This window comes from Macaca fascicularis, chromosome 5, assembly GCF_037993035.2.
Source record: "Macaca fascicularis isolate 582-1 chromosome 5, T2T-MFA8v1.1".
Classification (NCBI taxonomy): domain Eukaryota; kingdom Metazoa; phylum Chordata; class Mammalia; order Primates; family Cercopithecidae; genus Macaca; species Macaca fascicularis.
In genome coordinates, this window is record NC_088379.1 from 189,004,480 (window position 1) to 189,076,568 (window position 72,089).

At 41.7% G+C, this 72,089-nt stretch overlaps 1 protein-coding gene across 3 annotated transcripts in view; it reads right to left on the reverse strand.

Moving 5' to 3' along the window:
- The window catches only part of ENPP6 (ectonucleotide pyrophosphatase/phosphodiesterase 6), a 120,904-nt gene extending 120,739 nt beyond the window's left edge, over positions 1 to 165 (reverse strand). For all 3 annotated transcript variants that reach the window (XM_015451064.3, XM_005556391.4, XM_074040805.1), the window contains exon 1: positions 1 to 165. This exon is cut by the window's left edge and continues 130 nt beyond it. In XM_015451064.3, coding sequence (XP_015306550.2) covers positions 1 to 111 — 111 coding nt within the window. In that variant the 5' untranslated portion in view covers positions 112 to 165.
- Between the last annotated feature and the right edge of the window lie 71,924 nt (positions 166 to 72,089).

Genomic DNA, 72,089 nt, shown 5'->3' on the forward strand with positions numbered 1-72,089 from the left:
GTCTGAGCGAAAACCATCCAGCAGAAACACCAGCAGCTTCCGGCGGTCAGAGGCCGTCTGGGCCAGGCCCAGGACAAGGGCCAGCAGGAGGGTCCCAAGCTTCATTGCCATGCTGCCAGGAGCCTGCCAGAGCCCGGCTGGCACAGCTGTCTCCTTGCAAAGACTGAGGATGGAGAATCTGTAGCTATTCTCTCTTCCAGGGGCTGGACCTTGAGCCGCTGGCCTTCCTGAGCCAAGTTCACTTTCAGAATTTAAAGGAACAGCACCCCCTTTTCCACACATCTATGCTCACCCTTTACTAGAAAGTCCAGAGACCGACTCCTTCAGATAAGCCGGGTTCCAAACAACCCAGAATTAACACCAGGGGAGAGAGTTCAACCTTATTATTTTTGGTGAACGTTCCAGAAATACAAGCACCCACAGAGGTGGAATTTTAGAAGATGACAAAGTCAACACTAACTTTGCAGTTGAGCTAACCAAAGGGAGGAACCAAGGAAAAGGGCAAGATTTTAATTTGATGTTTTCCCACATCATGGCCTCATTTAAACTCTTTTTCACTTAGAAGTTAGTAACGCAAACCTCTGGACTCAGTGCATAAACAGGAAACAATACGCTTCGGTGGACCCACTTGTAAACTTTCCAGCTGTGTCTCTGTAGTCACAGCACTTAAAAATAATTATTTGTCTATGTCTTGGCCACTTACGTTTTTAAAAATGCAGTGTTATTACTTTATTTTTCAAATATGATTTAGCTGCTGGTGCCCATAGGAGGAGGTGGTTCGTAGAAGAGCCCCAGAGCCAAGGAGAAGCTTCCAGAGTTGGACAATGGGAAATCATTACTGGCAGAATGGTCTGAAGCAGCATTGCCCCCATAGGATGGAAATGAAATCGAGAGCTGGAGATTGAGAGCTTGAGATGGAAAAGCAGAGCTAGAAATTACCATGCAGGCTTTGGGACAGGAAGGACTAGGCAGAGCAGAAAATAGGAGGAGGTAAGTGACAGGGAGGCAGATGTGAGCTGGGGAGCAGACAGAGTTAGCACAAAGTACCCAGAGTCCGGAGGTTCCCTAGAGTGGCTCTGTCATGCTACATAAATTTGAACGACACAATTCATGTGAAGGCTTATACAACACGGCTGAGTGCAGTGGCCCACTTTGGGAGACCAAGGTGGAAGGATTGCTTGAGGCCAGGAGGTTGAGACCAGCCTGGGCGACATAGCAAGACCCCACCTCTATAAAAAAATTTCAAAATTAGCTGGGCATGGTGGCATGTGCCTGGTCCCAGCTACGCAGGAGGCTGAGGTGGGAGGACTGTGTGAGCACAGGCGTTCAAATCTGCAGTAAGCTGTGATTGTATCACTGCACTCCAGGCGGGGCAACAGAGTGAGGCCCAGCCTCAGAAAAAAAAAAAAAAAGACATAAAACATGCATGCCCCATAGCAAGTGCTTAGATGTTAGATGTTATTCGCATTATAACATCACTTGGCTCCCAAGGAAACTTGCAGGCTCTGGGCAAACTTTCCAGGGAAGGAAGCTAGACACCAGCCACACCAGCCACTCTCAATCAAACCCCAAATCCCTCTTCCACCTCTGCCCTCTGCTTGTGTCTGTTCTCCTTCTCTTTTTCTGTTGTATTTGAGTCAAGCCCATACACAGGATCACGATGTCACTTTTTAAATTATGCTGCAAAAGAGAAACACGTTGGCCAAATTACCACTCCCATCCCAAGGGACTTGGCCAAGGAACAGAATTCTTTTTTCCAATAAGAGTTAATGCTTTCTATAATTAAATTTAAATTTTTTCTCTTATGAAAAAATAAGGAAAAGGGGAGTTTATTCTAAATGGTTGTTACTTTGAAAACAATGTTACTCTTTTTTCCTTGAGTTGTGTGCTATTATTGTTGCTATAAACAGAAAAAAAGAGAGAAGAAAGAAAGAGGGAAGGAAGGAAGGAAGGAGGAAGAAGAAGAAGGAGGAGGAGGAGGAAAGAAAGAAAAGAGAGAGAGAAAGAAAAAGAAAGAAAGAAAAGAGAAAGAAAAAGAAAGAAAGAGAGAAAGAAAGAAAGAAATTGAGGGAGGGAGAAAGAGAAAGAAAGGGAAGGGAAGAAAAGGGAAGAAGGAAAGGGGACAGAAGGGAAGAGAAGAAAGGAAGAAAAGGGAAGAAGGGAAGGGAATGGAAGGAAAGGGGAAGGGAATGGAGCAGAGGGAAGTGAAAGGAAGGGAAGGGAAGAAGGGAAGAAGAGAAGGGAAGAAGGGAGGGGAAGAAGGGAAGAAAAGGGAAGAAGGGAAGGGAAGGGGAGAGTAGGGGAGGGAAGGGGAGAGTAGGGGAGGGAAGGGGAGGGGAGGGAAGGGAAGGAGGGAAGGGAAGAAGGGAAGAAAAGAGAAAAAGGGAAGAAAAGAGATGGGAAGAAGGGAAAGGGAGGGAAGGGAAGAAGGGAAAGGGAGGGAAGTGAAGAAGGGAAGGGAAGAAGGGAAGGGAAGGGAAGAGAAAGAAAGAGATGAGAAGGGAAGTGAAGAGATGGGACAGGAAGGGAAGGGAAGGAGAGAAGGAAGGGAAGGAGAGGGAAGGGGACGTGAAGGGAGGGGAGGGGAGGGGAAAAGGCAGGTGCATGCTGATGGGTTGATAGGCATCCTGGACACTGAGCATGACATGTGCTAGAAGGAGAACGTCTTCCCCTGGTGAGGGCCCACAGAGGTAAGAGGCCTGGATAGCTGTGCTCTGTGAGTTCCTGAGAGGCTCAGGGATTGTCTGGACTGTGAGGCTGGAGGTAACAGTGCAAGTCCAGGTGGTTTACTCTGGGATGGCTTCTGAGTTCACTTTGGGAGAGGTTAAGCATTCCAAATGTTAAAGATGAATATAAGAGGGATTTCCACTTTTCTCCACTACTAACAAAGGTACACACAAAATATGGCTCCCTGAGTGCCTCATTGAGCTATTGTGGGTGTCAACTCAAGTAACTTGCTTCAGATTAGCATGTCCACAGGTCACCAGAGGCTCCCAAGGCTCCACAAAGATTGTTGTGATGTATCTGGGGTGGCGGCATCATTGTTTTGTGATAATGTTTATGGTTATATTGTTTTATGACCATGTTTAGACAATGTCTCTAAAGCTTTGGATCAATAAATGATTGCCAATATGAATCTTTAATATACATACCAATATATGAAGAAAGAGACATATGGGATAGAATTCAAACCAAGTAAATCCTAGGGTTGCTCAAAGCCAGACTCCAGGTCTTGAACCATCTAACCTAGGAAAGGCTGGAAATGAAAGCTAAAAAGCAATAGGTAAAGGCCATATGTCATGCAGGTGGTTAATATTAAGTGCCCAAAGTCTTGTGATCCAAAACCTATGTGTCTGTGATCTGGATGTCTTCACTCAGGGGTGGTTATCAGCACCTAATGCTTATAAGTGCTTATTACAACTTGTTTTCAAGGGTTGGCAATACTGTAAAGTCATTGTCCACAGGGGTTGCATTTAGATAATGCAAAATATGAAAAATTTACTCCAGAAGTTGAAGCAACCTTTGTCCTAAAGCTGCTGCACGTCTCTCTAGGGACATGCATGAGCTCTCAGGAATGTGCTGTCCAGATTAGTCAGCACCCGGGTGCCTCGCCTTCATGGAGAGACAGGTGAGATGGAAGGGAAAGAGTCTTAGAAAAACAAAACAAAACAAAACAAACAAACAAAAACAAAAAAAAAAAATTGTGATTCCAGAGTCAAGATCCTGGTATGATGCAATTATGTGATTCTGAGGAAATTGCCTTTCTGGGCTTCAGTTTTCACCTCTGAAAAGTGACAAAGGCTTCAAGGTCGTTTCTAGCTGTAGAATCAATGCAATTTGAGAATGAGATCCCAAGTCAGCCCACGTCAGCCGACATCCACCCTTGTTGGTCCTATTAATTTATCCCAGCTTTTGCAGCCCTGCTGGTCTTTTGTTGGTCCATGTCAACCCTCCTTATATCTGGAAAACTATTCTTTAAAATTTAAGATGACATAAGGACATGTTTAGATAAACAAAAGATGAGAGAATTAGTTACCAACAGGCTTGTACTACAAAAAAATACTAAAGAATGTCCTTTAGGTTGAAAGGGAATAACACCAGACGAAAATTAATATATACAGGAAGGGAAAAAATTTCATAAATGATCAATGTGAATAAATATAAAAGACTATTTTTTCTTTTATAAATATCCTTAAAAATAACTGCTTCAAGTTAAAAGAATAACCACTATGCTGAGAGAGATGACTTATGAAGAATTAAAAGATATAGAAACAACAGCCTAAATAAAAGGGGTAGAATGTTTGAATGGAATTAAGTTGTTGTGAATTTTTTTGAAATTTATGAAATGGGAAAAGTCAGATGTCAAGAGTAAAATGTAAAGTGATTGAATATTAATTCTAACTAGACTGTAATAAGCATGCATATTGTAATCCTCAGAGTCACTACTAAACAACAACAAAAAAATACAAAGAGGTTTGACTAAAAGGTCAGTAGTGAAAGAGGAAACTACCTCAACATAATAAAGGCTATATTTGAAAAGCCCACAGCTGACTTCACGCCCAGTGGTGGAAAGCTGAAAGCTTTTCCTCTAAGAGCAGTAATAAGACAAGAATGCTCGATCTAAACACTTCTATTCAACATACTGGAAGTCCCAGCCAGACAATTAGGCAAGAGAATTATAAAGGAAAAAATAAAACCATCTCTGTTTGCCAATGACATGATCTTACATGTACAAACTCCTAAAGATCACACATACACACACACACACACACACACACACACACACACAGAGCAAAGTTGTAAGATATAAAATCATCCAAAAATCAGTTGTGTTTCTATACAGTAACAACAAACAGTCCAAAAATAAAAATAAGAGAACAGTCTCATTTACAATAGCATCAAAAGGAACAAAATACTTGAAAATAGGCTCGGCGTGGTGGCTCACACCTGTAATCTCAGCACTTTGGGAGGCCTAGGCGGGCAAATCACTTGAGATCATGAGTTTGAGACCACCCTGGCCAACATGGTGAAACCCGTCTCTATTAAAAGTACAAAAATTAGCTGGGTGTGGTGGCAGGTGCCTGCAATTCCAGCTACTCAGGAGGCTGAGGCAGGAGAATCATTTGAACCTGGGAGGTGGAGGTTGCAGTGAGCTGAGATTGCACCACTGCATTCCAGCCTGGGCAACAAAAGCGAAACTCCATCTCAAAAAAACTTGAAAATAAATCTAACCACAGAGGTAGAAGATCTGCATGCTGAAATGACAATATACTGATGAGAGAAATTGAAGAATACACAAATAAATGGAAAGATATTCTATGTTCATGGATTGGAATAATTAATATTGTTAAGATGTTCATATTACCCAAAGCAATCTACAGATTCAATGCAATCTCTATCAAAACTGAAACGATATTTTTCACAGAAATAGAAAAAAAATCCTAAAATGTGTATGGAACCAGAAAGAATTGTGAATAACTAAAGAAATCTTGAATAAAAATAATGAAGCTGGAGGCATCATACTATCTGACTTTGTAGCATACCACAAAGCTATAGCAATCAAAACAGCATGGTACTGGTATAAAAACAGACACATAGACCCAAGGAACGTAATAGAGAGGCCAGAAATAAACCAACACATTTACACTCGATGGATATTCAACAAAGGTGGTGTAGGGGAGTGAAAAAGGGCTTGCATTCACACTTTTTGATTCTTTGGCTGAGCTAATAATTAAATTGACATGAGACAGATTAATGAGAGAAAAATCATATTTAATTACATATGACACACAGGAATCTTAAAAATATGAGACCTGAAGAAGGGTCAGATGATTGAAGCTTATATAGCACCCTGAGCTACAGAAAGAAATGGGGCTTAGGGCTTCTGGGGAAGGTGGTGGGTGACACAAGTTACGGAAGAATGAATGGAGGAAATGTATGGTGAATAAAGATTAACTTGTTAAGCAGATAAAAAGTCTCTCAAGTAATAAAGGTTGCCTCTGAGCAGCCCTCAGAAAAATAGGTTATAGTATCTCTGGACATGGTGTCAATCTCCAGCCTCCTCTCCTTTGGTGCAAGTTAATTTTCCCTGGTGGTAAGATTTTGGGGGAGGAGATTTATGACAACTGAGTTCCTCTTGGAGGATTCATCTTTAGGCAGATAAGGGGAGCTCAAGAAAGCCTCTCCCTGCATCCACCCTTCCTCATGTCCATAGTTCAAAGTAATCAGCAAACCAAAGAGTCGTATTTTGGGTTGGTATTTCGCAAACTCCTTCATTTCCCTTGTCTGAAACTTCCCTAGAAGTTTCACACACTAAAAGCTGAGTTGGTGGGTGCTGAGAGAAAAATGGAGTTAGTGACTGGTAAGGGACCTGGGAATAGGTCAGTCCAATGAAAAAGCTGTGGCCTCATTTTAGGAGGTGGTGTTGCAGATGAGTTCCCATCAAAGTTAGGCCTCTATATGGTGCATGGAAATAGGTGTTAATACATTTCTAGGGAAACAAAAAAAAAAAATAAAGATTAATGTTTGAAGGAGTCCATAAACTAGTTTCTGAGTCTGGAGGGCAGCCAATTGAGATTTCTAGATGCTGGGTTTGAAGCATCTTCAGTTGGAATTAAGTTGTTGTGACTGACATTGCCAGTGGAGACTGACAAAGGCAATCTGAAAGGTTGTCCAGGTCTGCAGTTTGCATCATGTGTTTCAGTGAATGTTCTGAGTAATGCATACACCAACAGACATGAAGGTTGTTTATACATAAGTTATTAAGCTGACTTCTCTGAATTCTATAGTAAGTCATCCAGCTTCAGCTTTCAGGGCTTCAGGAAAGGGCAGTTTTAATTTCAGTAATTCCATGTCAGAAGAGCGGGAGGAAACTTGAAAATGTTAGCTTGGAAAACCAGCGGCAGATATTGCAGAAACCTAGAAGAATTCAGGATCCAGTTTACAGATGCTCAGAAACGATGAGCTAGAATTTAATAACGGGTGCACTATAGTTTTCTTCTGAAACATAAATTTCTCTTTGGTCACCCCCATTTCTACAAAGAAATAATCACAGTAAGATCAGTTTATTTGTAAGAAAAATTGTTTCATTAAAGTTGGCCTGCTTATTTATATAAGTGCAGCAAGAATAGTGATAAATTGGTGCTTTTAAGTCGGTTTTGCTGGAACTTTTAATAAGGAATCTCAGATTGAACTTTTAAAAGCCTCTGAAGGCTGAGAAGCCAAGCTAAGAACTCACCATCGGCCGGGCGCGGTGGCTCACGCCTGTAATCCCGGCACTTCCGCAGGCTGAGGTGGGCGGATCACGAGGTCAGGAGATTGAGACCGTCCTGGCTAACACGGTGAAACCGCATCTCTATTAAAAATACAAAAAATTATCTGGGCGAGGTGGCGGCGCCTGTAGTCCCAGCTACTCGGGAGGCTGAGGCAGGAGAATGGCGTGAACCCGGGAGGCGGAGCTTGCAGTGAGCCGAGATCCGGCCACTCACTCCAGCCTGGGCGACAGAGCGAGACTCCGTCTCAAAAAAACAAAACAAAACAAAAAAACTCACCCTCAAACTTTGCCTGACATACTTGCAGATATATACGTGAAGACCTTTTTCCTCAAGGTCCCCAAAATGTTCTGATGATCTTGGGCCTGCAGGAAGTGAGATTCCTGTCTCATGTGTGAGGCAACCATGTGAACTGCTTATTCAAGGTACCAGGCCAGTTTTTTCCCCCTAAAGGATGTATTGGCTGCAGAAAGTCAACCCTAGTTCTTTAAAGATGGCTGCTCATGTCAGAAAACATGACGTTCCAGTCATAGCCTTGACAGTATAACCAGTATTTCTGATTGTGCACTGTTGCAAGAAGAACAGATTCTTATTGAACTTATGCAAATAATTATATTGCCATAAAAAATAGGAATACTCAATATTAGTTTCCAAATTCTAGAGGGATCAGGTCAGGAGAAAAAACGTAAATATTTTATTTACAAAAGTATAATTTACCAAATTGTTGTAAACTATGTATAGCTTTACAAAAAGTTCCCTTAAATCTGGAAAACAAAACATAAAAAAGAATCAGCAATGTTTCATTAAAAACTATAATAATCCATTATTAGTTCCATTCTAGGTAATTAGTTCTTTTTTTTTTTTTTTTTTTTTTTTTGAGACAGAGTTTCAATCTACTGCCCAGGCTGGAGTACAGTGGCACAATCTCGGCTCACTGCAACCTCCACCTCCAGGGTTCAAGCGATTGTCCTGCCTCGGCCTCCCAAGTAGCTGGGATTACAGACACGCCCCATCACACCTGGCTGATTTTTGTATTTTTAGTTGAGACAGGGTTTCACCATGTCGGCCAGGCTGGTCTCAAACTCCTGATCTCAGGCGATTTGCCCACCTCAGCCTCTCAAAGTGCTAGGATTACAGGTGTGAGTCACCGTGCCTGGTCCCAGAAAATTAATTCTTACTCTGCTTGATGTTGCATTGGCAATTTCATGAACGCATCAGTTTCTTCATTAGAGTTCTAAAAATTCTTACCCAGTCCAATGGTATGATCTTAAAGTTATCAGAAACCTGTATTTTAGAGTACTTGTCGGTCTTTTTCCTAAATCCCCCTGAAGAAGCAATTTTGAACTGCAGCTGATTGCAAAGGCTTTCAGAGAAGAATAAAAACAATAACAGTGGATGACAAAGACATAGAAGAAACACGGTTTAAAATCCAATGAGAGTACATTATAGCAAGCAATTTATGAGGAAATTTGGTCATTTCTGTGGCATACAACGTTTAAAAATAATATCAAAATTATGATCGATAATGTAATAGGAATCTGGGAATCTCCTACAGCTCTTAGAACACTCATATCAATAACCTATCCATAAGTATAACTTAAAGAATGTTTAGCTTCACTTTTATTTGACCATGCATTCCAAAAAATTTATCAAATAAGCCTAATTAGCTTAATATCCCTCTTATACAAGGTGAAAAACACATCATTTGATCTTTCCCAACTGAAAAATCCCCAGGTTAACTCAAGGTCTAAGAGATTAATTTGGAATTCAACTTGGGGAAATTGTCAAAAATGTAAAAAAGACTTAAAACACATAACTAAATAGGATCACAAGCCATTATCTCATTTATTTAATCAGAACAATAATTAAAAGGCTTCAAAGACAAATACAGAAAACTATATGCTTGTGGGAAAAACCTTCTTTTCAAGTAATCGAAGACCCATGTTCACTGCAACGGCATTATTTACAATAGCCAAGATACAGAATCAACCTAAGTATTCATCAATGAATGAATGAAGAAAATATGGTGTATAAACACAATGAAATACTATTCAGCCTTAATAAAGAAGAGAAATCTGTCATTTGCACCGACATATGTGAACTTGGAGGACACTATGTTAAGTGAAATAGCTAGGAACAAAAAGACAATATTGCCATCACTTCTATGTGGAATCTAAGAAAGTCAATCTCATAGAAGTAGAGAGTAGAATAGTGGTTCCCAAGGCCTGGGGTGGGGAATATGGGGAGATGTTCATCAAAGGGTACAAAATTTCAGTTAGATATGAGGAATAAGTTCAAGAGTTCTATTATAAAACACGGTCACTGTCGTCAATAAAAATGTATTGCATTCTTGAAAATTTCTAAGAGAGTAGATTTTAAATGCCCTCACCACAAAAATGATAAGCATGTGAGGTAATGCATATGTTAATTAGCTCAATCAAGCTATTTTAATACATAAACATATTTCAAAACATATTGTACAAAACGAATATATACAATTTTTATATGTCCATTTAAAAACTAAATTAACTAATTAGAAAATGAATTATCCAGTCAGAAGAACAACAACAAAAAAAGAATTAAAAAGAGTAAGGAAAGCCTCAGAAACTTACGGAACATCATCAAGTGAACCAATATAAACATTATGAAAGTTGCAAAGGAGATCAGAGAAAAAGATGAGTAAAGAACTTATTTATGTAAATAGGCTGGGCACAATGGCTTGTGCCTGTAATCCCAGCTCTTTAGGAAGCCAAGGTGACAGGATTGCTTGTAGCCAAAGGTTCAAGACCAGCTTGGGCAACACATTGAGACCCTGTCTCTCCAGAAAGAAAAGCCTTATTTAAGGAAACAATAGGCCCAAACTTCCCAATTTTGGGGAAGGAAATAGGCCTCCAGATTCACGAATTCCAAAGAACCTCAAAGAGAATGAATCCAATTAAGTTTGCTCCAAAATACACTATAATCAAACTGTCAAAAGTGAAAAACAAAATTTTGAAAGCATCAGGAGAAAACTGATGTGTCATGTATAAGGACACTCCATTAAGGCTACCAGAAAATTTCTCAGGAGAAACTTTGCTTGCTAGCAAGGAGTGGGATGACATATTCAAAGTGCTGAAAAAAAATTGTCAACCAAGAACTGTATACCTGGCAAAACTGTCTTTTAAAAATAAAGGAGAGATAAAGATGTTCCTAGACAAACAAAAACTGAGGGAGTCCATCACCACCAGATTTGCCTTACAAGAATGCAGAACAGCCATCTTCAAGTTGAAGCTAAGTACTAGTAAATAAAAACACAAAACATGAAATTATAGAACTCACCTTACAAAGGTAAATATAAAGAAAAAAACAATACTGTACCACTGTAATGGTGTTATGTAAATCACTTTTAATTTTAGTGTAAAAGTTAAAAGACTTTTGAAACTTTAAACCTTAAAAATATTGAAAGATATTAGGAATAGCTACCACACACAAATTGGCCAATAGGTACACAATAAAAATAATTGTAAATTGTAACATCCATGACATAAAGTATGTTTAATGGGAGGAGAAGTAAAAATGTGGATGTGATTGAAGTTAAAATGTTATCAACTTAAAATAGACTATTATAATGATGTTTTATGCAAGCATTATGGTAACCACATGCACATAAAAATACCTACAGAAGATACAAAAGAGAAAAGAATCAAATACACTAGAAAAATAAACAAAACACAAAGGAAGACTGCACCACAGGAAAAGAGAAACAAAAGAACTACAAGACACACAGAAAATTAACAAAATATCAATAGTAAGTCCTTCTCTATCAATAATTACTTTGTGTTTAATTAATAATTAATAAAATATAATTAAATATTAATCTTCTGTAGCCAGCATATAATTAGCTCTTTTTAAAAAATCCATTTATCTACTTTACATCTTTTTATTGGGGAGTTTAATCTCTTTGTGTTTAATTATATTAATAATAATTAAATTAATTAAATTAATTAAGTTAATGAAATTAATGTAAATTAATCAATAATAATTAAACACAAAGAGATTAAATTCCCCATTCAAAAGATGTAAAGTAGATAAATGGATTTTTTTGAAAAGACCTAACTATATGCTGTTTACAGGAGACTTATATTTAAGGAGACATTGAGGTTGAAAGTGAGAGAATGAAAAAATATTTTTATGCAAATGGTCAACAAAAAAAGAGCAGAGGTGGCCATACTTATATTAGGAAAATAGACTTTAAATTAAAAGTGTTTGCAAGAGACAAGAACATTATAAAATGATGCAAGGGCTAATTCAGGAAAATATTACAATTATATATGCACTCAACATCACAACACCTAAAGATACAAAGCAAATATAACAGAACTGAAGGGAGAAATAGATAGCAGTACAATAATGGTAGGAGACTTTGCACCTGCCTTTCAACAATGGATAGAATATCCAGACAGGAAATCTATAAGGGAACAGCAGACTTGAACAACACTGTAGACCAAATGCACCTAAAAGACATATACAAAACATACCACCCAACAGCAACAGAATATACATTCTTCTCAAGTGCACACAGAATATTCCCCAGGATATATCACATATTAGGCCACAAAGCAAGTCTTAACAATTTTAAGAAGATTAAAATTATATCAAGTATCATTTCTGACCACATGTTATGAAACGAAATCACTAACAGAGGGAGAATTGGAAAATTTACAAATATGTGGAAATTAACCTTCTCCTGAACAATTCATGGGCTAAAAAAAAAAGAAATCAAAATATAAGATATGTCTTAAGACAAAAGGAAAACACAATACATCAAAACTTATGGCAGTAAAGTATGAAGAGGGAAGTTTAAGTGATAAATAGCTATGCTAAAAAAAGGAAGAGAAAAAAAAGAAAAGCAAGAACAAAATAAGTCCAAAGTTAGTACAAGAAAGTAGTAGTAGAAATAATGAAGATTAGAGTAGAAAAAACAAAATAAAGACCAAAAAAGAAAAAAACCAACAAAACTAAGAGCTAGTTATTTTGAAAAGAAAAACCAAATTGACTAACCCTCAGCTAAACTAAGAAAAAGAGAAGACTCAATTAAATAAAATCAGAAATGAAAGAGGAAACATTACAACTGATACTGTACAAATAAAAAGGAGCATAAGAGACTACTACAAATAATTGTATGCCAATAAGCTGGACAACCTAGAATAAATGGAGAAATTCTTAGAAACATACAAGCTACTAAAACTAAATCATGAAGAAACAGAAAATCTGAAGGCACCAATAACAAGTAAGGACATTGAATTGGTAATCAAAAATCTCCCAAAAAGAAAAGCAAAGAACAGATAGCTTCACTAGCGAATTCTACCAAATATTTAAGGAATGAATGCCATCTTTTTTCAAATTCTTCCAAAAAGTTGAAGAGGAAGGAACACTTCCAGACTCATTTCATGAAGCCAATGTTACCCTGATACCAATGTCCGATAAAAACACTACAAAAAAAGAAAACTACAGGCCAATATCCCTGATGACTATAGATGCAAAAATCCTCAACAAAATACTAGCAAACTGTATTCAACAGAACATTAAAAGGATTATACACCATAATCAAGTGGGATTTATTCCAGAAACGCAAGGATGGTTCAACGTGCACTAATCTATAAATGCAATACACCACATTAACAAAAAGAAGGATAAAAATCACATGATCACCCCAAGTGATGCAGAAAAAGCATTTGACAAAATTCATCCTTCTTTTCATGATTAAAAAAAAAAAAATCTAAGCAAGTTAGGTATAGAAAGAGTCTACCTCAACACATGAAGGCCATATGTGGCAAGCCAAAACTGATACAATATTCAACAGTGAAAAACTGAAAGTTTTTCCTCCTAGCTAGATTACTAGCTCACACTTGTAATCCCAGCACTTTGGGAGGCTGAAGCGGGCAGATCAGGAACAAGAAAAAGACACCCACTCTCACCATTTCTATTCAAAATAGTATTGGAACTTCTAGTCAGATAAAGGCAAAAAAAGAAACAAAAGGCACCTAAATGGTAAAGGAAGAAGTTAAATCATCTCTGTTTGCTAGTAACATAATTATATATGTCCCTTAAGACTCTGCCAAAAAACTGCTGCAACTAATAAACAAATTCAGTAAAGTTATAGAATACAAAATCAATATACAAAGAAACAATTGTTTTTCTATACAGTAACAATGAACTATCTGTAAAGAAAATTAAGAAGAAAAATCCTATTTATGATAGCATCAAAAAATAAATTACTTAGGAATAAGCTTAACCAAGGCAGTGAAAAACTCGTACACTAAAAACTACAATACACTGATGAAAGAAATTAAAGAAGAGACAAATAAATGGAAAAATATTCTGTGTTCATGGATTGAAAGAATTAATATTATTAAGATGTCCATACTAAACAAAGCAATCTGTAGATTCAACATTATTCCCATTAAAATCCCAGTGGCATTTCTTAAAGAAAGAGAAAAAATTCTAGAATTCATATGGAACAATAAAAGACCCAAAATAGTCAAAGCAATCCTGAGAAAGAAGAACAAAGCTGGAGACATCACGCTTTCTGATTTCAAAATACATTAGCAAGCTACAATAATCAGCACAGTTTGGTACTGGCATAAAGACAGACATAAAGAACAACAGAACAGAATAGAGAGCCCAGAAATAAACCCACACACGCACAGTCAATTGATCTTCAACAAAGGCATCAAGACTACATAATGGGCAGCTGGGCACGGTGGCTCACACTTATAATCCCAGCACTTTGGGAGGCTGAAGTGGGCAGATCACCTGAAGTCAGGAGTTCAAGACCAATCTGACCAACATGGAGAAACCCCATCTCTACTAAAAATACAAAATTAGTGGGGCATGGTAGTGCATGCCTGTAATCCCAGCTACTTGGGAGGCTGAGGCAGGAGAATCACTTGAACCCAGGAAGCGGAGTTTGCGGTGAGCCAAGATCACGCCATTGCACTCCAGCCTGGGCAACAAGAGTGAAATTCCATCTCAAACAAACAAAAAAAGAATACACAATGGGGAAAGGATAGTCTCTTGCACAAGTGATGCTGGCAAAACTGGAAATTCACATTCAAAAGGAATAAACTGGACCCCTATCTTATACCATAATACCAAGATCACATGAACATGGAGCAAAGATTTAAATGTAAGACCCGAAACTTTAAAATGCTTAGAAGTAAACATGAAGGAAAAGCTTCATGACATTGCTCCCAACAATGATTTTATGGATATAATATCAAAAGTGCCAGTAGCAAAAGCAAAAATAGCTAAATGGGATATTGAAGTGAAAATCTGCACAGCAAAGGAAGCAATCAACAGAATGAAGAGAAAATTTGTGACATAAATAAAATATTTACCAATTATATGTCTGATAATGGGTTAATTTCCAAAATATATATGGAACTCCTACAATCTGACAGCAAATAAACAAATAATTAGAAAATGGGCAAAGATCTTGAATGGATATTTCTCCAAAGAAGACACACAAATGGTCAACAGGTATGTTATAAGGTGCTCAACATTACAGATTATCAGGGATGCAAATAAAAGCACAATGAGGTAACACCTTGCATTTATTAGGATGATTATTACTTTAAAAAACCCAAAAAAGTAAAAATGTTGATGAGTATGTGGAGAAATTGTATCTCTTATTTATTGTTGGTGTAAATATAGAATGCTACAATCACTATGGAAAAGAGTATAGAGGTTCCTCAGAAATTGAGAATAGAACTGCCATGTGATACAATGATCCTACTCCTGGGTGTATATCCAGAAGAATTGAAATTAGAATCTCAAAGAGGTATCTGCACCCCCAGGTATTTTGGGAGCATTGCAGTATTGCAGATTATTGCAATGCCAAACTACAGAAACAACTAAAATTTCCATTGACAAATGGATAAAGAAAATGTGATATATACATACATGAAATATTATTTATCCTTAAAAAGAAATAAATCATAAGATTTCAACATGGACGAACCTTGAAGACATTATGTTAAGTGAAATACTCTAGTCACAAAAAGCCAAATAATGTATAATTACACATACATTCATTATCTAAAGTAGCCAAATGTATATAAACACAAAGTAGAATGGTAGTCACCAGGGGTTGGAGGAGGGAGCAGAAGAGATTTGCTTAATGGGTATAGAGTTTCAGATTTTCAAGATGAAAAATTTCTGGAGATTTTCTGTTTTACAACAATGTGAATATACCTAACATTATTGAACTATACATTTAAACATGGTTATGATAGTAAATTTCATGTTACATGTTGTTTATTATAACAAAAAGCAATAAAAGCTAATAGAAAATATACTAAAAACACTCAGTTAACCTCAAAGAAGGTAGGAAAAGATTAAACAAAAGAATAAAAACAGATAGGACTGATAGGAAACAAATAACAAGATGGTGGACTTCAACCAAAACATATTAACAATTATTAGATGTAGCGTACTAAAAATTTCAATGAGCAAGGAAGTACTGCCAAAAACACTTGGTCTTCCTAGATTGACAGGAAGATGGTGATAAGCAATTGTAATACTTTGTCCCAGAATACTAAGGAAGGCTTATGTCATAGGATAGACTGGCTTTGCTCAGAATCCAGGTAAATTATGAAGATACATTAATGAAACCAATGGTTGAAAGAACCTTAACTCTGGGTTCTGCTGATGTAGCGGAGATTACTAGTTGCCCACTTAATATCCTTTCTCTCCCCTTTCTGCACTACACAATGTTTAAAAATTATTATTAAATAATTCCATTTATGGCCGGGCGCGGTGGCTCAAGCCTGTAATCCCAGCACTTTGGGAGGCCGAGATGGGCGGATCACTAGGTCAGGAGATCGAGACCATCCTGGCTAACATGGTGAAACCTCATCTCTACTAAAAAAAAAAAATACAAAAAACTAGCTGGGCGAGGTGGCGGGCGCCTGTAGTCCCAGCTACTCAGGAGGCCGAGACAGGAGAATGGCGTAAACCCGGGAGGCGGAGCTTGCAGTGAGCTGAGTTCCGGCCACTGCACTCCAGCCTGGGCTACAGAGCGAGACTCCATCTCAAAAAAAAAAAAAAAAAAAAAAAAAAAAAAAAAAATTCCATTTATATAAAGCCCAAACAAATAAGCAAACCTAAATCTTAATATTTAAAAACATATACTTATTCAGGTAATAAAACTCTAAAGAAAAGTAAAGGTGTAATTCCAGTAAGAATTAAGTTGATAGTTACCTTGGTGGAGGTGGGGATAGGTGGTGACCAGGAAAGGGAAGGAAGCGGCCTCTGGAATGCTGGAAACGTTGTTTCTATCTGTTGACTTGAGTGGTGGTTCCCATGACCTTTTCTTGATGGCATGTGATATCCCTTCTTCCTTTGAAACAGGGGGGCCAATAGATGTGAGCAGAAGTAACGGACTGTGGCTTCCAGGAAATCTGTTTCAAAAGGTTTTATTCTTCCTCGAGGTATAACCAGTATGCTCTGCTCCTCTGCTCTCCTTGACTGTGCAATTTTCAAACAATGGCTGGAACTCCAGCTGTCTTCTTGGACCATAAGGCAACCTTGAAGCTAAAAACTATATGCTAAAGACAATAGGATGAGAAACCAGAAAAACCCTAATTCCATGATGCCGATGGAGCCACATTTCTAGCCCTGGACTGCCCAGCTCAAGGTTTCTATTGCTTGAGAGAGACATAAACTTCTCTCTTAGTTAAACTACTATTAGGTTTTCTCTTTTATTTTTTTTCCTTCTTGAGACAGTCTCGCTCTGTTGCCCAGGCTGGAGTGCAGTGGCACAATCTCAGCTCACTGCAACCTCCACCTCCCGGGTTCAAGCAATTTTCTTGCATCAGCCTCCCGAGTAGCTGGAACTACAGGTGCCCGCCACCACGCCCAGCTAATTTTTTGCAGTTTTAGTAGAGACATGATTTCACCATGTTGGCCGGGATGATCTTGAACTCCTGACCTCAGATCATCTGCCCTCCTCGGCCTCCCACAGTGCTTGGATTACAGGTGGGAGCCACGGTGCCTGGCCAGGTTTTCTCTTAAATCCAGCCAAATCCAGTTCTAATGGACACAGCCAGTTTAGAGGCTCAATATCCAAAGGAGTGCATCCATGAAGGAGTGAAATTGAACTGAAAGTTGAGATGGCCTCTGGTCGTGTCTAGCCAATTATTTATCCAATCACCAGGCAGAAAAATGTGTGAGGGAGGAGGGATATATGCTGGCTAAGTTAACTGACTCTATTTAAAACAAGAATCAGGTTCATGTCACTGCTCTGCTCAAAACCTTCCAGTAGCTCCCAGTTCCCCTCAGAGTAGAACCCTGAGTCTTCTCAGTTTGGCTGATCCGGTCCCTTACTATCTGGCTTCCTATATTTGTTTCCTGTTGTTTCCTTAACGAATTACCACAAATAGAGTGTCTTAAAACAATAGAAAGTTATTCTCTCAGAGTTCTGGAGGCTAGAAGTCCAAAAGCAAAGTGCTGGCAGGGTTGATTACTTCCGGAGGCTCTAAGGGCGAACCCCTTCCACGCCTCCCTTCTGCCTCATGGTGACTTCCGGCAATCCTTGGCACCCCTCGGCTCATGGCCCCATTGCTCCAGTCTCTGCCTCCATCTTTACCCTGCCTTCTCCTCTGTGTGTGGTGTCTCCTCTCTGTCTGTCTCAAATCTCCCTCTGCCCTTCTCTTCTTATAAGGACACTTGTCACTGGACTTTGCCTGCCAGATGATCTAAGATGATGTCTTCATCTCAAGATCTTTAAGTTCATTTCATCTGCAAAGACCCTTTTCTCAAAGAAGGTAACATTTACAGGTTCCAGGAATTAGGGTGTGGATATATCTTTTTGGAGGTGGGGGCACGAAACACCATTCGGCTCACTGCATGTCACTCCCCTGCTCAAAGCCTTCCAATAACTTCACATTCCACTCAGGGTAGAAACCAGGGTGTTTCAGCTGGGCTTGGTGGTGTGCGCCTATAATCCTAGCTACTCGGGAGGCTGAGGCAGGAGAATCGCTTTAACCTGGGAGGCAGAGGTTGCAGTGCACCGAGATTGCACCACTGCACTCCAGCCTGGTGACAGAGAGAGCCTCTGTCTAGTAATAATAATAATAATAATAATAAAAAGAAACCAGGGAGTTCATTTTGGTCAACCAGGCCCTACACTACCTTGCCTTCCGTTATACTGACCTCCTTTCCTACTAGCCTCAATTATGCATGTGTCCCACTTGTAGTAACCTCCTTGTTGAGAGTAGCTCATGGCAGATATTCTCTAACTCTGGGCCTTTGCATTGGCTATTTCCTCTACCTGGGAATGCTCTTCCCTCCGTATCCACATCACTCCCTAATTTTCTTCAAGTCCCTGTTTACATCTCATCTTCTCGAAGAGGTCTAATCCCATCTAAAATGGCAACCATGCATTCTGAAAAGCTTTATAATGCTTTTTTTATGGTTTGTAATATTTAATAGGTTTATCACCTTTTAATATACTATATAGATTACTTCTTTATTCTTCTTTATTGTGGTTATTGCTTATGGTCTTTTGTATTCTAAGCATTGTTTCCAATATGCAAAAATAAGGAAATCTTTCCATTAGGGAAATCTTTCCATTAGAGAAATCATGTATATAGTTTTCAAAGCTCTTTCATTTTTTTTGAATCTCAATACAAATAGGTAGGGCCATTCTCACTTTTCTCTCTGTTTATAGATGAAAACATTGATATCCAGAATTAAATGTGGTTGTATTTATGCACTGTTATTTCCTTAAAATAGTGTCACGAAAACTTTAATAAAATCACTATATAAGCAAATTTTGAATTCAAATACCCCAGAAAAAATAAAACACTACATAATTACAAAGCTGAAAGCCAGTGAATTGTAAAATTTTTTTTTTTTTTTTTGAGACGGAGTCTCGCTCTGTCCCCCAGGCTGGAGTGAGTGGCACGATCTCGGCTCACTGCAAGCTCCGCCTCCCGGGTTCACGCCATTCTCCTCCCTCAGCCGGGACTCCCTGCCTCAGAGTAGCTGGGACTACAGGCACCCGCCACCGCGCCCGGCTAATTTTTTGTATTTTTAGTAGAGACGGGGTTTCACCGTGGTCTCCATCTCCTGACCTTGTGATCCGCCCGCCTCGGCCTCCCAAAGTGCTGGGATTACAGGCGTGAGCCACCGCGTGTAAAATGTTTTTATACTATTCCCACAAGCTACCACCATATGAACAGGAAAACAGAAATACCAGCCTCTGCTTTCAGTGTCCTAGAAATCATGCTGCTATTCACAGGTGTTGGAACTTCCAGGAGGGATTTCTGTGTGTGGTTGTCAGGCCGGTCTAAGCCAATTTGTCCCTTTGGCAACTGTCAGGTTGTTACGGTAGACACCAGCAGCCTCCCAGGTTAGAGCTAGGTATGGGCTATACAAGCCCAGCCTCAGACTACTAGTTGGTCTGTCAAAATGAAGGTAAGGCTATATTCTTCCAAGTGGACAACTATTTATTAGTAAGCAGGCTAAAAATAGTTTGGGTGTCCTGCAGTACAATTCTGACACTAACCATCTGGAGTTAATATCAGATTCCTTATGTTAGGAGCACTGCCCCTAATGGGGAAGTGCTCCCCATTTCAGATGCCAGCTGTAATTTCAGGTCTCCAGACCACCTATGCCCTGACCAACTAACTAGCTATAAATCCCACAACCCCTCTCAGGCTTCACAATTCTCCAGAACAATTCCTGGAACGTAGGAAGGTGCTAGACTTATAATTACAGTTTTATTATAAAGGCTGCAAATCAGGACCAGCATAATGAAGAAACACATAGGACAAGATCTGAGAGGGTCCGAAACGCAGAGATTCCACACTCTCTTCCCATAAAATCAGAGCGCATCACCCTCCTGACACATCAATGTGTTTATCAAACAGAAAGTTCCTCTGAGCTTCAGTGTCCAGAGTTGTATTATGGTTTCCTGACATAGGCATGATTAGCCAGACCATTGACAAAGGATTAAACTCAGTCACCAGCTGCTCTCCCCTCCCTGGAGATCAGACTGACTCAAAGTCCTAACCTCCTGAGATCACATGGTTGGTGTTTCTGGTGACCAGTTCCCATTCTGAGTGGTTTCATTAGCATAAATCAGATGCAATCCCAAAAACCTCATGAATAATAAAGATGCCCCTATTATTCAGGAAATTCCAAGGACTCAGAGTCTCTCTCCCAGGAACGAGGGACAAAGGCCAGTCCAGTGCTTTATTACACAAGCAGTGGCATATCTGTTCTCCTTAGCTTGGTGAGAGCTCCTCTTTCTGTCCTCAGGTAACAATCAAGTTCCCTGCATGAACTCTGAGATCAGCCAACCTTGGGATAGAACTCATGACGGAGTCCTCTGCTACATGGGGTGCCCAGAGGGCATGAGTTTTGGATGTGGGCCCCACCCCCATAGAATATGGCCTGATTCTGATCCTTCAACCAAGCAAGGTGCTGGGATCCATTCAGTCTTTTTAGGTGACTGTATTTTTTGAACACCACTTATTTTATCTATGGAAAATTATTTCTAAAATGCCTTATGCTAGCTAATGAAGACTTTGTATCTATTATAATAAAATAGAAAATATTTTCTTTAACCACCTCTGATTACAAATTTCTGTTCAAATGCTGAGTGATTACCCCTGGAGTATAGATGAAAAGTAATTCATGTACCCATATGTGACGGTTAATATTGAGTGTTGGCTTGACTGCACTGAAGGATGCAAAGTATTGATCCTGGGTGTGTCAGTGAGGGTGTTGCCAAGGAGATTAACATTTGAGTCAGTGGACTGGGAGAGGCAGACCCACCCTCAATCTGGGTGGGCACCATCTAATTAGCTGCCAGCATGGCTAGAATAAAGCAGGCAGAAGAACATGGAAGGACTTGACTTGCTGAGTCTTCCAGCCTTCATCGTTCTCCTGTGCTGGATGATTCCTGCCCTAGAACATCAGAGTCCAAGTTCTTCAGCTTTTGGATTCTTGGACTTACACCAGTGGTTTGCCAGGGGCTCTTGGGCCTTCGGCCACAGATTGAAGACAGAACCGTCAGCTTTCCTACTTTTGAGGTTTTGGGACTCGGACTGGCTTCCTTGTTCCTCAGGTTGCAGACGGATGATTGTGGGCCTTCACCTTGTGATCATGTGAGTCAATACTCCTTAATAAACTCCCCCTTACATATACATTTATCCTATTAGTTCTGTCACTCAAGAGAACCCTGACTAATAAAACATATAAGTTACACTTCCTATTCTGAAGTAGGTTAAGTAGTTTACATCATAGACAATGGAACACTCTTGTACTAATATTTTAATACACAGTGACATTATAATTTTTATTAATAATGCCATCTATGTGTTTATTAGTGGGGCTCATTCTAGCTGAAAAGAAAATGTCCTCGTAAAATCAACTTTGAAATAGAAATTCTGTGTGTTAAAGTGCTAAGAAGCTGGGCACACATAAATACCATGTTGTCCCAGACTGTTAATTAAGACGAGAGCACCCTGCAAAGTATCAGAGCTCAAGGTGAAAAGAAGTAGTAAAGAAAGTGTTCACAACAATCATTCTAGTGTCAAAAGAAAAACTTTAGCCAATTTAAGTTTAACAGAGTTTAGTTGAACAAAGAATGACTTGCCAATCGGGCAGCCTCCTGTGCCAGAGTAGGCTCAGAGAGACTCCAGGGCAGCTAGATGGTAGAAGACTTATGGGCAGAAAAAGGAGAGTGATATACAGAAAACAGAAGTGAGGTACACAAACAGCCAAATTGGTTACAGGTCAGCAATTGATTTACTTGAACACATTTCAAACAGTTGACCTCTTTTGGCCAAAATTCAGTGATTGGCACAAAAGAAGTGTTAAATCAGGTTTAGCCTAAAGCTGCCTCCTCACCTGCTTTAAATTTGGCCTAAAGATTTCTCTGTACATCATGAATTATAACCTAAATAGAATTGTAAACAGATTGTAACCTACTCTTTGCCAATCACCCAGTTTTGGCCAATCAAATATGGCCAACAAATATGGCCAATCAAATATGACATGTTCAAATAAGGCAAACACCGATCTGTAATCAATCAGCAGTTTCTGCACCTCACTTGTTTTCTGTGAGTCACTTTCCTTTTTCTGTCCACAAATCTTCTTCCGCCATGTGGTGGTGTTGGATTCTCTCTAAGCCTACTGCGGCTCAGGAGGCTGCCAGATTCATGAATTGTTCTTTGCTCAATTAAACGCTTTTAAACTTAATTTGGCTAAGGTTTTTCTTTTAACTGTAGGTTACAATCTGTTTACACCTCCATTTAGGTTATGGCTCACTGTATACAGAGAAATTTAGGCTGAATTTAAGATATGTAAGGAGGCCACTTTAGGCTTAACTTGATTTAACACTAGGTTTATGAATACACAGTTTATATTTATTCTTATTAGGATAATGGTCTTTATTTGTGCATGTTTTAAATTGAACAAGTCCTCTAAGAACACAGTCCTTAAATAAAGGACAGCTACCTTCCAACTGACTAGATAGGAACACATGGGAACTAAGTGGAAGAGCTAGAAACAGTTCATTGGACTCCTCATCTCACATCTGGGCATCATATTGGCTACTTCATGGTGGGAACCAAGGTCTTCTCTTTATTGCTGTGAGTCATCACTGGGTGGGACCAGCTATCAGCCTTTACAGGGATCCCAGGCTCATTCCTGCTGCGCAGACCCCTGCTCTCACCTCTCTCCAGGAACAGATAAAGGCTGAGATCCACCCCACCAAAATTCAAGTCAATAAGGTCTGGGTTAAGACTGGGCATCTATCTATCTATCTATCTATCTATCTATCTATCTATCTATCTATCATCTATCTATTATCTATCTATCTATCTAAGCTCCTCATATGATTTTGATCAAAAGTCAGGCTTAGGAACCATTGCTGACAATAACAGACAGCAATGAGTTACCCTGAACAATACGGTGACATCATCAGATTTGCATTTTACAAAGCAGGCTCTGAAAGAAGTATGGAGGTGACAACAGTGCTGGTGGAAGCAATGATAATAATAATACAGCTCTCCCCCTCATCCTCAGGGGATATGTTCCAAGACCCCCAGTGGGTGCCTAAAACCACAGATAGTACGGAACCCTATATATGCCATGTTTTTTGATCTGATAACTCAGATACCTGCTAAGTGACTACAGGACAGAGAGTGTATCAGTGCCAAAGGGATAATTCCCTTCCCAGGCTGGTGGAGTGGGACAGTGCAAGATTTTGTCCCTAGTTCCTGGCACAGAGCTCCTAAAAACTCTTGGAATTTCCTGGGTGAGAGGAGCTACTTTTGTTACCCTTAATAAGCTCTTTTCAATCATACCTGAATTTATGCTAATGAGGTGACACTTTGAGGGTGGGGCTGTTTGCCAGGGGAGCCAACCCTGTGATTGGAGGGTTGGAACTTTCAGCCTCACCTTCTGGACTGTCAGGTAGGGAGAGGCCCTGGAGACTGAGTTAATCACCAGTGGCCAATGACTTCATCAACCGTGCCTATGTAATGGAACTCCCATCAAACCTCTTAACAATGGAGTTCAGAGAGCTTCTGGGTGGGTAAACACTTGGAGTTGCTGGGAGAACGGTGCCCACAAAGGGGGCATGAAGCTCTGCACCCCTCTCCTTGCCCTGTGCATCTCTTACATTTGGCTGTTTCCGAACTGCATCCGTTATAATAAATCAGTAATAGTCAGTGGAGTGTTTCCCTGAGTTCTGTGAGCTGTTATACTAAATTATTAAATGTGAGGAGGGGGTCATGGGAATCCTCAATTTCCAGCCAGTCAGCCATAAGTGCAAGAAGTAACCTGAGACTTTTGGTTGGTGTCTGAAGTACAGGGAAGTCTTCTGGGACTGAACCTGTGGGGTCTCCACTAACTCCTGGGAGCAAGTATCAAACTCATTAAATTATAGGACACCCAATTTTGGTGTCCACAGAGAACTGGAAATTTGCTTGGTGGTGGGGAATGGATAAAAGCCCCACACACTTAGTATCAGAAATATTGTGAGTATAGAAGCAGTTTTACACTTTGCCTTCTGATACAAATGAAGTCAGGGTTCAGAGAACTCTAACAGCAGATAGCTTGAAGTGCTGGAACTGAAATCCAAACCCAAATCCCTCAGATAGCCTATATGTTAAGTATCTTTAGTTATCTTGATTAAATTGAGAGGGAGAAATAGAAAAATCGCCACTAGAACTCTACAGAAATAACTGTGCAGACAGCACCTACGGGTGGATGCTAAAATTATTGGGAGAACCAGAAAGTCAGGAAGTATTCGAAACTCCAAAGGGTGGGGTGTGTCAAAGGGACCCAGGAGCCAAGCTAGGAGAGCACTCACTAACCAAAGCTGAAATCACTGGAACCACCACGTAGACAATGGAACATTGGACCATGACCCGAAGTATGAAATAAATATACGAGTCTACACTGGCACAATAAACCATGGAATAAATAAATAAATATGCACACAGATGAGAAGTGATAGATCTTCCTTAAAAAAGAACTTCAGACAATATATGTAGATGCTCCCCAGCCAGGAGAAGGAGCTCAGTCCCCACTCCTCTCCACTGAGGGTGGGACAGAGCTACAGACTCATTTCCAAAGAATAGAGTGGGGAAAGGGAAAAATAGCAACTGTGCAGTGGAAAAACCTGGCAAACACGACATTAACCAGGTGACAAAGGTTACTATCACCTGTGGTGTCATGTAGATGTCACATATAGTGAGGTGGGAGGGGCACTTTGTTCTGTGATGTTCTTTCCAAAACTTCCTAACTCCCATGTAATCAAGGGGAAATGCCAGATAACCCCAGGCTGGCAAGTATTCCTTAAGATTGTCAAGGTCGTAAAAAACAAGGGTAGACCAAGAAGCCAGAGGCAACTAGGGAGAAATGGCAACTAAATGTAATGTGGGATCCTGGAGAGGGTGCTAGAACGGAAAGGGGCAGTAAGGAAAACATCAGCAAATTCAAATAAAGTCTGTGGTTTAGTTAATAGTACTGTACCAATGTTAATTTCTTAGTTTTGGTACTATGGTTATATAAGATGTTAACATTGGGGTTAGGTGGGTAAAAGTTTTATGGGAGACTCTGCATTACTTTTGCAAATTTTCAGTACACCTAAAATATGTCCAAAATTAAAAGCTAAAAAAAATTAAATTGAAACCAGAAGCCTAGTCACCAGTAACAGAAACCTTGAGAATACAAAACAATTGAGTAACAATTGCCCTTTGTTTAGAAGCTAGGAGAAAAGGTTGTTTCTCATAAGAATTAAATCTACGCTCACTCAGCATCTTGCCATAGGAAAGTTTCTACGTCTCTTTACTAAAACAGGTTAAAAGATTTTCCGTAGTATCAATCTATTTGTTCCCATGACAAACAGTTTATAGTCTTGTGACCAAAAACAAAACAATCTTGTTAATGGAAACCATGAGTGCTGTAGAAAGCCGTTCACTTGAAGATACAAGCTATAATTTTCAGAGAAGTTTGGTCACACTCACCCTCCTTGGGAAGATGAGTCATTAACCTCTTCTGATGTCTGACACTGATGTCAGTCTAATGTGCTCAGACAGTATAAAAAGACGGTAAAAATTTTCTCAGAAATAGAACACAGCTTATAGGCATTTCTTCTTATTTAAAAAGTAAATTTAAAATTAAAATACTGTCTCATATATTACTTGAACTATAGCTCAGTACATCAGTTTTTCTTGACACCTGAGAGGAGATATATGCAAAAAAAATAGAACACAGAGGCTTAGTAACCAGAATATGTAATAAACTCACCAAAATCAATAAGGAAAAACGTAAGAGAAAAGGCAACAAATATGAACAGTCAAGCAACAGAATCAGAAAATATGAGCAGCCAAAGACCTTCCAAAAAGATGTTCAACCTCATAGTAAATCAAGGAAAATCAAATGCAAACAACAAAGACACCATTTTCTCCTCCATCAGATTAGCACAAGAAGCTCTCACATAGTGCTGCTGGGACTGTAAATTAATAACGCCGTTTTGAAGAGCAATGTGGCATTATCTAGTAAAGTTGAAGCCACACTTACTCCTGCACCTAGCAATTTCATTCCCGGGTACTTACATAGAGAACACCGCAGTCTTCAATGAGAAATCGATCACTGCTTCTGACACTTACAAATGGCTTACTCTGGTCAAGTTATTTCATTGCTTCCTGTGCTTCAGCTTCCTTGTCTGTAAAATGGAGATAACATTCGTGTTATCTCCACGGGTTATCATGGATATTGAATGAGTTACTTTATGTAAAGCAAGGTCCTTTACATATGGTGTCGGACCCCATAGTAGACACTATAAAAATGGTAGACTCCACTCTGTATCTCTGGCCCCACCCACGGTCCCCATCAGTGGAGGAGATAAAAATCTTGGCACACCACAGTCCACTGTGCCCGAGAGAAGTCTCATATATTCGTTTGCACAAGGAGACAGGCACTTGGAGATTTATTGCAGCAGTGTTTGAATAACAAAAAACTAGAAATAATCCAAATGTCAATTAACAAGGGTATCAATAAATGGCATCAGTAGTTATATAATAGAACACTATACATCTGTTTAAGAGAATGAACTAGACTTAAGTGTCTAGTTCTTGAATAATCTCAAGACCAATGTTAAGTGAGGTGAAAAACAAGCTACAGATGGATGCATGCACTATAAAATGTTAACATGTAAATACGCAGCCCAATGTGTTCTATAATAATAGTACAAACACCATGAAAATTATAAATAGCAAAATTAGAATTGGGAGCTTCTCTATAATAATTGTACAAACATGAAAATTATAAATACCAAAATTACAATTGGGGGCTTCGACTTTCTCTATAATATTCTATTTACTTAAAAAAACAACTAAATGTGTGTTTTTATATATATATATAAAACACATATATATATTAAAATGTGACCATTTAACAAATGTGAGGGTTGGTTCATTGATGTTGTTTATATTATGTGCTCTGATTTTCTATAGGGTAGAAACATATTATAATTTCATTTTTTTAAAAATCAGCAGGCCTTGGAGATTAATTGAACATGTGGGTGGTAAGGGAGAGGAAATGGTCTTGGGTGACTCCCAAGGTCTGCCTTAAATGATGGAGTGGTACCATTTGTCAAGATCAGGACTCTAGCAGACCTGCCATCTTTAAGCAATCACTTCATCATATAAATCAGAAAAAGGAGGGATGTTAACCTAATTCAAACCATAATCCAAGGTAACAAAAGAACTTTATCTTCAAACTAGAACTAGGGAAGTGATCTCAGCACAGCCGTCAAGAACGAGCAATTCTGAGTCCTGGCTCAAATTCTCTGGTACAAATGACCTAATGTTCTTTCTTTATGTCTTTGCCAGATAAATAAAAATGATCATGTATGTAGAGGGAAGTAAGATGGATTATTTAATAATTATAAGAGAGCTGAAATGTAAAAACTCATTTAAAACCGATAAAAACTGCTTAGTGATTTGTAAAGAAAACTGGAAAAAAATGGTTAGTCAAAGGAATATGTTTGAGTTTACATTTAAAATGTGCAATATGAAGGAAAAACATAGTAGCGTGTAACTGAAAATGCCTTGACAAAGAATTGCCGCATCCTGGTTGCTCCTGGATGGGGAAGAATTGCTTTGAAGAAAGGAACTGGGAGCTCAGAATTATGTCATTGTGAACAGATTGTAGAGATAATCAACCTGACTTCCTCACTTTGGAGAAAGTTGAGCGTCATATAGGTGAAGGAACTTGCCTGGGGGAACATGAAGGATGGTTGAGTCTGCAGTAGATATCATCCTCCATAGTAATGCTTTCTCAGATTATTTATTCTGATTCTCCTCCCACCTCACCACATTTTATTGTTTATTTGCCAGTAATACATTGATTACTTGCTTTTAATAGTTCAGTTCCGTAATTTCTTATTTAAAACTCTTGGGGTCAGTTATGTTTTGGAATTGAGGTGTTTTTCTGATGCAAGAGAGGTAACATGGTGCCTGTAGAGCACCTGCAGTGTTCATTTAGTACTTCCTTGATTTCATTCATCAGTGTTTTCTAATTTTCTTCTTAAAGATCTTATACATATTTTGTCAGATGTGCAATTAAATATGTCATCTTTGGGGATGCTAATATAAATAATATTGTATTTTTAATTTCAAATCCTACTTGTTCATTGCTGGCATATAGGAAAGCAATTGACTTTTGTACGTAAACCTTGAATTTAACCACCTTCCTATAATTGCTTAATAGTTCCAGAAGGGTTTTTTCGTTGTTGTTGATCCTGTTAGATTTTCTACATAGATGATTGTGTCATCTGTGAACAAAGGCAGTTTAATTTCTTCCTTCCTAATCTACATTCTTTTCTTCTCTTATTGCATTAGCTAGGACTCTCAGTACAATGTTGCAAAGGAGTAGTGAGTGAGGACACACTTGCCTTGTTCCTAATATCGGTAGAAAATCTTCAAGTTTCTCACCATTAAGAATGTTAGCTATAGGGTTTTTTAGATATTGTTCGTCAGTTTGAGGAAATTTCACTCTTCCTAGTTTACTGAGAGTTTTTAGTGTGAATAGGTGTTGGATTCTGTCAAATGCTTTTTCTGCATCTATTGATATGCTTGTGTGATTTTTTTCTTATTTAGCCTGTTGATGTGATAGGTTACATTAATTGATTTGCAAAAGTTAAACCAGTTTTGCCTACTTGGGGTAAATCCCACTTGGTCATGGTTTATAATTATTTTTGTACATTGTTGGATTTGATCTGTTAATATTTTATTGAGTATTTTTGCATCTATGTTTATGAGAGAGTGTAGAGAATTGGTATGATTTCTTTCTTAAATGTCAGAATTCACCAGTGAATCTATCTGTGCCTGGGGCTTTCTGTTTTGAAAGGTTATTAATTTTTTTTATTTTATTTTTAAAATAGATGTTGGCTTATTCAGATTGTCTATATCTTCTTGTGTGAGTTTTAGCAGATTATATCATTCAAATAATTGGTCCATTTCATCTAGGTTATCAAAATGTAGGCATAGCATTTCTTTATTATCATTTTAATGTCCATGGGATCTGTAGTGAAGTCCCTTATTTCATTTCTGATAGTAATAATTTGTGCCCTCTTTCTTTTTTTCATAGTTAACCTGGCTAGAGGCTTATTAGTTTTGTTGATCTTTCCAAAGAACCAGTTTTTTGCTTTATTGGTCTTCTCTATTATAAATTTCTTATTTTTCATTTCATTGATTTCTGCCTTTACTTTTTATGATTTCTTTACTTCTGCTTACTTTGAATTTCATTTGCTCTTTTTCTTCCCCAGTTTCCTAAAGTGAAAACTTATATGATTGGTTTTAGATCTTTCTTCTTTCCTGGTATATTCATTTAATGCTACAAATTTCCCTCTAAGGACTGTTTCATTGCATCCCACAAATTTTGATAAGTCATGTTCTCCTCTTCATTTAGTTCAAAACATTTTGAAATTTCTCTTGAGATATCTTCATTGACTCATGTGTTATTTAGAAGTGTGTTAATGTCCACATATTTGGAAATTTTCCAATTATTAAATGTTACTGAGTTTTAGTTTAATTTCATTGTGGTCTGAGAGCAGACATTGTATGATTTCTATTTGTTTAAATTTGTTAAGCTTTGTTTTAGGGCCCAGAATATGATTTATTTTGCTGAATGTTCTATGTAACCTTGAGAAGAATGGACATTCTGCTGGTGTTGGATGGAGTAGCCTATACATATATTCAATTGATTGATGATATTGTTGAGTTCAAGTATGTCATCTTTATTGATTTTTTGCCTGTTGGATCTGTCCATTTATGATAGAGGGGGTGTTAAAGTCTCCACCCATGAAAGTGAATTTATCTATTTCTCCTTGCGGTTCTATCAGCTTTTGTCTTGCGTAGTTTGGTACCCTGTTGTTAGATTGTATGTATGCTAAGGATTGTTATGTATTTTTATAGAATTGACCCTGTACAATGCCTTCTTTGTCTTTGATATAGCTACCCTGGTTTCTTTTGATTTATTAGCATGATACACTTTTCTCCATTCACTTAATTTTCATTTATATATGTCTTTATCTTTAAAGTGGGTTTCTTGTGGACGATATAGAGATGGTCTTGTTTACTAATACCACTCTGTCTCTGTCTTTTATTTGGTGGATTTGGATCATTGATGTTTAAAATGATATTTTTATATAGTTGGATTAATGTCCACCATATTGGTTACTGTTTTCTGTTAATATTTGTTGCCCTTGTTCACTGTTCCTATTTTTGTTGTTCACTCTTTTTCTGCCTTTTGTAGTTTTAGTTGAACATTTCATATGACTCTATTTACTCTCCTTTCTTAGCATATCATCTGTACTTCTTTTTTTACTTCTTTTAATGGTTGCCCTAGACTCTACAATATACATTTATACTGAATCCAAGTCCACTTTCAAAAAAATAATCCAAATTCTTCATTCCTGTTTCTGGTTTCATTGCTTTTATTAGTTCTACTTATATATAAACATGCATAATAATATATATGTGTGTGTACATATATGATATTCATAAACATACATAATCAAATACATTATTGTTATTTGGAACAATTTTCTGGTACATCAATTAAAAATAAATAAAAATAAAAATTTGGGAGGGTTTTTGTTTGTTTGTTTTTGTTTGCTTGTTTTGAGACGAAGTCTCACTCTGTTGCCCCGGCTGGAGTGCAATGGCACAATCTCAGCTCACTGTAACCTCCACCTCCTGGGTTCATGTGATTCTCCTGTCTCAGCCTCCTAAGTAGCTGGGATTACAGACAGATGCCACCACACCTGGCTAAGTTTTTTGTATTTTTAGTAGAGACGGGGTTTTACCATGTTGTTGTTCAGGCTGGTCTCAAACTCTTGACCTCAAGTGATCCACCAGTCTCGGCTTCCCAAAGTGCTGGGATTATAGGCATGAGCCACTGCACTTGGCCACAAGTTTTTATTTTATCTCCACTTACTTTATCTTTGATGCTCTTCCTTTCTTTATGTGGCTCCAAGTTTCTGACATATTTTCTTTCCCTCTAAAGAACTTCTTTTAACAGTTTTGCAAAGCAAGTCTACTGGCAAAAAAAATTTCTCAATTTTTGTTTGTCTGAGAAAGTCTTTATTACTCTCTCACTTTTGAAGCATAATTTCACAGGGTACAGAATTCTAGCTTTTTTTCTCTCTCCCTTAATGCTAAATATTTCACTCCACTCTTTTTGCTTGCATGATTTCTGAGGAGAAGTCCAAGGTCATTCTTATCTTTGTTTTTCTATAGGTAAGTTGTATTTTTCCTCTGGTTTCTTTCAGAATTTTTTCTTTATGTTTAATTTTTGTGGTTTGAAAATGACATGCCTATATGTAGGGTTTTTTTTTGTTTTTTTTTGTTTTTTTTTGCATTTTTACTGTTTGGTATTCTCTGGGATTACTAGGATTTGTTGTTTGGCATCCAATATTCATTTGGGGGGAAATTTCCATCATTACTATTTCAAATATTTCGTTGTTTTTTTTTTTTTTTTTTTTTTTGAGACGGAGTCTCGCTGTGTCTCCCAGGCTGGAGTGCAGTGGCGTGATCTCGGCTCACTGCAAGCTCCACCTCCTGGGTTCACGCCATTCTCCCGCCTCAGCCTCCCAAGTAGCTGAGACTACAGGCGCCCGCCACCACCCCCGGCTAGTTTTTTGTATTTTTGGTAGAGACGGGGTTTCACCATGTTAGCCAGGATAGTCTCGATCTCCTGACCTCGTGATCCACCCGCCTCGGCCTCCCAAAGTGCTGGGATTACAGGCTTGAGCCACCGTGCCCGGCCTATTTCAAATATTTCTTCTGTTCCTTCTTTCTTATCTTTCTGAAATGCTCATTACACACATGTTAAACCTCTGGTAGTTGTTCCACGGTTCTTGGATACTCTGTTCTGCTTTTTTCAGTCTTGATTTTCTTTGTTTTTCAGTTTTGGAGGTTTCTATCGAGTTATCCTCAAGCTCAGAAATTCTTTTCTCAGCCATGTTCAGTCTACTAATAAGCCCATCAAAGGGATTCTTCATTTCTGTTAGAGTGCTTTGGATCTCTAGGGTTTTTTTTTTAATCTTTCTTAGGACTTCCATCTCTCTGCTTACATCACCCATCTGTTCTTGCACGCTGTCTACTTTATTCATTACAGTCCTTAACAAATTCATCATATTGTTCTAAATTTTCAATCTGAAAATTCCAACATCCCTGCCATGCCTGGTTCTCATGCTTACTCTATCTTTTCAAGTTGTGTATTTTGCCTTTTAGTATGCCTTGTAATTTTTCCTTAATAGCCAGACATGATGTAGCAGGTAAAAGGAACTGCTGTAAACAGGCCTTTAGTAATGTGGTGGTGAGGTGTGTATGTGTGGAGGAAGCGTTCTATAGACCTAAGATTAGGTCTCAGTCCTTTAGTGAGCCTATGCTTTGGACTGTGCTTCTCCATTTTTTTCTTCTCCCGTAGGTGGGACAGGATGGTTAGAGTGGACTGGAGTTTGGTATTGTTTTCTCCCATGTGGAAGGCTGGAGTCAACTGAAGTTGGTTGTTTCCCTTCCTCCAGGTCAGTTAGGCTCTGGTCATACCCCAGCAGGTGAGGGTCTGGTTAATTAGTTTCCCCTGAACTGGGCCTTGTGAAGAAGAACAGAGTGCTCTGGCATATTTCAAAATGGTTCCTTTTCCCTTCCTTCTGCCAGAGAACAAGGGGATTTTTCTCCATTATCTACTGTGAGAACTTGGTAGGGCTCTTGGAGGTAAAATTCATGAAAGTGGTTGGGGGTGTGGTCACCCAATGACTGGGTCTGCTTGCAGCTTTTAACTCCTAGCTTGTCCACACTGAGTCTCCAGTGTTTGTCAATTACAGTTCATATTTCCCTACCACAAAACCAGTTCCCAAGGTGGTATCTGCTCATGAGTCTACTCTCATAAGCTGTAACTCCCCGTATTTCCTATCTGTCTCTCCAATCTTGGGGGCAGCCGTTTGCCCTGTGTCCTCAGCTAGCTTATGGATCCAAGAAGAGTTGCTGATTTTTTAGTCTGTTCAGATTTTCAGTTGTTGTTAGGATAGAGTGGATACAGTCATGATTTCTTTTCTTTCTTCTTCCTGGTTTTTTTGTTTGTTTGTTTGTTTTGAGACAGGGTCTCACTCTGTCACCCAGGCTGGAGTGTAGTGCATGATCATAGCTCACTGCAGCCTCCGACTTCCAGTCTCCAGAACTCTTCTCACCTCAGCCCCCCTAGTAGCTGGGACTGTAGGCACAAACCATCATGCCAAGCTAACTTCTTTTCAATTTTTTGTAGAGATGAGGTCTCACTATGTTGCCCAGGCTGGTCTCAAACCCCTGAGCTCAAGCAATTCTCCCACCTCGGTCTCACAAAGTGTTGGGATTATAGGCATGAGCCACTGCACCTGGCCAGAGCGGTGATTTCTAAGTTTTGTACATGCAGAACTAGAAACCAGAAGTACCTTCAGAGCTTTTTGAATTCCAGAATAATGGTGGATAGGAGCATAAACTTTGTGCTTAGAGGACTCTAAATGGATCAGGTAAGGATATATACTTTGCTATTAGTCCATAGGGCTTGGTCAGGCCTTGTCTATGTAAAGCATTGTTAGAAAGGGAAGGTCCTGCCTATATCCCAATGATATGCTATGGCATGGGAAACTAAGAAGGTAAGAATGCCTAGAAACAAGTACAAGAAAGGAAGGAGCTGCTAATCTGGAAAACAATAAACATGTACGTGGCTGTCAGTTAGGACAAAATTACCAACTGTCTTTGTTTTGTAGGATATTCATTTAAATCTCAGTGATAAGCATTTGGCCACTCTTAAGAAGGCCAAGCCCCTTCTAAGTATTCTCTTCCACACAGGCATGCTCAGCCTTGAACCCCTACTGCAGAGAAGACATTCTGGTAGCCATTTTTGTGTTACTTGGCTATCTTCCGGAGGCTTAACCACAGCTGATTGGTTTGTGTTACTTGGCTGTCTTCCAGAGGCTTAACCACAGCTGATTGGGCAAGGATGGGTGACGCAAGAGCAGCCAGTCCAACAGTGTAAGGAGAAGGCCTCGCGGGATCCCATGAGCCATCACCATCAAATTCTCTCCTCTGGGAACTGGAACTTGGATCCATGTTAGACATAGAGACATATATGAGCCAAAGCTGCAAAGAAGTAGAAACCACAAATAAGCAGAGGAATTAAGATGGCAGAGAGGAGCAAATGAAGAAAGAGAAACAGATGTATGTGGAGAGACTGTCCATAACCTAGACAAGAAGGGTACGGCCAGGACTACTTTTGCCTTGGATCTTTGCTGGCTTCATTTCTAGCCAATGTCATTTTTTCAGTAAATCTCGTTTTTCATGAGGGGCTCTGAGTGAGACTCTGATCTTTCTACCACCACCAAATACTAAGGCTAGTAGCTGCCAAGCCACACAAAGTACCTCTTTTCTCTCCAGGGTTTCACCAGTGGATTCCAGAAAGCGGGCTCTGGTTTCCTTCCTTAAGAAACTTTAAGGATGTCAATTAGACAACTGCTTGAATTAGTTCAAGTGGAGCCGGAAGTGGCCCAAATCACCTACAAATACACTCTCTAGGCCCGTGTTTATTCAGCCGAAAGAGTTTGTTCTTGGTTTGACCCAAGTTGTCCCCTGATTGCAAGAGGCTGGACCATACATCTAGTTATTGAGAGCCCATCCTCTGAAGAGATACACAGATTGAAGCAATTTGCAAATACAAATATATTACAGAGACAGTTTATTGTATTGAAAATAGTGACTGTTTTTAAACACCAAATGCTGTCATTATGTAAAATTTGTGCAACACTCTCAGATCTTAAGTTATAAAAGAGCTAGATACATACATCACAGAGAATATATATTCCAACTCAATGTATACTACTAGTAACTGAAGTTTAATTTTAAATTGGGTTATAGAAAAATCCAGTATAGTAAATAAAACTTTTTAAAAGTCTAATGGGGATATCATTTCCAGGAATGTAATGAATTAAATACCAAGACTGACCTGCTGGCTAAAACAACTAAAATGCTGAGTGATTTCTTTAAGATATTTGTTAAATGTATTAATAAGCTGTCAATAAAGAAAAGAATCACTGGAGGCCAAAATCAAGTGAACACAAGAAATCAGAGTGATCGGAACACTAACATCAGTTATCAACAGGAACACACTTGTCAAGCTGATGACCTAGAGTTTGCTTTTAAAAGTTTCACTCCTAGCAAGGAACAAGAGACAAACCCTAGGCCAGCTAAAGATGGGGAGTCTTACAAAATCATACAGGCAGCATGCAAAAACCATCACCACCAAAAAGGAACACACACACATGCACACACCCCTCACCCCATCATCAACAGCAGTCACCATGAGAAGACAAGAAAGGAAAACCGCCTGCCTTAGCGTGGAATGATGGGATGCCTGAGAGATGAAAAGTCCCCTGAGAATTCCAAATCACAAGCCAGCTCTCAGGTGAGTTTGAACCTCAATTCACATTACCATGTTGTAGAATAAACCCCAGGAGGAGAACATGGCCTTAGATCAGCGGTCTCCAACCTTTTTGGCAGCAGAGACCGGTTTCAGGGAAGACAATTTTTCCCTGGCCCAGGGTGAGGGTGGGGATGGCTTGGGATAGACTGACTGTTCCACCTCAGATCATCAGGCATTAGTTAGATTCTCATAAGGAGCACACGACTTAGATCCTTCACATGTGCAGTTCACAATAGGGTTTGCACTCTTATGAGAATCTAATGCTGCTGCTGACCGGACAGGAGGCGGCAGTCAGGCAGTAATGCTCACCTGCCCACCACTTACCTCCCCTGTGTGGCCTCCTTCCTAATAGGCCATAGATGGGTACTGGTCCACGGCCCAGGGATTGGGCACCGCTGCTTTAGATTACCCTTAGTTGATGGTCCCACAGGTGCCTGTAATTAGCAGATGCTAATTCTTCCTGAAGAAATTCACCTTGAAATTGAGACCCAAAGAATTCCGACACATAAAATTCCAAGGAATAGAAGCCTAAACACACACACACACACACACACAAAATGAGGAACTTCACTGAAGAGTGAAAGGCATAATAAATAGAAATATCAGGCTGGGCACAGTGGCTCACCCCTGTAATCCCAGCACTTTGTGAGGCCGAGACGGGTGGATTACCTGAGGTCAGGAGTTCAAGATCAGCCTGGCCAACGTGGTGAAATCCCGTCTCCACAAAATTACAAAAATTAGCCAAGCATGATGACGGGTGCCCATAATCCCAGCTACTTGGGAGGCTGAGGCAGAAGAATCACTTGAACCCAGAAGGCAGAGTTTGCAGCGAGCCAAGATCATGCCATTGCACTCCAGCCTGGGCGACAGAGTGAGACTTGGTCTCAAATAAATAAATAAATAAAATAGAATTATTAAAAGTCGGAATTATCAGCCACTCAATACCGTTAGGGCTCAGGACACACCACCCCAAAATATCACTATAGAGACCAGAATATGCCACCCCAAAATATACTTCTTTGGCATTTTTTGAGCTGATGATTTTGAGAAACTGCAGACACAGGAGTGGCTCTTGTCCTTTAGTAAAATAAATTTACCTTTGTAAAGGAAATCTATGTCAGTAAAAGCATATGTATCAGGAAGACAGCTGCTCTGGACAACTTTTATTACCTGAGACACTTTTTTTTTTTTAGACGGAGGAAGTCTCAACTCTGATGACCAGGCTGGAGTGCAGTGGTGTGATCTTGGCTCACTGCAACCTCCATCTCCTGGGTTCAAACGATTCTCTTACCTCAGCCTCCCAAGTAGCTGGGACTATAGGTGTGTGCCACCATACCCAACTAATTTTTGTATTTTTAGTAGAGATGGAGTTTCACTATGTTGGCAAGGCTGGTCTCGGACTCCTGACCTCAGGCGATCCTCTTGCCTTGGCCTCCCAAAGTGCTGAGATTACAAGCATAAGCCACCTCACCCAGCCTATCACCTGAGAGACTTTTTATCTGCCTAACAAGATAATCTTTATTCATCATACATTTCCTCCCCTTACCCTCCCACAACTTGTATCACCACGTCCCCTCAGAAGCCCCAAGCTCCTATTCCTTTCTGTAGCTCAGGATGCTGTATAAGCTTTAATCATCTGACCTTTCCTGGAGTCTCATATTTTCTGGGACTCCCGTGTGTATGTACATAATAAAATGTGACTTTTCTCTTGTTAATCTGTCTTATGTCAGTTTAATTTATGGCTCAGCTAAAGAGCCTACAAAGCTAGAGGGAAGCCATTTTTGCTCTCCTACAATATAAAATACCTGTATTTGATATGCTTAAGAAACAAAAGAGGGGGTAAAAATATGAGTAAGTGGTAAAAAAAAAAAAAAAACTGTTTAGAACTGAAGCATATATTTAAAAAATAAAAATTCCAAAACTGAAAAGTAAAATAAACACAATAATAGAAAATTAGACAAAGCTAAATAAGGCATTAGTAAACTGGAAAATAGATCTGAGAAAATTATGTAGAATATAGTACAGACAGACAAAGAGAAAGAAAATATGAAAGAAAGGTTGGGAAACTTGGAGGATAGACTGATAACATCTAACAAACATTTAAGCATATGTAGAGGAGAAAGTGGTAAAGTGATATATGAAGAGATGGCAGCTGAGAATTCCCCAGAAGGAATGAAAGACAACTATCTAATTCAGGAAGCTCAATACATGCCAAACAGGAGAAATTAAAAGTAACACTCATCTGGGCAGATCATAGTGAAATTGCAGAACACCAAAGACAAAAAGAAAAATTGTAAAAGCAGACATAGTGAAACAAGAGATTACTCAGCAGCACCAAAAGTTAGAATAGCAAATTATTACTCAATAGCAACTAGAGAAGCCAGAAGGCAATGGAACAGTATCTTCAAGGTGCTAAATAAAAAATAATTATGAACCTAGAATTGTGTGTTCAGGGAAAATAACTTTGAAGATTAGAACAAAATAAAAGTTTCTTTTTTTAACCTTTCGTTTCAGGGGTAAATGTGTAGGTTTGATCTAAAGGTAAATCACATGCTACAGGGCTTTGGTGTACAGATTATTTCATCACCTAAGTAATAAGCATAGTACCCAATAGGTAGCTTTCCAATTCTCTCCCTTCACCCACCCTCCACCCTCAAGTAGGCCCTGGAAAAAGTATTTTTAAACAGACTGAAAGAGTTTGCCTCATAGATCCTCATCAAAAGAAATTCTAAAGGATGTACTTTAGGCACAAGGCAAGTTAGCCCAGTTAGAAAGTTTAAGATGCAAGAAGGAATAAAAAAATGGTAAATATGCTGCCAAATCAAAAGAAATATCAGTTAAAACAATATTAATAATAAAGTTCCATGGAATCAAAAGTAGAAATAAAATACACTACAATAATTGCATATAAATTGAAAAAGACCTAGTCATTGTTTTCTCAATTGAAAACTTTACATTAAATTTTGTAAGTAAATGTATAACTTTAAAGATAGTAGGAAAGAGAAGAAAGTGAGCAAAAATAATCAATCCAAAATAAGACAAAAAGGAAAGAAAAAAAGAAAAGATTGAACAAGAGTAAGGGCAAAGTTGATGAGAGAAATAAATGCAGATGTGTTATCACTTCTAACCAACACCAGGACTAAATCCACCCGTTGGAAGACAAACATTACTGAATTGGATTTTTTTAAATGCAACTATACGTAGTTAGATTGAATGAGTAAGATCTAGTATTTGATAGCACAAGGGGTGACTACAGTCTTATAAATAACTTAAAAAGTATAATTTGATTGTTTTTAACACAAGAAATGACAAATACTTGAGACAATGGATACCTCAGTTACCCCGATGTGATGAATACCTCATAAACATATGTAACTACTATGTACCCCCAAATTTAAAAAATTTTTAATGCAACTATCTGTCACTTATAAGAATTGTTTAAAACGTAAGGCTATGGTAGCATTGAAAATAAAAAGGTAGGAAAAGCCATAGCATATAGATTTTAAACAAAAGTCAATAGGCGTGGCTATATTAACATCTGGCAAAATAGAGTTTAAGGAAAAATCATAACTAGAGATGAAGAGAAGCCGCAATGAAAAGACTCACTTTACTAAGAAAATGGATCAACTCCAAACTTCTAGTAACTTAGAAACAAAGTCTTAAAAGAGATGAAGCAAAAACACACCTATAAGAAGGAATTGAAAATTCTCCCATCTCAGTAGGAGATTTCAGAACATCTCTCCAAGTAATTGATAGTTCAAAATCATTAAAGATGCGTATTTTAACAGCATAATCAACATGAATAATCTTATGGATAGATACTGAACATTGCACCAAATGAACAGAGAGTTCATATTTTTTCCAAGTATATGTGGAATAGCTATGAAAAACGGACCATAAAAGAACAAATTTCACAATTGGTATCATAAAACCGGTATTCTCTGGCCATAGCTAATTAAGTTTTAAACCGACATTAAAAGGTGAGTTTCTAATTACTTTTTAAATAATAACATAAAGATCTGTCATACACAGCATTAAACTAAAGTCATTCCACGTCATCCTTACTGAGTTCTCTCTGTGGTCTGTGTTACTAAGTTGGCTATTTGGCATCTGTGGCTGATTTTTCTGCATGCAGCCTTAATTAGAAGCACATGATTACCATATTAGACATTTTACCTCATTGGAAGCAACCTCTTTAGTACAGAAATCGCATATTGTACACTCTGAGGTGTCAGGAGCAAATCTTGTGACGGGGAACCCAGAACTCTAACAGAGAAAATGAATCCTCATTCCCAGTTCAGAGCGATCTCAGATGACATGTGGTTGGAACACGCCTTGTCTAGGTAAGCAGTGGCCACGGTTTTAGATCCTACATGCACCACTTAAGAGACTTCGAATTTTTGGGATTCTATGTTTTTATATAGTGTCAGTTCTGATAACTTAGACTTTCTTTCTATAAAGTAGGCTTCAAAGATAGAGAAGATTGTTTAAAATGTTACAGCGTCGATGGCTAGGCTAAAAAAAGACCTTGGTCTGAATGGCACGTGCTACTATGGCAGTGTGAGCCCTGAAGATGCTGGGGAAAATTGTCCAACGAGGCCTGCACGGGGCACAAGGGCAGGCATGGTCCCCTTCGTTGTCGACCTGTTAGGTCAGCCCTGAATACCCTTTTTTTTTTTTTTTTTTTTTGAGACGGAGTTTCACTCTTGTTGCCCAGGCTGCAGTGCGATCATGGACGCGACCTTGGCTCACCGCCACCTCTGCCTCCCTCTCCTGGGTTCAAGCAAATCTCCTGCCTCAGCTTCCCGAGTAGCTGGGATTACAGTCATTCGCCATCACGCCCAGCTAATTTTTTTGTATTTTTAGTAGAGACGGGGTTTCTCCATGTTGGTCAGGCTGGTCTCGAACTCCCGACCTCAGGTGATCCGCCCGCCTGGGCCTCCCAAAGTACTGGGATTACAGGCGTGAGCCCCGGTGCCCGGCCTGGATACCTTTTTTTTTTTTTTTTTTTTTTTTTTTTTTGAGACGGAGTCTCGCTCTGCCGCCCAGGCTGGAGTGCAGTGGCCGGATCTCAGCTCACTGCAAGCTCCGCCTCCCAGGAATTCTCCTGCCTCAGCCTCCAGAGTAGCTGGGACTACAGGCGCCCGCCACCTCGCCCGGCTAGTTTTTTGTATTTTTAGTAGAGACGGGGTTTCACCGTGTTAGCCAGGATGGTCTCCATCTCCTGACCTCGTGATCCGCCCGTCTCGGCCTCCCAAAGTGCTGGGATTACAGGCTTGAGCCACCGCGCCCGGCCCTGGATACCATTTTTAAACACGGTGTTTTCCTCCATCTATACCCACGAACATGCAAAATGGCCTCAGTTCTCAAAGAGCTGTCTCCCTCTAGTGGCCAAAGATTAAAAAAGAATCCTGCAAGGGACTGTAGTCATTAAGGACATAAAACCTTTACACTTGTGTAGGGAATATAGAAACAGTCCTTGAATTTGGAAGTATTACTGCAGCATATAATTTTATAAGTCTCCTCACTATGAATCTGGGAAGGATTTTGTCCATCTCAAAGGGTTACTGTGAGAACTAATCTGAGTATCACTAAATGAGATCAGCAAGGAGGTGTTCAGACCTTACAACTGGGAGGTTGGCGAGGAGGTGTTGAGACGTCCCAACTGGGAGGCGTACTCGCTAGGACGTCACTGGCTTTGGCACAAGCGTCTAGAAGTAAAACGGCGAGCAATGACAAATCATGCACCCTCAGTGTCACTCCCAAATAGTTGAAGACAAGGACTTCAGCAGTTGAGACCATGAATGTCAAAGGTATCCTGACAAGCTGGAGCTGCCGCGTGGTAGACATAACGATACGGCTCCCATGACTGGAGGAACACCAGGGTCCTTGGTCTCGCACCAGTTTGAATAAAACGACGCGGACACATGTGGAGTGGTTTTAAAGAGTTTTAAGTGATTTTAAGGAGAATTTAATAGGCAAGAAAGAAGGAAGAGGCTCCCCTTGTACAGAGACAGAGGGAGGGGTCTGCAAGCCAAAAGAGGGAACCCCGAGCTCTGCGGAAAACAGCCAGTTATATGAGGAGGCTGGAGGAGGCGGTGTCTCATTTGCATAGGGCTCCGCGATTGGTTTCACCAGGCAAGACATTCACGTGGCCCATAAAAAAACTGGCCTTGCCACCCTAGTCCTTTAATATGCAAACACAGGGCGCCATGATGTTCTGCGCACGTGGGGATATGTGGGAGCGGCCATGTTGCCGGGCACATGTGGGGACAAGAAGACGGTGGGAATTGCCATGTTTGGGTGGACCCAGTTTCTAACAGCTGGCATTTGTGTATCAAAGCTTGCACTCCCCCCGCCCCACTCCTGTACTAACAGTCGGGACTTTCCTGCTAGACAAAAGAAACGTTTCTGGAGCTGCTTTAAAAGAAAAAAACTTCCCAAGGACCCCTTTTCCTCTCTATGTGCCTAAAATAATTTCTTAATAACTCCTATAACAATTATGGCCCCTCAAAAGTGTTCACGTCCTATCCCTAGAGCCTGTAGATGAAGTAGGTTCCATGGAAAGGGGGAATTAAAGTAGTAGATGGAATTAAAGTTGCCAGAGGATTATCCTAGATCACTGGGGTCCATCCAGGGGAATCACAGGGGCCCTTAATGTGGAAAAGGGAAGGAGAAGAGCACGTCAGAGTGATGTGTCATGCAAAGAACTGGAAGAGCTTGCACGGCTGCTGCTGTCCGGAGTGAGGGAGAGGATCACAAGCCAAGGCACGTGGGCAGCTGGAGGGGTCAAGGAAAAGGATTCTTCCCTAGAGCCCCCAGAAAGAAACCTAGCCCTGCCGATACTTTGGCTTTAGCCCCGGGAGACCCGTTTCAGGCTTGTGACATCTAGAGCATAAGATAATACATTTGTGTTGTTTTGAGCCACTCAATTTCTGACACATTTTTAAGAACAGCAATTTTAAATACAGCATAAACACCATTTATGCCAATTTTATGCCCATTTTAAATACAGCATAAACACCCCAGGATCTTGTTCCTCAGTGCTCCCTCTCACATTGAGAGGAGCCGGCCCTGCCGTTCTCCCTAAGACTGGCCAGGCATTAAGTACATTTGTAGGTTGAATATCTTCCTTCTCTTGCAGTGTGTTGGTCTCCTCCAGCGCTACACATTCTATGAATCTATGTCTTTGTAGCCTTTCAAGCAATTGATAAAACACTGATACTTTTGCCTCTGCCTCTGCATCTATTCCATAATGAGTTGCATCAAAACAAGACCCAGCTCTTTCCCATGTTGCAAGATGGTGAGTGAAAAATTGAGAAGCTAGAAGCTAAGGAAAGAAACCTGTAGCCAAGGAGGCTGATGCCGGTGACAAGATTAAGAAGGGTAATCTCAAACCCAAAGAGCCCAGGAAGGGGAAGCCCCTCTGCAGCAGACACCCTGTCCCATCAGGGGAATAGGCAGATATTTCTGACCTGCTTGGAGTCCAGAAAAGCCATGGACAAGAGGAAACATTCAGCCGCTAAATCCAGAGCTGAAAAAAGAGAAGTTTCTTGCTACTGTCACAAAACCAGCTGGGGATGGTAAGAATGGAGGTGCCTGGGTGGTTAAACTTCCCGAAATGCCTACCTATGCGCCTACTCAAGATGCGCCTTGGAAGTGTGGAGCCCTGGCAAAGAAAAAAAAATCTCTTCAGTCAGCAGGTGGAACGCTGCAGGCGGCCTCAGTCCGGAGTCAGCTCCAGTCATCCTCACTGGGCGCCACGGAGTCCAGAGGGTAGTTTTCCTGAGCTAAGCAGTTAACTAGACCTCTGGTCCTCAACTGAGTTTCTCCGCGTAGAACGCACCGGAAATGTGCCATCACCACCTCCATCAAAGTTGCTATCAGCATTGTGAAAACCCCTCATGTCTCACTGCTGCACACGCACAGACACCAGCAAGGTGAACACTTCACACAGAGAAAGAAATGCAGCTTACACAGCAGCGCAAGACAGATCAGAAAGCTGTGGACTCGCACATTCCGCTCCGAACCACAGTTATCCCTCAGCGCCAGGGCTGCCTTCGTTCTGTGTTCTCACTCACGGATGCAATGTATCCTGACCAACCGCAGTTCTCAATTTCTTGCAAAGAACCTAATTAAATAATGGATACATTTCTTTTATTTTTATTTTTATTTTTATTTATTTATTTATTTATTTGAGACGGCGTCTTGCTCTGTCGCCCAGGCTGGAGTGCAGTGGCACGATCTCAGCTCACTGCAAGCTCCGCGGCCTCCCGGGTTCACGCCATTCTCCTGCCTCAGCCTCCCGAGTAGCTGGGACAACAGGCGCCCGCCACCACGCCCGGCTAATTTTTTTGTATTTTCAGTAGAGACAGGATTTCACCGTGTTAGCCAGGATGGTCTCGCTCTCCTGACCTCGTGATCCGCCCGCCTCGGCCTCCCAAAGTGCTGGGATTACAGGCGTGAGCCACCGCGCCCGGCCAATAATGGATACATTTCAAACCAACCAACTAACCAAGCCTGGGTGCTTTACCCGGAAAGCTTTCAGCCCTTTCGCTGGATGGGAGCCCAGTCCTCACTGCTGCGAGGAGGAGCAGGGGCAGAAACAATGAATGCTGTTTCCAGCTGCCCCCAGCCCGGCCTCCAGGCCCAACTCCTGCTGCACCTAGGGGTCTGCCACCGCAGGCTCCCGGGTACACACCGGTGCTGCCCGAGGGCAATGTGAGCAGAAGGGCCTACTCCCTGCGGGCTCCAGAACAAAGGCCCTGATTCACGGCTGCAGCTTCCTGCTGCTGCTTGCAGAAGACTGCAGGCCGGGCTATCCTACCCAGGCAACATCACACTTCTGGCTTTCTTCCCTGAGTCTCCAATAAATAGGAGGCTTCGAGCTGCAAAATGTGATGCTGTATTTCACTGAACCCCAAAGACCCCAAATGACCTCCCCCGTGCTTCTGAAGGGAGTCTTTTTTTTTTTTTTTTTTTTTTTTTGAGACGGAGTCTCGCTCTGTCGCCCAGGCTGGAGTGCAGTGGCACGATCTCGGCTCACTGCAAGCTCCGCTGCCTCCCGGGTTCATGCCATTCTCCTGCCTCAGCCTCCCGAGTAGCTGGGACTACAGGCACCCACCACCACGCCCAGCTACTTTTTTGTATTTTTAGTAGAGACAGGGTTTCACCGTGTTAGCCAGGATGGTTTCGATCTCCTGACCTCGTGATTCGCCCGCCTCAGCCTCCCAAAGTGTTGGGATTACGGGCGTGAGCCACCACGCCCAGCCTCTGAGGGGTTTCTTAAGGGTGGTGTGTTTCTAGGATGAGTTACAATACCTTTTGTCCCCCAAGCAAAACTACTTTGCATATGTGCCACTCTGGTTCGGCCCTCGAGGCTGTAGCAGGGGCTCACACACGATATTTTTGTGGGGAGTCATTGCCATTTGCTTTGATTGAGACTTTTTGGAGGGCTTTGCTGTCAAAATTCTCACTGTGCCTGCACGGTCAGTAAACACCCTCCTCTAGCCTCCTTCCAGGCTTAAAACCAGTGTGGAAAAGTTTAGTTATGTGTTTGATGCAACTGCATCTCGTTTCTGTGGAAACCCAGGCTGCTACATAAACCTAATTCTATATTCCCCTGGCCTAACCCACCTTTCACTAGCGATTTTAAGGGAGATTTTCGCCTTCCCTGGGTATTAGCCTTTGACTTGCAGACACTAGTGTGGCTTTGTGGATTGTAGAATACCTGTATGCAAGAACTCATAAAACCACATCCAACACAGCCCTTTCATACACTGTGGTCTCTCCACACGGAGGCCCACTCAGCCAAGAAGACAAGCTCGGTTGAGTCCTTCTCCAAGGAGGACCAAGAGCACCAGAGAAGGGCCGGCCAGCAGCCCTGTGGTGAGAAGCACTCTGCTGGCACACTCAAGCTGCAAGGACCGTGTCGTGATCCATGGGCAATGCCTGCCACAGACTTGGGGGCGGAGGCTGCAGAGGCATAGGTTCCCCCGAGTTAGACCCCATATGTCTACTTCAGAGCAAAGCAGTGTATTCAGTCTGTTATTTACACGGACTCCTAAAGCAAGATGGTAGCAGAAGTCACTTCTGACCCTCCTAGAGCGCAGGACCCTTCTAGAATCAGGTTCCTCGGGGCTTGGGCGCTGGTGTCTCATTCCTTTTATTTGGGTCAAGAAATGTGCTTCTCTTGAGCATTTGACACAGACCACGAAGAGTCAGCCCTGATAGGAAATGGGGGCTATTCTGCCTAGAGCAGGGGCAGAGCGGGTCTGATTTCCCTTCCCTGAAACTGAGGACGCTGGGAGGACTCATTAGGAATGTTTTCGTTGTTACTGCAAATGAAGGAACGGTGACTTGAATTAGTTTAGGCAAAGGTTGAGAGTAAATGGCAGTGATGCCCCACCAAAAAAATCCTGTGGAATCCCCTGCTACAGCCTCAGGGGCTGGACCAACAAGCACAAATGCAAAGTCGCCTCGCCTGGCACAAAAGATATTGTAAATCATTCTGGACATACGTCACCCTTAAGAAACCCTTCAAAAGCACAGGGGTAGTAATTTGGAGTCTTTGGAGCTTAAAGAAATAGTGTCACACTTTTCCGGCTCAAAACCTCCCATTCATTGGAGACTCAATGAAGAAAAACAGAGAACCTGGCATGGTGGGTGCCTGTAGACCCAGCTACTCAGGAGGCTGGGGCGGGAGGCCCTCTTGAGCCCAGGAGTTTGAACCCAGCCTGGGCAACATAGTGAGACTCAAGAAAGAGGAAGAAAGAAGGAAGGAAGGAAGGAAGGAAGGAAGGAAGGAAGGAAGGAAGGAAGGAAGGAAGGAAGGAAGGGAGGGAGAAAGGAGGGAGAGAGGGAGGGAAGGGAGGGAGGGAGGGAAGGAAGGAAGGGAGGAAGGAGGGAAGGAAGGAAGGGAGGGAGGAAGGAAGGAAGGAAAGAAGGAAGGAAGGAAGGAAAGAAGGAAGGAAGGAAGGAAAGAGGGAGGGAGGGAAGGAAGGAAAGAAAGAAGGAAGGAAGGAAAGAGGGAGGGAGGGAGGGAAGAAGGAAGGAAGGAGGGAGGGAGGGAAGGAAGGAAGGAAGGAAGGAGGGAGGGAGGGAAGGGAGGGAAGGAGGAAGGAAGGAAGGAGGGAGGGAGGGAGGGAGGGAGGGAGGGAGGGAAGGAAGGAAGGAAGGAAGGAAGGAAGGAAGGAAGGAAGGAAGGAAGGAAGGAAGGAAGGAAGGAGTGGGAATGGGGAGAGGAGTTGTGATGTTGCCTCGTGATGGGAGCGGAGATCTCAATGTGCCTCAAGAGAGGGTCAGGATGCAGTCAGGCCTCAGTGACCTCCGTTCTGGCAGGACTCTTCCACCATCTGGAGTCTAGTTCGCTCTGTCATTGGCTTCAGACACTCTGTCATTGGCTCTTCTAGATAGCCAACATGTCTCCATCAGCTCCTGAATCTCCAGCTCCCAATCAGGGGCACTGACTCCTTCCCTTCATTCCAACTCAGAAAAGTCCAGGGAGGGGTTCTCATTGGCCCGTCTTGGGCAAGGAAGGCCTCTGGACTGACCGCCATGGCCAGCGCTGAAGCGGCCTGGTTGTCCTGACTTGGGTTTAGTGCATACAGCTGGATCACATAGCTAGGGCAAGGGGCAGGTTTGAGGACCCGGAGCTGCTTCTGGAGGCCCACCCCTAAGTATAAGGCCCTCTAGGAAAAGAGCAGAGTGACCACTGGTTACCCCTCACGGTGACCACCACCCCACAAGTCTGGACTGGGCATGGGAAGGGGTGGAGAAACCCTCAGCTTTAGAGTGGGTGAAAGGAGTCAAAACCATCAAAGTCCCAGTGGCCCAAGTAACGGGGGTGTGTCCAAAACTCGGAGCCTAAGGCAGGGAGACTCAAACAAAGTAGCAGCAGGAGCAGTAATGATAGCAAAAACAGTGCCATTCATTGAGCATGCATCTTGTGCCAAGCACATAGAAAGCACTTTACACGTGCTATTTCCAATCCTTGCAGCAGCCCTGCATGGTGGGTGCTATCAGTCCCATTTTGCAGTAAGAAAATTAAACCTACAAACTTTATGAGACGCTTCTATAGCCTCAGAGCTAATAGATGCCAGAAATGGTGCTTCCATGAGGGACCTGGGAAAGGGATGAAGCAGGATGAAGACAGTTGCTCAGGAGGTCACTTAATGCTCCTGCAACTCCCTGTGGCAAAGGGACTCAGCGAGAAATTGCCTTTTTTGGAGGGATTGTACAGGGTCTCTGCTGGGGGAGGGAGCTGTAAGAAAACAACAGCCCAGAGGGAGACTGTGTGCTGGACTGGACCTGGAAAGTTTGGTGAGGACCACAGGTTCTTGGATTGCCTGGGACTGTCGTGATTTCACCTGGTATTTCAACATATGTAATGATGGCACCCCTTTCATTCACAAAAACAGTGGTGTGCTGGTAAATGTATAAAATAGGGTCTCAAATATATATACACACACACACACGCATAATACAATAACACTTATTGCACATACATATACAATATGCAGTATATATTATTGTATTATGCATATATGCATATACATGTAGTATGTATATACTGTATCTATACATACAGTGTGTGTGAATATATGTATATGTATACATATATGCAATATGTATTATTGTATTATGCATATGTGCATATACATATAGTATGTATATACTATATATACACTATATCTACACACACAGTATGTGTGTGTGGTGTATGTATATGCAATGAACTGAATGTTTCTGTCTCCCAAAATTCACATGTTGAAATCCTAACCCCCAAAGTTAGGAGATGAGGCCTTGGGGAGGTGATTAGGTCAATGAAGGTGGGGCCTTCACGAATGGGATTAATGCCCTTATAAGGGAAATCCTAGAGACTCCCTTGCCCTTTCCGCCACATGAGGACACAGAAAAGACACCGTGTGTGCACCAGGAAGCAGGCCCTCATGAGACAGAGACTCTGCTGGTGCCCTGATCCTGGGCTTGATTGCCGTCCTCTAGAACCGTGAGAAACACGTTTCTGTTGTTTCTAGGCCGTGCAGTTTATGGTATTTCGTAATAGCAGCCTAAAGGGACTATGACAATATATACACACATCTATTTGAGATCAAGGCTGTGTAATACAAAATTTACAATCCATAACAAAATCTGTGTTATTCTTTAATGTAAATTTCACATAGCCATTGATTCTCATAGAATAAAATTCTGTGAAAATTTTTGGTTGATTTTTGCTAAAACCTTGTATTCTTAGTCAACCTGTGGTTGTAATTCAACTGTGATTTGTCAAATGGAGATGCACTCCAATCTGCTAATTATTTTCCCAGTAAGTCTATTGTTGCTAACTCTGATATGTGCACTAACGTTAAACAATTGCTCATCCTCGTGAAAATCATATTCATTAAACAGAAACCTCTTTCAGCTCCAGCACTACTCACTACAATCATGCTACCTGCACGGAGTTGCAGGAATCAGAGCATAATTTCAGTGTGTATTATTTACTAATGGATGCATTTAATAACTGGCCTGAGAAAATGTAGTGATCGGTTCATTGTGCATCACCATGAGCAGCCAGGACAACCATACTGCTGTAAGAGGGTCCTAGTTCTGCCAGTAAACCATTGGCTCACCCTACTTTTAGAAGCTCGAATCCATTCCCAGTAACTGCAGTGTTGGTGACCGTGACATCGTATTCTTCAGGCACCAGTCGAGGGGTGAGGTGGGGAACAGGGTCTATGGGGTGGGAGCCTGGCATCCTGTCTGTGACCTGGGCTCTGTGTAACCTGTGCTTGCAGACCTCTAAACTGCTCCTCATGGGTGAACAGACAGGGCCACTGAAGGACAGCGTAGGAGGGGCTGCCCCGGGAGCCACGTGGACTCTCTAATGGCTGCAGCCTCTCACCTTCTGGAAGCCAGGGAGAAGACGTTCTTACAACTTCCTGTACTTGGGAAGAATCTGAAGAGTCTGGCTCTACTTATAAAACCAAGTTTATTTCACATTTTTAGAAACCTCATGGTGCAGGGAAAATAATCAGAGAACAGGGGTTTGACTGCTAACTTGAACATTTGAGTGAGTAAGCTATTCAATCTCTAAATTTCCATGCCCAAATTTTGGCTATAAAATGGAAATAACAAGGACACATATACTTAAAGCATGCAATTATGCATTAAGTATCAATCAAGTTTTAGCTCATTAAAAATTGAATGAGAAAATATGCATGAGAGAATCCTTGAAAAGAACAAATGCAATTTACACTGTTTAAATTTACCAGTGTTCAAAAGTGGTGGCATCTGTCAGGACAATCCACAGAACTGCTGCTGAAATTCCCACCGAAGCAACACCAGAGCAGCAAGAATTGGGTCTTTGTTATGCTTTGAAATTTCCTGTTCGGGATTAAGACAAAGAAAAGATGCAAACACTTGAGGAGGTTAAAAAAAATTCTCCAAAATTTCAGACAAAAAGCTTAATTTTTTCCAAGCTAATTTTTCCAGTTATTTTATTATTATTTTAGGAGGATGAGTAGTGTCAACACACGCCAGGCACAGTGGCTCATGCCAGCACTTTGGGAGGCCAAGGCAGGCAGTTCACTTGAAGTCAGCAGTTCGAGACCAGTTTGGCCAACATGGTAAAACTACTAAAAATACAAAAATTAGCCAGGCATGGTGGCACATGTCTGTAATCCCAACTACTTGGGAGGCTGAGGGAGATAATCACTTGAACCCGGAAGGAGGGGGTTGCAATGAGCCGAGATCAAGCCACTGCACTCCAGCCTGGGTGACAGAGTGAGACCCTAAATAAAAAAATAAATAAATAAAGTAAATACTACTAATAATGTCAATATAAACTATTTCCATAATGCTAGTCACCTTTAGATTCCAAGATGATTTTTAATTCAACAAATTTTTGTTGAGCACGCCCTTTGCGTCCTCAACAGGCATGGTCCTAGACTCAGGGGATGCCTGACCTTGTAAAGTTCCAAGTAAGTAGCTCTTGAAAAACTGTGAATATGTAGATTTTTATGTAAATCAGTACTCAGTATCAGCATCTAATTTCCGGGTGCTCAGATGTAATAATGCTGTCCGGCAAGCTGTAAAACGAACTGGCTGGTGAGGCAATAAGGAAGTGTCCCAGTGTGTGAGAGGAAAGGGCCCAGCCCCGCCTGCGCAGGGCTTCCGCTTGCACGAGTCTGCGTTCAATAACACAAAGCAACAGGAGAGGCGAGATTCTGAGGAGGATTCTGAAAACACAGTGCATTACACAAAAATGTGAAGCAAAAGATTGCATACATTTGGGTGGATGGTGGGAAGGTGGCGTTTGCTTGCTTGCTTTTATCTTAATTCTCCTTCCAAAATTGAATGTTTTCAGACTTCGCTTGACTACAGCTGCTAACAGAAAACTTAGGACCAGTTACTTTTTTTTTTTTGAGATGGAGTCTTGCTCTGTTACCAGGGCTGGAGTATAGTGGCACCATCTCAGCTCATTGCAGCCTCTGCTTCCCGGGTTCAAGTGATTCTCGTGCCTCCGCCTCCCAAGTAGCTGGGATTACAGGCGTGCGCCACCACACCTCGCTAATTTTTGTATTTTTAGTAGAGATGGGGTTTCACTATTTTGGCCAGGCTGGTCTGGAACTCCTGTCCACAAGTGATCTGCCTGCCTCAACCTCCCAAAGTGCTGGGATTCCAGGCGTGAGCCACCGCGCCCGGCCCAGTTACTTTCTTTAATTAACAACATAATATTGATGGTCCATAACAAGCCGATAAAAGCAAAAAGACGCCTTGACATTCCACAGATCATAGCTCAATTTGAAACAAATGAAAAACATTTAAATGTAAATTAATTTGGTATGTTTATAATTATTGTCTAAGTAGATGAACAAGCCATATTTCAGATATATTTCTCATCAATCAGACGACTACAAGAAAGTCTCTTACTCACCTACTTTTGGGGAGGTTTTTTTTCAAGGACGGTAAATCCTCACCTAACATCATGAATAGGTTCTTGGAAACGGCGACTTTCAAAAGTACGAATATAGACAAGATTTATGTACAGGTATGTTCACATCAGTGCTATCCATTAGAGAAGAAATATTGGTTATAAAATTATGTTTGTCAATAGATTTAAATATTAGGAAGCCATTAAATGTCATATTTTCAAATGGTAATATCTAGGGATTCTACAACATAATGTTTACAAAAATAAACAGGATACAAAACTGTGTTTATAATACAATAAATAGTGTTCTATGCAAGATACATATAATGTATTTATTACATATAGTATTTTATTAATATATAGCATATTATTAATATATATTATAAATACATACACATATATAGAAAAAAAGCTGGAAGGAAATACACTCGAAATACTAACAGTAGTTTTCTCTAGGTGGTGGGATTACTGGGGTTTTTATATTCTTCCATTTGCTTTCCGTTTTATCAGTTTTTCCACATGAGCCTGAAGATCTGCCAAAAAGGAAAGAATATGTTGGCCAGGCTGACCCAAGTTTTGTGGTTTCTATGACAATTATACTTCTAATTCTAAAATAATAAACTGACATCATTTTTAACATCTTAGATATTTTAGTGCAATAAGTAATATGTTCATAATGAAAAATTTGGCAAGTACAGAAAAGTCAAAAGAATCAGGGAGAGAGCTGTGCAAATTTCCACCAGTCAGAAGGAAAGTCTGATATTAACATCCCACAGTTGTCTGAGTCAGGGCTTTCTAGCTACGCCATGGGGTATGTTTGCCATGAAAGTGCCTCATGAGCTGCCACCAGGGAGGCTGAGGACTGGCTGGGTCATGCAGTCTGGGTGAGATGCCACAAAAGAAACTGTCCCCCCATCACCAACCAACTTGAATCAATCCCCTTGTACATAATTAGAGTTTCACGTAACAACTCACCTGAAGAAAGGCTCCATCCATGGCAAAACTAATAAAAGCAACCTTGGTTACCACATCTTAAGCCTCTTCCCTAAAGCTAAACATTTAGCTTGCTTCCAGTTTTCCTAACCACAGACTGGAAGCCAGAGTGAATGTCTTTGTGTAGTCATCTTTGCTCACATTCTGCCTCTGTGATTGAAATTTCAAGAAAAAAGTAACCATCATTTTCGAAGCTCTTGATATTTTCAAACTGCCCACACAAAAATCAACCTGTTTACACCCCATCGACTTGCCCATCTAACCAAACCTTGCATGCATTGAGCATCATTTCAAACAATCTTTAATTTGATAGATTTAAAATGGAGTCCCTCGTTGTGCCTGTCACATTTTAAGGAATGTGTGCCCCTTGGGGATCTCTTCCAAGAACCCTTCGGCCAGTACAAGCTGCCATCCCTCCAGCCCCTAGGTAGAGGACATGGCACCTCCCCACTAAAATGATGCTGGAGTTCTCCAAGTGGACTTGTGCTTGGGTTTTCTTCTCACTAGGCTCCCAGGCAACCACATGATTGAACTCACAGCAGCCCAGGCTGTGGAATAAGCCCCCAGGAAAAATGGCAGAAGCCAGGGTCTAACATACCCCCTTCCCAAATACTCTAGAGCTAGCCTCTCAGAACGGGAAGGTGTCCTGGAGAACAATCGTTCTTTGAGGCCTTTGGCTGCATACATAACGGCTTTGAGCCCTGGACCAGAAAAAACTCTATCAGTTAATGATACAGCCGGGATCCAAACCTGGTGTCCTGGGAGTCTAAGCCCGGCGACTTCCCCACTACTGGCCTCCAACCTGGGAGACGTCAAACGCAGCAGAAGCGAGTCCTGACCCATCACCCTTCTGTCTGATCACAGACCCTCCACGTAGGGCCCGTCAGCATCATCGATATCTAATAACAATAAACAAGGCTTCTTGACCGAGGGGGCGAGCGGAGACTGAAATCTACCTCGAAGACAGGGCTACAATATAAAAGCAGAAAGAAAACAAACTGGGAGAGATGCTCCCCAAGCCAGAAGAGCTCTCAGAACTCAATTTTAGAAGTCAGCATGCGAATGGCCACAAGGGGGAGCGCTATTTTCAAAACATAGAAACCACAGTCCTAATCCCGGCGCCCCAACCGGCTTTCAGCTGAAACGGCTTTAGCTTTAGAACATCAAAGGGCTTGTTGCAAAGATTTGCTCACCAAATCCACTGACTCCCATTCAGATTTTGTGCCAACCTACAGTCTACAGCTTGTAGTCACTAGGAGCTAAAGCTTTCAATTTTTGTCCCTAGATTATTGTTTTAAAAGTAAATATGGTACAATGGAGAAATACATACATGTGTGACACGTATACACATATGATAATACATAATGTGTATATATGTAACTTAAAACAAAAACACAAGTTAAAAAATGTGTATTATCAGCAACAGAATTTTAAATATATTTTAAACATATACAGTATATATTTAATATATACCATGAAATAGAATATAAAACATTTTAATGTTTTAATATAAAATTATATATAGTACATATATAAATATTTTTAAGTATATAAAATATATATTTATTGTATTTATATATAATTGTTTATATTATATGTTTAAAATTCTTTCTCTTGAGTGATAAATCCATGCTTGAAAACTCAAATTATATTTAAAACACCCATTAAATATATTATTTATTATATGTATATGTACAGTAATATACTAAATGTATTTTTATATATGATAATGATTTAAAGTACTTATTTAAAATTCTCTGTTGCTGAGTGAGAAACACATGCTTCGTAACTTCTCATTATAATCCCCAAAACCCTGAAAGAAACAGAATAACCTTTTTATTGATCCACTCGAGTGATTTAATTTTTATGTTTCACTAGCCCATATCTGTTCACATATAGCTGAAAATAAAAAAGAAACAGTGGATTAAAATGGAAGGGAAACAGACAGTAGCTGTTGTTTCTAGCTTAATTAGGAGAGAAAGCCAGAGTAAAATAAGAGAGTCTATTGCAGCTAAGAGGAAGAAATTCTTTAGTCACAACCAAACATGTAAATATAACATCTCTCTTCTAATATTCTTAGTGCTAAATCCTAGTATAGAGCTGACTAAGGCAAGGGCGAAGCACATATTTAATGGCCATTATTATGCTACTCTGAGGAAAATTCTCTCAGTGTCTAATATTTTTTAAATTGGGTTTTAATTAGATCTTATCAGCAACCCTAAAATGCAATGTTTCTCACCCCCCAGAAGGAAACAAAACAAAACAAAACTCACACCATCCCCAAAACGAGGCTTAATGAATAACCACATGGAAACTATGGAAAGATGTTTCATTAACTACATGGCAGATAGAACTAGGTGGGAGGAAAACCTGCCACGGCTTCTCTTAAGGGCATATTCAGGCTTTACTTCAGAAAAGGGAAAGCATCTGAAAAGATGGGAAGAATTTCTCACCACCCTGCAAGCAGCTGTCTCCTCCCAGTACCCAGGACCTGAACTCGGAAACTACCAGCAACACACACGTGAGTCATTCTTCGTGCTATGCAGTTACCCTTAGTGCTGTCCACCCCTCGTCCCATCCTTCTTTTAATCTATATTCATTCAGAGACAAGAGCTTAAAAAGCAAGCAAAGAAAAACCACCTGCGCAGAAAGTAGAAGAAACTGCTGTTGCCTCATCGCGTCATAGGAAAAACAGTGCACGTGAGCAAAGCTGTCTCAGTAAGAGAGAGTACGAAAGAAACACGCACAGCAGCATGTTAGAAACTGAAGTTTCTCGTGCCCTCCTTGGACTCAGAATACAATACCAGAGAACAATCAGATAGGGCAGGAGAAGTTAGAAGTTTGGGGAAATAGAGCTTCCATAGGCAACTGTGAGGAATCAGGAACAGGCTGGGAGCGGGCACTGCCCGCCTGTCCTCCACCGAGAGCACTAGGATAGGACTCCGCACACGAGGACCAGACCTCGACGATGAGCTCACCCTTGCTCTTAACAAGCACTGGCTCTCTACAGATGTCACTTCCTTTAAGGATGAGTAAATAAAGGAGGAAAAATTATGGGGTGGGGCGGGGCCTGGGGGGTAATTTTTTAAAGCTACAGAAAATACGAAAGAGACTTCATCTCAATGGTTTAGAAGACGTTAGAAGACTCTAAAAATAATCTACAGGAGGACCCAAGAGATCCAACACCCTGGAATCCTCTTACAGGATATCAAAAGGTATAACCTATATTAAACAAACAAGAAACCATAAGGAATAAGTGAAGATGAAAATTACTGATATGTGATGAACCAATGCTTTTAACAAATATTTATTAAGAACCCATTATGAAGACCTGGCCCAGTGGCTCACGCCTGCAATCCCAGCACTTTAGGAGGCCGAGGCAAGTGAATCACTTGAGGTCAGGAGTTCGAGACCAGCCTGGCCAACATGGTGAAATCTACTAATAATAGAAAAATTAGCTGGACGCGGTGGTACATGCCTGTAATCGTAGCTACTTGGGAGGCTGAGGCACAAGAATCACTTGAACCCGGGAGTTGGAGCTTGCAGTGAGCCGAGATCACACCAGTGCACTCCAGCCTGGGCAACAGAGCCAGACGCCATCTCAAAAAAAAAAAAAGGAGAACCCATTATGAGGCACTGGGCTGGGGTGGAGAATCCGGAGACGGGCAGAATGGACAAGATGCCACCTTTGAGGCAGTTTACACTTTGGTGAGGTTCACAGATGATGTACTAATAAATAAATAATTCGTAATGAGAATTGCTATTAAGGAATCAATTGGGGGCGGGTAGTACCTACTTAGATAAAATAGGCAGGAAAGGCTTCTGTAGTATGTCATCTGAGCCCGATATGGAAAGCAAGTAATGTGTGTTCCCAGCAGAGGAAGCAAATTGCTTTAAGGTGAGAAAGAGCTCCGCATGCCTGAAGCACTGAAAAAAGACCCAGTGCCTGGTAAATGGCACAGCTGAATTTGGAGACATAGGCAGTGTCAGCTCATGCAGAAGCTTCACAGCTGGGAAAAGTGCTTTGAATTCTTAGTACAAAAGAAAGCCAATGCGAGTGTGAGTGTGTGTGTATTCAGTATATATATGTGTGTGTGTGTGTATGCACATGTATACATCTGTACACACATACACATGCATACAGTTGACCCTTGAACAGGTGCCAACCCCCACCCGACAGATGAAAATTCGCCCATAAGTTTTGACTTTCCTAAATGTAACTCTTGTTGACCGAAAGCCTCAAGTACTATTGAGCCTCCTGTTGACTGAAAGCCTTACTGATAACATAAACAGTTGATTAACTCATAGTTTGTGTGTTATATGCATTATATACTGTATTCTTACAATAAAGTAAGCCAGAGAAAAGAAAATGTTATGGAGAAAATTTAAGGAGGAGGAGGAGGAGGAGGGCTGGGTCTTGGGATCTCAGGGGTGGTAGAGGCAGAAGAATATCCATGTGTAAGTGGACCTGAATAGTTCAAACCCATGTTGTTTGAGGGTCAACTGTGCATACACATGTTTACATGTCTGCATAGACATCAATAACTCCAACTACTGCATAGAGAACAGACTAGGAGGAGCAATGGGGGGCGGGGCGAAAAGAAGGGTGAGATGGTGGCCCCGTGAACTGAAGTGATGGCAGTAAAGATGGAGACAAAAATGACCTTGAGAGAAATATTCTGGAGGTTGAAGCAACCACAGCCATGGATGGACGAGAGGAAGGCATAAGAGGCAGCAAGACATTGGGTGTGATTTGGGTTTCTGGCTTGAGCAGCATGGCAGAGACTATCAAAGATGGTCAGAGAGGCTCACAACACCATAGCGAAACCGAAACCTCATTACAGGCAGCGAAGGCAGAACTGCAGTTGCAGAAAACAGAACTACGATGCTGAGGGCAAACCAGAGAGTCCCCACCACACAGGGAAACAGGAACGGAGATGACGGTGGTGAGAAAGAAGATGGCAGAGAATGCAAAGATGCCTTGTGAACCAGATTGGCATTTCTGAAAAAGAAACCAGAGTAACTGAAGAAAAACAACAGTCGGAAATATACATGCAGTTCCCAGAAATGAACACCTGCATCTAAAATTGTCCACCCTTTGCCAAGGAAAATTAGAATCCAAAATATGACTATTTCATCCAGAAATGCTTGAATTTCCTAAATGAATAATCAAAAAACAGTTTTAACGTATCTGTAGAGAAGAAAGCAAAGTCAGTGTGGCACTTACCAGGAGACAATGGAACTGTGTCTGTATTTTGAAGCTTAACAAGTATGACTCATGAATTCTACAGCAAGCCAATCTTGTTACTCATGTGAGCAGGCAACAAAAAGATATTGTCACATCTGCAAGAACTAAGAAAATGTACCATCTACGTGTCCTTACCCAACTCTGTCTAACAAGGGCGACTCCAGAACAAGGTTATGACATAAAAGGAGTCGGTAAGAATATCTTAGATTTAATTAGAGAAATAAGTCAAAAAATTTTTTAAAGAGACTTTAAGCAAATGAAATGTAAATAATACTAAAAAAAATTATACAGTGTAAAAATATAATATACGACTAATAAAAATTATATCAAAAATCTGGAATAGCTACAAAATTGGAAAAATGGATGAAAAATTTTGATAGTAAGTGAAGATATTTGGTTTGTTTTGCATAACTGCATAATTGCTATGGAGAAAATGAGTGGGGTGATGGTTTGAGAACAACAGGGGGACCTACTTAAATAAATAAGGTCTGGGAAGGTCTCTCTAAATAACTGCACATTCCTGACTCTCGTGGGTGGAGCTGAGGTTCTCTGAAAGACGGATAAACCATTTACACATAGATCCAAAAGTATTTAATTAGGTCCAGTACTGACACAGTTGGGCTGAATCAAATACCAATATTGATCTGGAAATTAAAAGCGGGCTATCCCTTCATTCAGCTTTAGGTGATACACAGGTAGCCACAGAAGATAGAGCAGGCAGCTCCTGTATCTCATAGTAAGATAGGGGAACGTTTAGGGACTATTTACAACACTGTTAGCATATAACGCAGTTAAGTCGATACTTATTCTGTATCTTGTTGTCACAAAGCCGAACAAAATACCTGCATACAAAGCAGGGCAAAGAGCTTTCCTATGTGTTGAAAAGTTTGTTTTCATAATTTCAAGGGCAGCTGGACTATAGCCATTACACCAGGAGTATTTATTATAAGAAATTAGATTAGTTAAATTTTTTTTGTTGTAGAACATTGTTTGTTCACCTAAACCTACAAACAATGGTAAGTGCAATATCCCCTTAGGTCAGGAGTTGGGGAACTTGTTTTGTAAAGGGTCAGATAATAAATATTTTTGGCATTGACACTGCCACTGTAGCATGGAAGCAATCATAGGAAATACACAAATGAATGGGCATGTCTGTATTCCCTCTTATTTTCAAAACAGGTGGCAGGCGGGGTTTGGCCAGTGGGCCACAGTTTGCCGACCACTGATTTAGCTGATTCTTCCAAACCAGTCCCCTCAGTTTGTAGAATTTATTTCTCTAGTGATCACACCCCCTTCCCTGCCTTGGCCACTCTCACACTCATATCCTGAGCTGTGATCGAACCATTATCAATAACTGCCACCCCCGATGACTTCAGTTATATCTGTCCACTCTGGAGCCTCCACTTATAATCTTTTTCATTCACTCCCTCTAGAACCCAGACTCACATAGTCCTTTGACCCTGTGAGGTCCTTCAATCCACAGCTCCTGCCATCTCTGCCTGATGTCCTCTGTCCTCTGTCCTCTCCCACAGCTTTTAACCCCATGGGAATTCACTGTAAACCCCCCCCCCCACCCATACACCATCAACTCCCTTGCCCCCTGGCTTTGTCACACTCTAGGCAAAACCACAACCCTCACTAAAGCCAACTCTACACATACCCTGCAGCTGAATGGGCCTGGAGGAAATCCCCAAGCCCTGTTGGCAGGCCTCCCCTTAATTCATCATCATAAATCTCAGATGGGCACTTTTTGTACCCCTTCCCTAATCCAGTCACTCTCCAACTCTGATTTCACCCCTTCTCTCTTTACAAACCACCAGCATCTCCACCAGCACAAAGCCCAGCCCCTGACAAGGCTTATCATTTCACCATAAATTGGAAACTATCAGAATAAAACTTCCACAAATGCTGGCTGATCAGCCTTAACCATACCTCCTTCCCTGAACACACACCTGCTAAAGGCTGCTGCTTCACTTGTGTGCTAAATCCATGGCCTCTGACCTACTTAGGGACACCACTCCAGCAGTTCCTACATGCTCTCCAGGGTCTCCGCTGAGTTGTTATTATTGTGAATATTCAAACAGCTACAGTTTCTCCTATCTATCTAATCCATCCATTGCATACATCAACCTACCCATCTATCCATCCATCAATTTTTCCATCTATCCATATAGATATCCCCCTATTCACCTGCCTACCTATCCCTCCATCCATCTATCCATACATCCATTTATCCATTCATCTGTTTATCCATGTATTCATCTATCTATCTATCTATCTATCTATCTATCTATCTATCCACTTATCCATCTATCTCTCCATCTATCCCTCTATCCACCTATCGATCCATCCATCTATTTATCATCTGTCTATTTATCCATTCATCTGTTTATCCATGTATTCATCCATCTATCTATCTATCTATCTATCTATCTATCTATCTATCTATGCATTTATCCATCTATCTCTCCATCTATCCCTCTATCCACCTATCGATCTATCCATCTATTTATCATCTGTCTATTCATCCATCCATCTGTTTATCCATCTATCTTTCTATATATCCCTCTATCCATCCATCTATCCATGCATCCATTTATCCATTCATCTGTTTATCCATGTATTCATCCATCTATCTATCTATCTATCTATCTATCCATTTATCCATCTATCTCTCCATCTATCCCTCTATCCATCCACCTATTGATCCATCCATCTATTTATCATCTGTCTATTTATCCATCCATCTGTTTATCCATCTATCTTTCTATATATCCCTCTATCCATCCATCTATCCATGCATCCATTTATCCATCTGTCTGCCCATCTATCTTTCCATCTATCCCACTATCCATCTATTTATCCATCTGTTTATCATCTATCTATCGATCGATCTATCGATCTATCTATTCATCCACTGATCCATCTGTTTATCCATCCATCCATCCATCCATCCATCCATCCATCCATCTCTCCGTCCATCCATCCCTCCATACATCCATCTCTCTATCCATCCATCCATCCATCCATCCTTCCATCCGTCCATCTATCTCTCATTCTGTGTGGGAGCGGGGTGCATGGCATAAGACACTGCTCTGAGGAGGACAAGCAGGTCAGGTAGAGTGCATTGTCTTCATCCAGTGGACAGAACCAGGGCAGGGGATCAAAACTACAGCATAGCTACAAAGCAGGAGGATGGCCTGAAAACTACCCCAGTCCCATTCTTCTAACTTTCCAAGCAGGTTCTGAAAGGACATGAAGTCCAATCAGTGTCAACTAAATTTACTTTAAAAGGCAAAAAGCTTAGTCTGGTTTACCACTGCCTGCAGCCGGTGCCCTGAGCCCAAGTCAGCCTGGAAGGAGAATTTAGATGCTTGTAAGAGATGCCTATGCTTTGTAAGCTCATCCACATCTAAACTTTTGAATTTTTCTTCCCATTTCCTTCTTACTCTACTGAGCAATCTTCTTAAAAAATTATCAACTGCCTTGGCTGAAATCAGTGGAAAAGGATACTTTTCTTTTTCAATATTTATACTGAAATAGCTCAGATGATGCAAGCGCTTGGTGAGGCCAGGCATGGTGGCTGCTGGATTTGAGAGAATCTGACATGTATCTAGATAGAAAGTAAGGTGAAATGCAGGTGGGAACAAGGGAGGGGCTGGGAGAGGGCACCTGTGACAGGCGCAGCTTGAGTTGAGCTGCTTCCCAAACAGCCTGACTTGCCTATGCTGGAAGGGGAAGGGCCTCTCCGCTGCCCCCAGAATCCTGGGAATGACTTTCCATGCTGGAGAAATGAGGCGGGCGTCCACTCAATGCCCTGTGCATGGCATGGAGAGTGCTCTTGGAGGTCGGGTGGGTACAGCTGGTCCCTGGGAAAATGGCAAAGGGGTAGGTTAACCTTTGTCACACACAATCATTCTCTGCCTGAAACTGTGGCCATCCAGTGCCCACAGGCTCAAGGCTTCCTGCTGACTTGGGCGTCTTCATGTGGCAGCTCCCCTCCCCAAGGCCTGACCCAGCAACGACTGTGTTCAGACTTTCCTAGGCCCTCAACCCTCTGGCTTCCCTCTTTTTCCACGTACATGACTTGCTTTCTAATCTGCAACTGTATTTTGATAAATGCATCACAGGGTCAAATGAAATCCCCATCACCCTTTGTGTAAAATGTTTGAATTTTTTATAGATATGCCCAGTCTTGGAGAGAAAATCAAATGTTGAGAATTTCTGGGTCATTTTCTCAGCACTAAACGTTCACTAGCAGATTTTAGTCAACCCACACAGAGGCTTTGGAACTGTCATCTATGAATGTTACAGAAATGGGCTTTTTGCTTCAGGGGTGGCCATCAGGGCCAGTAACCATGGTAATAACCAGACACACTCAAGCCACGTGGTGGATTCCTCTGGGCTCTGACCCGGCGTCTTCATCTCTTGCACTCCCCTCCTGCTTGTATGTTTCTTTTATTGTCCTTTTTCCTCCTTCTTCTTGATTCCTTCCTGCACTCCATACTCTGGAATTATTTCCAAAGCCTCAAAGCTTGATAGTTTCCTACCTGGGTTTCCAGAAGTAACTGGGAGGCCACTTGTTTTCTAGAGCTCTGTTTCCTCTGGCTCCACACCTATTCAGTCTATAAAAGTTGCTCAGCAGAAACCACACCATCCCATCCCTATCTGTGGAATTATTTCCAAAGAGCAGGAGCGTATCTGTGTCCGCTCGGTCCCCTGAGGCAGGCAGGGGTTTTCCTGCTTCAGTCCCTGTGGTGCCTGCAGTACTAGAACAGTGGCCAGCATACCGTGGGAGCACGTTTGGTGAATGACTGAATGAATGAATCAATCAATGAATCAGTCACTCAATCAATCAATGAGGAGGCTAGCTGCCTGGGTACACAGTCACCATCATCACATTTAATACTTGCCAGGGTTATGGGTCAAAACCCAAGGGGTCTCCTGGCCTCACAGACGCATCAACAATGGGCAATTTGGTTCTAGAATCTTGTCCCTCCCCAACAAAAAGCATTCATTGGGATGAAATAAGAATGTCCTTTGTGACTGGGCAGTTTCAGCTACCCTTCACTTCTCAGTCACTGTGAGCCAAGACCAGAGTTTTGACTCCTAGGAAGCCTCAAAGCTTGATAGTTTCCTACCTGGGTTTCCAGAAGTAACTGGGAGGCCACTTGTTTTCTAGAGCTCTGTTTCCTCTGGCTCCACACCTATTCAGTCTATAAAAGTTGCTCAGCAGAAACCACACCATCCCATCCCTATCTGTGGCTGTTGTAAAGGAGGCTGTCGTGAAGTCTGGGGGAGTCCCGCTCCCCTCCCACCTTCTGTTCCTGAGCTTCATGCCTCCAAGCGGGAGGCAGCCCAGACACCAAGGCAGTGCTTGAGATCAGGTCTCCAGACATTCCCTGAACACCACTTGTGCACAAGCTCTTCTTTCTTTCTCTTTTTTTTTTTTTTTTTTTTTGAGGCAGGGTCGTTCTCTGTTGCCCAGGCTGGAGTGCAGTGGTGCAATCTATCTCAGCTCACTACAGCCTTGACCTCCAGGCTCAAGCAATCCTCCTACCTCAGTCTCCTAAGTACCTGGCACTACAGGAGCGCACCACTATGCCTGGCTAACTTTTGGATTGTTTGCAGAGATGCAGTTTCACCATGTCGACCAGGCTAATCTCGAGCTCCTGGGCTCAAGAGATCGGTCTGCCTCCGCCTCCCAAAATGCTGGCATTAGAGGCATGAGCCACCATGCCAACCCAGCAAACTCTTGCAGCAGAAAGATGAATGCCCCAAGGGGACACTTGGCCTAGTGATTGGCCAGATACTCCACCAAGCACTTTTCATGAGTTTTCTCATTTAACCCTCGAAAGAACCCTCTGAGGAGTAACTGTTCTTAGCCCATTTCACAGATGAGGGAGCCGATGCTTAGACAGGTTAAATGACTTGCCCCATGCCACAAAATTACTCAGCAGGGGAGGCAAAATGTGAACTCAAAGCTGACACTAAGCTGTGTTCTCTTAACATTCACAGGAACCCGGGTGAGGCGACAAGAGCTGAGCTCAGGTTCTCGGCCTCAGCACTCTTGCGGGGAGGCGCCAGCATGGGCACCCTCCACAGTTTGGGCCCCTCACTCACAAACCTGGCACATCAAAACAGGCTGGCAAAAAGGTTGGTTTTTTGCTTCTGTACTTTTTGTTATAAGCCTGTGGTGAAGTGTCCATATTTGGCATAAACGAATGTGAGTGGTCTTGGGAATCTAAATATAACATGTTTCTAAGTTACACACAACATAAATGAGTGTTTATGAGTGGTCGTGGGAATCTAAATAAAATACATTTCCAAATTACAAACCAACTTACAGGGGGCATTTTGGTCTTTAACCTGTTTATTAAATCAGACACTGCCTGAACTTTCCTCCGAAGGAAGAGGAGAGGAATGAGCATTTATTGAATGCTAAATAGGTGCTACTCTCGTTACTGGAATGCTTCTCTCTGATCCACCAGCCCCAGGAGAAGGACCCTGTCCTCATTTTGCAAGCAAGGAAATGGAGGCTCAGAGGAAAGAGTTTACCCTCCCACCGGGAGCGGCAGAACCAAGAGCCAGCCCCAACTCCACCCCAAAGCCTGGATGTGGCCGTGGCTCCTGAGTGGGCCGCCCCTGTCCCCTTCTGGGCATACTAGTTAGGGAGTGAAATCTGGGATCACCCTCCTGAGCTCTACCCCAAGAACACTGAATCGTGTGCTCAGGCTCCCAGCTCAGCACAGCCCTGTCAGCTCTGTGTGTTTAGTGGCCTGGCCCCAGAATCAAAGCTACTGTTGAAGACACTCAGTATGAAGGAGACCACCTCAGGCTCAACCCTGGCCTACGAAGACTTGGACAAACACTAGCATGGCTTCTCACAGCTCAGGGTCGCATCCCTAGGTGGCCCCAGCCCCCTTAGGTGCCTCCCAAGGACACCCAAGGCTGCCAAAGAAGTTTGCCATTTGCTCCAGCCAACACCTGGAGATCGGGCCCTGTGCGCCATTCTGTGAGGGAGGCTGTTAACAAACCCAGGTGAGTTTCTCATGGACCAAGCCCCCTCTGCTTTTTGTAATTTTCCACTTCCCTGACCCCACTGAGCCCTGGTCACCCCCGCCCAATTCTCTCACTTTCCCTTTGAAATGCCTAGTCTGTACTGCACAAATCAAACTGGAGTTCAGTTCACACTGGGCCTTCTCCCTATTGCAATAGACATTACAGTCTTTCTTTACCACTTAACTAGCATCTGGCTTGGTTTATTTTTGAGACCAACAGCTGGGGCAGGTGGAGCTGCCCCTCAGTGACCATCCCTCTTATTACTCCACTGTCCACCCCACCCTCGCTCCTGCTCTGCTGCCCACACCTTAACACTGGTCCTCAGAACCACTCGACTTGCCCCAGTTACCCACGGCCTCTCGACTTCTGCCTCTTCCACAGCCCTTCCTGGATGTCCACTTCTCATTTCCAGGAGGAAAATAGGAGTTGCGGCCGGGCGCGGTGGCTCAAGCCTGTAATCCCAGCACTTTGGGAGGCCGAGACGGGCGGATCACAAGGTCAGGAGATCGAGACCAGCCTGGCTAATACGGTGAAACCCCGTCTCTACTAAAAAAAAATACAAAAAACTAGCCGGGTGAGGTGGCGGGCGCCTGTAGTCCCAGCTACTCGGGAGGCTGAGGCAGGAGAATGGCGTAGACCCGGGAGGCGGAGCTTGCAGTGAGCTGAGATGCGGCCACTGCACTCCAGCCTGGGCGACAGAGCGAGACTCCGTCTCAAAAAAAAAAAAAAAAAAGAAAATAGGAGTTGCCTGAGTTGGGCTGAGGCATGAAACAGAAAAGTATTTGGGCCTGTTAAGTGTTCCAGATTGCTGAAATAGTCCATGCAAGCCACACTCTTTCCTGAGTTTATTAAAGGAAGTGGGGAAAGCTCTGTGCTTTTCAGAGTCTAAGAGCTGGGTGCTGCAGAGAAAGGAGATGTTACTGGGAGCCCCGACCACCATGTCAAAGGTGCTGCTGGGTCCCAGAAGCTTAGGGCAGCTTCTGCAGGGGTCAGTGCCCACCAGTGGAGAAGAGGACTCTAGTCAGGAAGGAAACAGAGTGGCTGGGTTCTCGGTCATCCTTGCAGGGGAGAAATTCTTCTTCATTTAAGTCTTAGCTGCCCACTCTTCAAAACCACTTCAGGTATCTGCAGTGTACAGGGAGCCAGCTGGGAATTTCCAAGGGAGTTGGGGAATTTCCAGATAGCGTTTCCTCTTGAGCTGTGCATGATGCTTGATAGATCTAATGCTTTAAAAGTTTTCAGAAAAAGAGTCACGTGTTCAGTTTTGTTATGGCATTATTTTACTTTGTGATGAATGTGTGAATGGCACACCCCAGCAACTGAGCCAAGCTTTTCCCTGTGGATTTGGGCAAGTACTTTGAGTGTCAAGACTAAAAGGTGTTGATATCGTTTGGTTCTGTGTCCCCATCCAAATCTCACCTTGAATCGTAATAATCCCCATGTGTCAGGGGTGAGACAAGGTGGAGATAATTGAATCATGGGGGCAATTTCCCCCATGCCAATCTCATGATAATGAGTGAGTTCTCACGAGATCTGAAGCTTTTATAAAGGGCTTCCCTCTTCCCAGTACACTCATTCTCTCTTCTGCTGCCCTGTGAAGAGGTGCCTTCTGCCATGATTGTAAGTTTCCTGTGACCTCCCCAGCCACGTGGAACTGTGAGTCAATTAAACTTCTTTTCATCATAAATTACCCAGTATCAGGTATTTCTTCATAGCAGTGTGAGAACAGACTTATATAGTAAATTAGTACCAGGAGTGGGGTGCTGCTATACTGGAACACAAAAATGTAGAAGCAACTTTAGAACTTGGTAAGAGGCAGAGGTTGAAATAGTTTAGAGGGCCCAGAAGAAGACAGGAAGATGTGGGAAAGTTTGGAACTCCCTAGAGACTTGTTGAATGGCTTTGACCGAAATGCTAATAGTGATATGGACATTGAAGTATAGGCTGAGGTGGTCTCATATGGAGATGAGGAACTTGTTGGGAACTGGAATAAAGGTCACTCTTGCTATGCTTTAGCAAAGAGACTGGTGGCATTTTGCCCCTGCCCTAGAGATCTGTGGAACTTTGAACTTGAGAGAGATGATTTAGGATACCTGGCAGAAGAAATTTCTAAGGGACAAAGTGTTCAAGAAAAACAGAGCATAAAAGTTTGGAAATTTTTCAGCCTGATGCTGTGATAGAAAAGAAAAGCCCATTTCCTGGGGAGAAATTCAAGCAGACTGCAGAAATTTGCATAAGTAATGAGAAGCTGAATGTTAATTACTGAGACAATGGGGAAAATGTCTCCAGGACATGTTAGAGAACTTCACAGCAGCCCCTCCCATCACAAGCCTGGAGGCCTAGGAGGGGAAAATGGTTTCCTGGGCCTGGCCCAGGGACCTGCTACTCTGTGCAGCCTTGGGACTTGGGGACCTGCATCCCAGCCATTCCAGTTTCAGCTGTGGCTAAAAGGGGACAAGATACAGCTTAGGCCATTGCTTCAAGCCTTGGCAGCTTCCATACGGTGTTGAATCTGCAGGTGCATAGAAGTCAAGAATTGAGGTTTGGGAACCTCCAACTAGATTTCAGAGGATGTATGGAAATGCCTGAATGTCTAGGCAGAAGTCTGCTTCAGGGGTGGAGCCCTCATGGAGAACCTCTGCTGGGCCAGTGTGGAAAGAAAATGTGGAGTTGGAGCCCCCACACACAGTTCCCAGTGGGACACTGACTAGTGGGCCACCATCCGTCAGACCCCAGAATGGTAGATCCACCAACAGCTTACACTGTGCTCCTGGAAAAGCCACAGACTCTCAATGCCAGCCTGTGAAGGCAGGCAGGAAGGGCTGTACCCTGCAAAGCCATGGGGGCAGAGCTGCCAAGACCATGGGAGCCCACCTCTTGCATCAGTGTGCCCTAGATGTGAGACATGGAGTCAAAGGAGATCATTTCAGAGCGTTAAGATTTAATAACTGCCTTGCTGGATTTTGGACTTGCATGGAGCCTGTAGCCCCTTTGTTTGGGTCAATTTGGAAGGGGACCATTTACCCAATGCCTGTACTCCCATTGTATCTTAGAAGTAACTAACCTACCTCTGATTTTACAGGCTGATAGGCAGAAGAGAGTTGCCTTGTCTCAGGTGAAACTTTGGACTTAGACTTTTGGGTTAATACTGGAATGAGTTAAGACTTTAAGGGACTGTTGGGAGAGCATGATTCTGTTTCGAAATGGGAGGGCATGAGATTTGGGAGGGGCCGGTGCAGAATGATATGGTTTGGCTCTGGGTCCCCACCCAAATATTACCTTGAATTGTAATAATCCCCATATGTCAAGGGCAGGACCAGGTGGAGATAATTGAATCATGGGGGCATTTTCCCCCATGCTGTTCTCACCATGAGTGAGTTCTCACAAGATCCGATGGTTTTATAAGGGGCTTTCCCCTTCACTCCAAACTCATTATCTCTCTTGCTGCCTTGTGAAGAGTGCCTTCCACCACGGTTGTAAGTTTCCTGAGCTTTCCCACCCATGTGAAACTGTGAGTCAATTAAAACTATTTTCTTTATAAATTATCCAGTCTTAGGTATTTCTTCATAGCAGCATGAGAATGGACTAATACAAATGTTCATCTGTAAGGTAGTATTATTGGAGTCATGACATCCAAAGTATCTTTAAACTCTAAAACAAAATTTTTTCATTTCACATTTTTATATTTTCCTGGCACTATGCAGGGCAAACAGTTGTAGCATACAAAGTGAATTATAGAAAACCTTACATATGGGTCTTGGGGAATTCTTGCACTTTTTCTCCCACTTTATGACACACTTCCATGTGCCATTATATCTGAAAAATAAAATAAAATAAAACCAACTCCAAAAGCAGACGGCAAAGTCATACCCCATCTCAGCAAAGTTTTATTAAATTCCATTCATCCCAGAAGCTGCTCTTCCAACATTTTTCATCTTTTTCCTTTCTTCCTTTCCAATTTTATGACTTTTTTCTTTTCCACCTAAGGAAACCTTCTAGCATCTCTTTGCCTACACTAAGCTTTTTCATGTCTACAGCTCTTCCCATTACCATTAGAACGCAAGAGGAAGAGAGGAGGATCTTTGTATACTTGTCTCAGTCATATAGTATATGAATGTATGCCAGGTGTGGTGGCACACGCGTGTATTCCCAGATACTCAGGAGGCTAAGGGAGGAAGGTTGGCTTGAGCCCAAGAGTTCTGGGCTGTCGTGTGGTATGCCCATTGGGTGTCTGCACTAAGTTCAGCATCAATATGGTGACCTTCTGGGAGTGGGGAACCACCAGGTAGCCTAAGGAGGGCTGAACCTGCCCAGGTTAAAATAGAACAGATAAGAATTCTGTGCTGATAAGCAGTGGGATCAAACCTGTAAATAGCCACCACACTCCAGCCTGGGCAACATAGTGAGACCTTGTCTCTAGAAAAATAAAATAAACCTTTTTAAAAAATGAATCTAAATTCACATGTAATGATACCTTTCTTGGAGATTGTTTTACTTAAGAGCTGGCAACATAAATTCTTGACTTTTCAACACAGAGTTTCTCTAGTTTTTTTATAGTATTTTAGATCACTGTTTTTCAAATGTTAATGTACATTGGAATCTCCTACAGATTCTGACAAAATACAGATTTCAATTCAGTAATTCTGGAGTAGGCCTAAGAGTCTGTGTTCCTCAAAGACTCCCAGATGATGGCCAATGCTACTGGTTCTTAGACCTCACTTTGAATGGCAAGATTTATATTATTTCATTTTTTTCCAACTGCCCCCAAAACACTTCAGTGCAGTTGTTAAAATTGTTTTTGTTGTTGCAACTCTCATGTTACATACAGGCAACTTCAGGAATCCTGCTTGGCTGATGATTTCACCTCCTCTTAGCTTTGAAGATGGGGTTGGAGTTATCCACCCAGTGCATGCTCTGTTGGAGACAGTGCCACATGGGGCCCTTTCTAAGACAGACAAGGGCACAGCGACAGAGAGACACTAGTTGGAACATTTCTATATGGGTCTTTAATGAATCAAGAATCTGGTTACTGTTTAAAAGAGTGTCTTGAATGGGTTTGTCGGAAGAGCCAAGGAGCCTCTGTTTGGAACAGTTCTCAAATGGCATGATTGTAGCATGAGGCAGGGAGAGTATGAATGGCTTCTTTTCAGGAGAAGAAAAAGAGCAAGGGGATTGAAGTAATAGGGAGCCACTGGCTAATCTTTCAGCTGAGTCTGCCCAGCTCTCATTAGCATACCCTCCTTATAGGTATGAACTGAAAAAGGAAGTTAGAGGATTGTGTCTATGGAAGGGACTAGGGGACCTGGGGAACTGAGGACCAGGGGTTAGAGTCTCATATTCAGTAAAAGACTCAAAAGTCAGTGATCCAAGTAATGACCAGAGAATATTAGAAAAGGAAAAACAGCAGCCAGCTGCATTCTTAGATGTTATTAGAAATCAAGGCCTGTATAGCTGAGGGGTGCTCAGAGACCCTCTGGTTCTGACCCTGTGTTTGCAGATAAAGAAATTAACATTTGGGAAGTTGGATGACTTGCTCAAGGTCATAATATTGGGTAGGGCTTTTAGCTGGCTTTTGAACTCGTGGTCCCAAGCTCTTTGCAGTTGAACATATTTGTTGTTTGTTGCATTAATTAACTCTAACACGTTTAATTAGATATAAAAATTGTTCCCATGGATTAATTTAAATTCTGTTTTTGAAATTGTGCAGGCAGTGCCCTGGAAAAAAAAAAATCAGCAATAAAGGTCATAGCTATGTCCCCAGAGCTCAGCTGTGGCACCTGGGTGCAGCTACGTAGTTTGAAGTTTGAACAAAAGTTCTCTGAAAAGGAATTTGGAGGAAAGACACTTTATTACAGTGAACAGTTTGCAAACTCGGGAGACACTGTCTTCCTGTATAAGGAACGTGTGCATTTCAGAGAACAAAGAGAGAGTTTGGCTTTTGTAGGTTCTAAATCAGGTCTGTTTATGCAAATAAAGGATTCAAACTTGCTTAGTTCTGATTGATCAATGCAGCTGAGTTTTGATTGGTTGACACAACTAAGTCCTGATTGGCCAAGGTGGGGGAGTTCTGATTGGCTGGTTCAGGCAAGCTCTGAAAGTCCACAGTTAAACATAGGTGTAGATTTTCCCAGAACTCAGAGTAGGTCTGTGACCTCTAGCCAGCGAAGGGCCACTTGGCTCTGTTATAAATGTGGGCCCAGTTAGCAGCTCGGGATCTATCCTGAAGGACTGGCTCTTTCAGGTGCACATTTGTTCACAAAAGCATGGTTGGCTTGTTCACACAAGGACAGGTCTCTTCACAGAGAATCAATTATACACTCCTGAGCATATTTAACTCCCACAGCCCATTAAGTAGACGATAATATTCTTATTTTACAAATAAGGAAACCGAGACTTGGAATAAATAAACTGTTGCAGGTCACGCATTTGCACTGAGATTCAGTCCCAGGCCTGCCTTCTCCCACTCCTGTGCCCCTTCCACCCACTGGCCGGCCCCCACCCTGCTGTTTCCTCCTGGGTGTGCCGGGACCACTGACCAGGGGCTCTGGGGACAGGACTTGGTTTTCTAAAGTGCCGGGAGAAGTAGGAGAATTCAGAGGGAAATGAGATCTGATGCTTGGCTTACGGGAGAAGCAAGATAAAGGGAGGCTAAAGGCAGGAGAAGCAATGGGAGAATGTTTGCCTGGTGTCCAGTGGTCGCTGTGCAGCTGCTCCTCTCTGCTGTTTCTGTGAAGGGAATCATGCAAGGTACTTTCCAGCAACTGTTTTAGACTTTTGTTTTTGATGAGCTGGAACGGCAGCAGGTAGGTGGGTGGTGGGAGCCCTCTTTTTCACTTTTCTTTCTCTCTTTCCTTGTGGTGAGCTCAGGGGCCATAAGCCACCCATTCAACAGCCAGAGAATGAAGCAGATCTTGGCAATGCTACCATTTCTGTAACTACTCAAGGCTTGCTGGCTTTGACAGGCTGGAGTGGAGTGCTTCAGGGGAAAGCAGTACCCACCACCACTGTGGCATCTCTGCTCAGCGCTGACCGTCACGTCGAATTTCTA